This window comes from Eulemur rufifrons, chromosome 9 (genome assembly GCF_041146395.1).
Source record: "Eulemur rufifrons isolate Redbay chromosome 9, OSU_ERuf_1, whole genome shotgun sequence".
NCBI lineage: Eukaryota > Metazoa > Chordata > Mammalia > Primates > Lemuridae > Eulemur > Eulemur rufifrons.
The window spans coordinates 27,381,700-27,442,647 of record NC_090991.1 but is presented as its reverse complement, the minus strand read 5'-3'; the positions used below and the strand labels follow the sequence as shown (position 1 = coordinate 27,442,647).

Sequence of the window (60,948 nt, the reverse complement as noted above, 5' to 3'; positions counted from 1 at the left end):
TGTCCTTTCTTCAACCCAAAGATGAAAAATATGTAGCTCCCCCCAGCCCAAGTCTAAGGGGCAGGTAGGTATGGAGCTGCTGGCAAGGTGTGACATTTACTAAATTCAGGCAGAGGACTCTAGGGCTACACAGGGAGGAAATGGTTAATTCTGATGGGGGGGAAGATCCAAGAGACACCTTAGAAGAGCTGGCATTTGACCTGTGCCTTGAGAGATGAAAATGATTTTAACTAGAGATAAGGGCATTACCATCTGAGGGCCCAGCCTACACAAAGGCACGGAGATGGGAACATTGAGGCCTGTTGGACGCCAGTGAATGTCCACTGTGGCCAGAGTGCAGGGTGGACAGTGGTAACAGCCAGCTGAGGCAGGAAAGGCAAGGAGGGTGTGGCAGCGGAGGGCCTGGAACACAAAACAAGCCATCTGCAGCAGGCAGGGAGGCGCATCCAGGGCTTTTTGAGGAGGGGTGTGTTACAGGCTCAGGCCTGAATTCCAAAACACAATATTAAAATTTACTTTGATTGTCCTGACAACACCAAGAGTTGAGGTAGTGAGGTCCCCAGCACTGGAGCAGTTCCTGGTGTAAAGCCAGCCTGGAGTTAAGCATTTGCTACATATAATTCACAGAGCCTAGAGGAGAGCTTGCTGGTCCTATAGGTTGGGAGATTCAATCTGGCTTGGAGCAGCGATGACCTTTTCCTCCTAAACTCCTTCTAAACCCCCAGAGTATAGTGTAGTGACTAAGTCCCCAGACCTTAGTACCAATCAGACTACAGTACAAATAAATCTCTGCTGTACTGCTTACTAGCTGGGTGATCTTGGGCTAAGCACTTAACCTCTCTGAGTCTTGTTTTTCTTATCTCTAAAATGACATTAAGAATATCACTTTCCTCTTCACTAGATTAAAAATAGTAGTAGTAGATGAGCCAAGGGCAGTGGTGCGTGCCTGTAGTCTCAGCTGCTGGGGAGGATCACTTGAGCCCAGGAGTTCAAGTCCAGACTGGGCAATCTAGCAAGACCCTGTCTTAAAAAGAAATAGTAAATGATAAAGTTTTTTTTAAAAAAATTTACAATGTTTCTGGCCTGTTTTAAGTATGCTTGCATGTTTTATCTCATTTAATCTTCAGAAAAACCCTAAGAGCCAGGCATTACAGATGTGTAAACTGAGACCCAGGAAGGTCACATATATTGCCTAAGACCCACAATAAAGTAGTGGAACCAAGATACAAACCCAGCCGGCGACTGCAGAGCCCATGCTCTTCCCTACACCCCTGGCGATAATGATGACAATAACACATAATGCTTACCATGTGCCAGGTAACATTTACAGGCATTCATTCATTCATTGTCGAGGACCCTGTGGTAGGTACTGCCATTGGCGGCATTTTACAGATGAGGAAACTGAAGCCCAGAGAGATTGAGGAACATGCTTTTTTTTTTTTTTTTGCAGAACTGGGATAGGAACTCAAGTGGTCTGGCTGCAGTCTGTCCTCATCACTCTGATACTCAATGAATGAAGCTTGTTTTTCGTATTGTCATCCTTATAATCCTAAGGAGGGAATACCTGGGATCAATTTAGTCCAGATGTTCAGATCTGGTCCTTCCCAGCAGTGGCTAGGGGGTAGGGTAGGATAAATATATTCCTGTGTGGGACTTGGGGAGCAGGCACCAAAGGTGGAGAAACCTCATGGCTTTGGTGTCCTGAGGAAGGCTCCTTCCTGCTTGAAGGAGCAGTTATAAAGTTAATAACTGTGCTGTGGTGTAAGAGCATACCCTAAATTTAGGAAGCACACACAGAGGTATTTAGTGGTAAGGGCTGTGATGTATGGAACACTGGAATGGTTCAGAAAAAAATTAGAGCCCACGAGTGATTAATCAAGGGATAAAATGTTAATAATAGGTAAATCTGGGTAAAGAGTATTTAGGTGTTTCTTGTACTATTTTCATTTTTGCAACTTTTTGTAAGTTTGAAATTATTTCCAAATAAATATTTGCTAATGTTCCAGGCTCACTTCGTGTTTTCCTGCCCGAGCCCTGCAGTCAGCTTTTTCTCCAGGGGGTTCCTAATGAGCAGGAGTATTTAACCACATTTAAAAAGCATAATAGATGAATGAGAAGACAAAGCGTTCCTACCATATGGAACAGCATGATCGAAGACAAGGAAATGTGAAACACAGTGTAGATGGTAGAAAGGACCGGCGCTGGTGAAAGCGGGTGAAAGGCTAACCCAGCAGACGGCCTCGCAGGACAAACCGTCGCCTCCCTAAGGGGTGCACAGTGCAGCCCCTACAGCTCGCTATACTCGCCCATTCACTCTCACAGGTGTGATTTGGACATAGGCTACAATACACCGACAGATTAAGCCACCCATCCCTGAGAGGCCAACACTGTACTCGGGGGCAAGTCATCTGCGGAAACCGTAGAACCGAATTTTATCTATTTACAAAAATGAGCACAGCTGTTGTGCAGAGTGCAGAAGGTGAAGCAGCAGTCGAGACAGAAGCTTCTGCAGGAGAAGAGCAACGCTCTCCGGGAAAGAGCGCCCTAACCGACCCCGACCAATCCGAACACAGGAGGCACCAACCAATCCCGGCCCGGCGATGCTCTGCCCCGGGCGGGGCCGACACGCCCAGGTGTTGTTTGTCTGTCTCGGTGCCCCCCGGCCCGGGCTCTAACTTAGTCTACCCTCGCGGGCAAGAGGCGGAGAGGAGGCCCGGAGGCCGGCAAAGGAGGTTAGGCCCCACGGTGGAGGGCGTCAAACGCTAGGCCGAGCGGTTCGGGCGCACAGCCAGGCGACTGCTCCAGCCTTGGCAACACCCGCGTTCGCCTTGCGCTCTGCGGGCTCCTCTCTTCGATCCGCGAGTCCAGGACGCCTCCGGGAGAGAAGGCGGAGCTACGAGAGCTGACTCAGGAGGGAGCAGTCTAGAATTCCGGCTTCTCTCTCCCCTGGGTGGGTGGTGGTGCTCCCTTTCTTCTTGGGAAGGCAAGAGGAGGTCAGCTCTGTGCCAGGCTTGCGACTAGAGGAGAACGAACTCCCTGACTGTCAGGATGCTGAGACTGCAGAGGGAAGCCGTGCCGGCGCCTTGTCTGAGATGGTGAACCTGGGGGATGGAGCGAGATGGGATAACCTCTCTGAGGCAGGATGCACCGTCCCCAGATAGGCACATACCAGGTCTTCCAGTCTGGTGACCCTTCCCTGGGTCTAACCGGAACCCTCCCCTGCCCCATCTCTGTCAGCCTCCAATTAACTGCTTTTCAGGAGATGTGTCTTTCATGGAATTTTCTCACTTCTCAGATGAAGCTCTGGGTCCCATGCTGGATGACCAATCCCCCAAATCTCAGAGTCTGAGGTGAGGTAGCGCTGCCGGAAGGCATTCAGCTCCTTCGCAGGGCTTTCAGAGGATGCAGTTGGTGCCTTTGAGCAAACTGATGTTGCCATGACTGAGACCGGAGATAGGACCAGATGGAGATGGGGGTGCATTGAGTTCGAGGCTCCGTAGTCTATATCAGACTCTGTACTAAGCACTTTATATGAATTAGGTCAAAACTTTACTAGGCTGTAGCTATGATCATCGTTATTTTACAGCTGAGGAAACTGAGGCCAGAGAGGTTATGTACCTTGCTCATGGTCACACAGCTCCAAGTGACACAGCTTGGATTTACACCCAGGCCTGTCAGATTCCAAGCCTCTGCTCTTGATCACAACCTTGTGTTACAGCATCTCTTGACCATCCCTTGTGCCAAATTGCCTTCCGCTCTGGGTCCTCTGGGGCCCTCCTCACTTACCTTGGTGCTTGGTTCCTTGTTCTTTCAGGCCTCCTGGGCATTGGGACTCATCCATGCAGGGCAAAATCAGCAAAAGTCACAGGCTGCCATGGCCCCACTAATTCGGAACCAGGAACTTAGGGATGTGGCAAAACTTATGGAACCTACAGCACAATTTAGGAACTAGCTTCCCTTCTGGGAGTGCTGGACTACTTCCACCCTTATTTTCATATCTCCTAACTCCTCCTGTTATACCAAGGAGGAACAAACTAACTGCCTGAAGTTATAGGTGGTTTCAGAGGAAGCAACATTTCAATTGGACTTTGCTGGATGTCTAAGGGTTCACAGCAGAGAAAATATGTTGGAGAGTTGGTCGGGGGCGGGGGGGGGTGGCATTCTAGGCCTATGGAACAGGGAAAGGCTCTGTCTCCTTTTTCTCTCTCTTCCCAAAAATCCCCAGTCCCTATTCTTCTCCCTTCTCAGAGATTCCTGATAGCCACAGAGGCTCTGGTGTTGACAAAGTGATGGAACTTTCCTTAAGTTGGTTGACAGGGCTACCCTGTTACCAGGGTCTACTCTCTTGGGACAGAGGTCTGGGATTCCAGAACATGGTGGGCCCCAACCTCTTCCAGCAAGAAGTGGCTCACAGGCCCCTACTGCAGGGGGCTTCCCTCCTCATCACTTGAATCTTGCCTGTTTCTTCAGCTACTGATTTTATCCTTTATCTGGCCAAGAAAAGCACGTCTTCTTTTCTGCTTATTGACTGAAGCTGAAATGATCACAGCTGGCGTGGACTAGCAGCCTAACTCCAATTCCTCTGAGTGATCATGTTCAGCTTAGGGCAGGTACATGGAGACGGAGGTCAGGGTAGGGGTGAAGACACAGGTAGCACAAGGACAATGTCCCCCAAAATCTCTCCTTCCCCTCCCTTAGCCTCTTCCTAACCTCCAAGACTCCCTTTTCCCCTTCCTCCACACACATGCAAGACTGATTTCTCTCTGGCTCTTTTCCCATCACTAATAAAGGCAGGAATTTCTTGGCTCATGGACCAGAGCCTTGGGGATCCAGGCTCCTGTGAGTCAGATCTCTGAATCTGGCTGACTCTGCAGGGATCATGAGGCTGGTGGCCCCCAGTTACCCCTAAGGTTGACAAAGACTTAGCTTCCCATCCCAGTCTGGCTTTCCTCTCCATGGGCAGTCTCTAGAATTGGCACATCCGCCCCAGCCTTGGACAGGAGCACTGACTGCCAGACAGAGTTGTTGGACCAGTCACTGGAAGGGCATGTCCCTTCCATTCCCCTTGGTCTCCTCGTCCTTTCTAGCTGTCATGCCAAAGGAATAGCTCATTGGCAGAACAGAACATTTTCCTTAAATGTCCATCTTTGGCCTCTGATACAGCCAAAGGCAGGTGGACCTCACTTTGAGAAAACCCCATAAACAATGAGAATTTACAAAAACACCTGAGAATTCTTCTGCATGGTTATCAGTTACATTTATTACAAAGGATTCACTCCAATAGGAGTAGTGATTTTAAGTTCTTATTTTATGCACTCTTCAAAGAGATATTTAGGGATTGGGAAGGAGGTGGGAAGTCAATTTAAGATAATTAGGGATGAAGAAAATGCCTGCAATTATGATGCAAGTCAGCAGTGATACAGAATCTGAAGTATAAAAATTCATTCCCTTACCATGACAGGACAGTTTTTGTAAAGTGACGTGTACTTGACTCTCATGGTCCAGGGCCAGCCAAGATCTGGGTCAAGTGCCTATCTTGGGAAGGAGAAAGCTAACTAGCCAACCCCTAATGGGTAGGTCTAGGGAGAGAGCTAGATCACACAAAGATCCAAAATAAAGTCATTGACCCTCCATTCCTTTCTTGGGAAGTAAATGGGCCTTAGATTGCCCAAGGGTGTGCAGCCCAGCGCAGCTGGAGTGTGGACGAACGCACAGGCTCAGTCAGTATTCTGCACTGGATCATTACACACTGACCTGCCAGCCCCCTAATTTTACAAGGCAGGGGGGATTATCCAGTAATCTGCCAACGTCAGGCCAGCTGTGGGGGAGATTTATAGGCCCAAATGGGGGACAAATGACATTCTTTCAGGTTGAGACTCTTTAAGAAGGAAATGGAGAGGGTGCAGGACTGAGGGCCAGATTTATTAATATTAGGGCAGGAAGGGGAGAGAAATTACTATCTCATGAACAGATTGGATTTTTTCTCTAATGATCCTTGAGGACACTAAAGTGTCCACTATCTCTTCGACATCCTGAACCCAGGTCTCTCCCAAGAGGGCCAAACTGCAAGGCCCCTTGAGAAAAGGAGACACCTGGACAGCCGGGATTGGAAAGATTATCTACCAACTCAGTAAAATAACACTTCCCCTTGTTCCCAAGACAAAAACAGCACAAGAAATACATTTCCTCCAGCTGTGTTCACGGGGTCAATAAAGAGATTAAAGTAATTATTACAGGACGTTTGGAAAGCATTCTATATAAAACAGATGTACGTATCTAAAACCTTTTCATTAAGTGTCAGACTCATCTTGACATCTGTCTGCTGATACTGTCACTTGGGTACTTATCATATCACCTTTAACAGCCTCCTTGGAGGCAGCAACCATGTCTTAGTCGCCTTTACGTGCCCTTAGTGCATGACCGTACCTGGCACATTATTGTAGCACTCAGTGGACATCTGATAAATCTAGTTAAACACAAATGGGCAAGGGACCCAGCTTAAAACACCTTTCAATTAAAGAAACTGAATCCTAGAGCACGAGAAAAAATGTTCTAAACCCATTTTCTCTTTTGGGTAGAATAGGGGCCTAAACCTGTGCCATTGTCCCAAAGTGTGACTTCCCGGGCTTTACTCAAGCTGCTGGGCAGAGGTACTTCCCCCCTGCGGTCCGGTGCTTTTCCACCCTCCCTCTTCCATGGTATCCAGATACCACCCAGCCCGACACCGGTCCCTCCCTCTCTCTCCAGCCCAATACTGAGATGTGGCACACCTGAAGAAGCAGTACTTCAAAAATTTCTATCATCATAGTGAACTGATGAAGCTTCTGAGTTATTAAGCAATCCATCGTAACATTTGTGACTGGTTAACTTTAATTTGTCAAAATAAATCTGCAGTATTTTGCATGTTAGTAATACAGTGCTGGTATTGACAGGTAAAATCATCATCTGCTTACATAGAAACCTTCATTTAGGAGCACACCGTAGGAGGGAAATGGATACACAATAAAAGGCAAATGCAGGCCAAGCAGCGAGCCCTAGAGCATAACAGGCTGGATGTCAGATTTGAGGATTATCTAATACAACTGTTTAGCTGCCAATCTGATAAAGGGGAAGCTCTCAACCAGGTTACAACCAGAAGAGAAAAATATACTCTGCCTTTTCGTAGAGCGGTGGCCGTTGTGCCTTCAACACCTGGTTGAATCAGGTCATCAGCATCAGAACTCAATTCCAGTTCCAAGACGTGGGAGAATTTCACTGCACAACCTATTCGGCCTCCCTTTTCAGTAGCCCGCCCTCACCCTCATCCTGTCATCAACTCTCTCCCTCCCAAAAGAAGACACCACGTGGCTTTATTATTGCAGACAAGCTTCTTAAGTGAATAAAGAATGCATACAAAATAGCATTTTAACTGAAGTCATACAATGAAGTCTCACTCCTGTTTATTATACAATGAATTGATAAAACAATCATTTCTAGTATATATCTTTTTTTAAAGAACTAATACTTTCAGGATTCTGACAACCACACTCTAGCCTTGGGGGGTAGGGCCCACAACTGCCCTCACTGAGGACTGCTCCTTGAACCACTGTGGAGGACAGTGACTGCCAGCCCTCCAGAGAGATGAAAGGTCCCAGCAGGCAGAGCCAGAACCCAGTCTTGGGTCTGCATGCCAGGAAATGTGGGCTTCCTCCAAATGTGGCCACTGCCCCCCAATCCAGGCCTCAGCAGGGCCATTCTTGGGCCTTCCCTACACCAGTCCTTCCAGTAGTCCACACATAATGCTCTACATATTAAAAACCAACCATTTTTGTACTGTGGATAAGAACAGTTGTAACAAAGTCATAGCTACATATTTTTCTCTACATTTTGTTTATTGAGACAAACTAATTAAAAGGCACAAACATGGGGCATGTTTACATGGACATTATAACAAACATATACATTAAAAGTGTAGGAATGTGTTGCCTTCCTGCTAAACAGAAAGTTCCTAAGCTTTTATATATACAAAAGTTGTACAATTTAATGTCCTAAAGTACAAAAGATCATTTATAAAATTATTTTACACTAAGTACTATTTATTTTATTTTTTACTATGTAGTTCAACCCCCTAGAACTGTTTTGTATAATGACACACAGATACCTGTCCCTGATGTAGGAAGTCTGCCTCGGATGCAAGGTATTTTGATGCTTGAACTGACACAGTGGGGCATAAACAGAAGTCATCCAGTTTGATAGTCAGTCCTGCAAACATTCTGCAAGATTAACACAACTAGTTTCCATTTCTGTTAACTGCAAAGATAAAAAAAAGGAAAAAAAAAAAAAAAACCCAAAAACATATTGCAACTTAAAAAAAAAAAATCACAGCGTCTTGGTTTTAGTTAACTTTTTTTAAAAAAACACGATGCTTTAAAAACATTAATGTGTGGCATGATGGTATAAAGAGTATCTGTTTCCCCACCTTTTGGTTTCTATTTTATGTACAGAGATAAAACATCCTGCTAAGAAATAAAAAGCACATGTTGCAACGTGCACAATCATTGCTGGGTTTCCACAGGAGTGCAGACAGCTATCTCCTTGAAAACACCACAAAGCTGATACAAGTGTTTTCTCAAAGAAAAAAAAAAGTGATGTCCGTATTTACAAAGTTGAACAAATCTGCACAATACTTGATTAAGAAATGGAAGGAGAAATTAAAAAAAAAAAAAGAGATACACTCTGCTTGTTCTGAAGGGGCATACTACCTAGTTAGTGGTTAGAATAAAAACTGTATACAATTTAATATAAGACATAAACTCTAGTGAGCAACTAACACATCTGTCCCTGTTGTAACATCAACAGGCTCTGATTGGGAGAGAGGGGGGCATAACACATCCCAGTGCCTCCAGCGTCTTCCAATTTAAAGCAATATATTTGAACTGTTCCAAAGTACTCCTTGGCTCCCAAACAGGAGTCCCAATGGCCTCCTTTTGTTAGGAGCCTGCCTGTCCGCACACTCGACAACTTCTCTGTCAGTTGCGGCCTTTTCTTACCAAAACACAATTTGTATATTTTGGTGTTTTTTTTTTTTTTAAGATTTTTTTTTAAAAAGTCAACTACAATGCTATATTCCATCAGGATTAATATGCTGAGCAATATTTACATCTCCAAATATCAGGTCACAATCCCTATTATATGTTGAAGTTAGAATGATAAATTATCATATGCTTTGCATATCAGAGCTGGTATCACCTTTCCCATAGGGAATGCTGCCTGAAATTAACATATTCCCAAAGGTAAAATGCATATTCTCTGAAATGCATTTTATTATGACAATGCATGTATTTATTCATAAAAACAATAAACACAGACAATTCTACACTAGCTCTCAATCCGTGGATTTAGAATTTCAGGTTAAAATCAGCCATCCACCTTGTATAGGGAGAAGAGTTTTGCTAGCGTTTAGAATAAAATGATTTTGGGGGATTAGAAACAGTAATGCTTTTTTTTTTTTTGAAATGGTTTTTTTTTTAATGATTGGTTTTAATTCTGGCATCTCATCTTGCCAACTACTATCTTGTTTAAGCAATGCTGTCAGCTAAAAGGAATTTCTGATTAAACTAAAGTGGTCCAGTGATAAGTTACATACATACCCTACTTTGAACAATCCCAGCCAAATTGGAGAAAAATGCTACTACACTATTAACTAATGTAATAAAATCTCCCAATTTCATGGTTTACTTTTTGTTTTAAACAACTAAAAGTTAAGTTGCTGGTAAATATTTACTTTAACCCATATTTTCATTTTATAATACTGTTTACCAAGGCGGTGATGTAGGCAAAGCTTGGGGCAAGAAAGGCATGCTCTCTACAGGCCTCATTGCTATATTGAGAGGGGCGGCTAATGTCATAGGCGTGGGCAGATTCATTGGAGACGTGATCGTGACAGGGTGTGCTATATTCACTGGGGCAGTGACAGGGGTGGGGAGGTTGACTGGGGTAGTGAGTGTTAAAGGAGAGGTCATGGATAATGGACTGGTTATAGTTACAGGATGCCCTATGTTCATTGGGCTGGTTATGTTAACTGCACTTGAAACATTTACTGGACTTCTCATGCTCATTGCAGCTGCCACTGTGACTGGGTTTGACATAGTCCCAGACGACACAGAGGATGTTATATTGAATGGAGTAGTAAGAGTCACAGGTGTCGTAGCAGCCGTGGAGGTTTGGCACAGGTTAGCAGCTTCTAAAATAAAAGACAAAAGGGCCTTTAGACTTTCAAAGCAGTGAAAAAAATTCAGTTTCTGAATCAATTTCTTTTCATTAAAAAAGTCAAACATTTAATAAATCAAATTACAGTTTTCTACCAAGTCATCAACAGGAAGGATCCTCTGGAGCTCAAGCCTGGGGGCCAGGGATCTCAGTGTGGGAGTCACCTTTCTGATGCTATACCTCCTGCAAAGACTTAGGCAACTTGTTTAGCCTTGCATTTTTTGTTTCAAGTTCAGATTTACTTACCTACAGCATAGTGATGCTGGGAGGATCAGTTAACTTCTGCAAGGCACCCTGGGGGGCAGAGATACCAAGTAGGGCTAAGTGTTCTCACTACCACTTCATGCAGTTCGTCTGAGTTCTAAAGACTTTCTTGGGAAGAGCCAACCACCAGCAGGGCAGGAGAAAGGACTTGTTTACACAGAGCTGGGCCAATAGTTACACAATAACAAATAGTCAGAAAAATCTCATAAGGCACACCATAGCTAGCAGAGAGAAGTGTGCATACTCAATGATATGTAAGTTAAAGCCTTCTTAGACATGAAGCCACGTTCTGTTAAGGTTTTAAAAATGCATAGAGAACGATAAACAAGTTATTCTAGTATCACCTGTTTATTTCAGTTTTAGGAAAATCATTCTAGTTAAATCTTGTTTCTGGTTATGATTCTTAACTGTGTTAAGAAAGAAAAAATACTCCTCAGATTGATATTCTCCTTCTCACTCCTATTTCTTCTTCTCTTTCTAATGTTGACATACATACTTTGTGTAGTATCATTTAACTGCACATATTACACACACCACCAAACATACCAAGAACTAACCAGGCAAGGAGACCCCTAAGTGAGTTCGCGGACCCTAGTCCTTGTTATCTAGCAAAACCTGGGTACTCCCCTCCAAAGTGACACCCCCAACCCATCCCTCAACAAAATTCAGCACCACCTGCTGGTGTGCCAGAAAATGGCAGTAAGGAGATGGATAGGTGGGCTGGCTGTGACTTGGCTGTAATGGAGAAATGCATTAGAAACTAAAGATGGGAGTCTGCACATGATCTACACATAGGTTAGATCATCTCAGGTGGACCCTTGAGTCAAGCAGTCATTCCTTGATCAATACAATGTAACTTTGGCATACTCCATACTCCATATCAGAGATTCCTGAACCTGGCTGATGCTCAAAATCATCTATCTAGGGAACTTCTTTAAAAAAAGTGGATTCCAGAGTTGGGCCAGGCGTGGTGGCTCCCACCTGTAATCCTAGCACTTTCGAAGGCTGAGGTGGGAGGATCGCTTGAGGCCAGGAGTTCGAGACCAGCCTGAGCAACATAGCGAGACCCTGTCTCTACAAAAACCAGAAAAATTAGCTGGGCCTAAAGGCTACTCTGGAGGATAAGGCAGGAGGATCGCTTGAACCCAGCTTAGGAGTCTGAGGCTGCAGTGAACTATGATGATACCCCTGCACTCTAGCCCAAATGACACAGTGAGACCCTGTTTCAAAAAAAAAAAAAAAAAGTATTCCCAGGAAGGCCAACAGTGAAATTTAGGTGGAATCTAGGAATGTACATGTTTAAAAAGCTCCCGAGATGATGGTAAGATTTCAACCAGGTTTGGAAACTTATATTACCTTTTTTAGGCCTAATTATTTAAAGGGACATTGCTAATTCAAGTTTAGGTTTTCAGGTCAGGAGTCTTCTCTCCCCCCAAAAGGTAACATTTACTAACATGGATACAGAGGTCTCTAATATCAGTGGTCATTTCCAGAGAGATTCATACTATGAATGGAAATACAATAGCATTTTGTTTCATGGAGGTCAGAAGATGAGCTAAACAATCAAGTCTTATTGTGCAATCAAACTGAAATACAATACCAAACAGAGGAGTGCAGCAAGGGAGAGAATGAGAGAGAAAACCAACTCACTTTTGAGGGGCCGGTATCAGCGCTAAGGATATTCTCCTCCTGCTTTCCGCAAAGGAGTTCTCTCTCTCTTATGTGCTGTCCCCCTCACCTCCTCTCCTATGTTTTCTTTTAACCTAACAGTGTCCTTTTATTATGACTTAAACACTTCACTCCTTCTCTAAGTAAAATATCCTTAATATACTTTCAACCCACTATGCAATTATCACAGCACTACATTTTTTTGCTCCCCACTGCCAGCTCTCCCTCCACCCCACTCTTCTACCCACAAACCATTTTATTAAAATAATGACAAATCTTCATTTGAAAGACAGGAACAAGAAGCAGCTGAGCAAGGATGGAAAGCCTGTCTGGACTGCTGCAGTGTTTTCCTCCAATGCCAGTAGATGTATAAAAAAGGATGCTATTCCTTTTGTCTTTATCCCAGTACAAGATGTTTAGAAAAGCTCAGAGGAAGGCAACAGCCACACTACATGAAAGCAAAAGATGGAAGAAACTACATAGCAAAGGAATTACATGCGGAGGAGCCTATATGCAGAGGATTCCTTAGCATTTAAAATAAGACAGCAAAACATGGCCGAGGTGGGGAGGAAAGAACGAATTTATAAATTTGTCCTGTGGCTGATGATACATTGACAAAATGATTTATTTGAAGGGGCTGCACAATAGTCCAGAAGCCAAAACTGTAACTAGTAAGTTAAAAAGTATGTTGAACACTGATATTCCAACTGATTCTTTGTAAGATACACGAGAGAAAAGCAAACCATTCTTACTTAATTTTTCTAACAATTTTTCTAACAATTATAGTAAAGTCCCTATTAGCACAAGTGCAGACATGTTAAGCCAAGGCCAGTCACAGTGATAGACTGAAAGAGATTAAGGGTGAGACCAAGAGAAAAAACATCAGCACTATAAAGTCTGAAACATGTAATAAATAATATAGTGCAGAAAGAACACTAAAGAGCAAAAAATAGCAGAATTATACGAAAATGAACTTACTTATACATAAGGACATTTCATCCACCTCTAAAAGTGGGAATATTTCAGAAGGAAACAAAAAGGAGCCCATAATGCATGGAGGTTGACCTCAAAAGGGAACTCTGAGCATAACAAAGGACCAAATTTAGTTCCAAATTTGTAACAAAAAGTAAATCAAAGGAAAGAATGTGATAAGAAATACTGAGAATTTTCATTTCCTAGTAAGAAAAACTTACCTGGATGCTTTGCTGCCAGTAACTAAACTTTATCATATATTTCCCAGCATTCACAATATTTACATGTTTCCATTAAGCCAGTCCTCCAAATTGTGGCTTCTCTACTTTGATCACCTGGCAGACCAAATGAAAATACTTCTCTGGCCACACTTTGAACACTGGAAGCCTCATCTTACCTTTCTTCCTTGCTTTGACAGCTTCTTCCCACAGTCTCAGTGTTTCTACCTGCTTCCCTGGCCAGCTTGTCACATGTTGTTGTTGCTGCTGCTGCTGTTGCTGCTGCTGCTGCTGCTGCTGCTTCTGGTTGCTGGTCTCTTCATTCATGCATGCTATTCCAAAGATAAACCAGAAACGCTGCATTTACCTTGAAAAAGTATGGCTGTTTTTTCAAAATTGACTCTTCATGCCTCCGTGACCTTTTAACCTGATAGTTCTTGATAGGTATATATTTTGGGGGATTGTGTCTATATTGGTCAAAATAAACAAATTGATTAAAAAAATCTGGAGAAGCAGGGAAAAGCAATATAGAAAAGAATTCTCTGCATAGTAAAAAGCAAGCATCTCAAAAAATGGAAGTTGGGTAATATTAGCATGGATTAATGTTCATCAAAATACCAAATGTTTTAAAATTTGACTACAGTGATGTACCTTAAAAGTAAATTTTTTGTAAAGTTAAAGTACAATATGCTAGATAATAAACCCAGTGTACTTACAAAGAAGCAAAAATGGATGAGATTAAATCACATTAAGCTTTCTTTCCCATTCACTTGTGGCCACCCATTTTTTGAACATTTAATGTTTCTGCTGCATATAATGTATGTATATAACAGAATACAGGATTAAGGAAATGCCTTCTTCTATTGGTTAGGGCAATCTTAACATTAAAAGGCTGGCTAAGTCTGGGTAAATGCACAGGATAAAATGTGAATTTTATCCCCAAGTCTCTAGAATATTCCATCTTTAACTCTGAATTTAAGGTAAACAAAGCATTTAAACCTTCAAGTGGATATGATACCTCATTTCTCTACAGATTGGGGTTTGAAAAGCAAACTTGTTAACATTGCTTTCACCTTTACGGTTATTACTAAGGATATGTTATTAATACAATTAGGAGTTAGGAAATACTGGTATTTGAGAATCTTCCTAACTTTAAATAAAAACAATTAAAATTGCCTGGTATAAGATGTAGCTTCCAGCAGGGCTCCATGGCTCATGCCTGTAATCCTAGCACTCTGGGACGCTGAGGCGGGAGGATCACTTGAGGTCAGGAGTTCAAGACCAGACTGACCAAGAGCGAGACCCCGTCTCTTAGGGGGGCATTGTGGAGTGTGCCTGTAGTCCCAGCTACTCGGGAGGCTGAGGGAGGAGGATCTGTTGTGCCCAGGAGTTTGAGGTAGCTGTGAGCTAGGCTGATGCCACTGCAGTCTAGCCAGAGAAAACAGAATGAGACTCTGTCTCAAAAAAAAAAAAAAAAAAAAGATGTAGCTTCCTAATGTGGCTTCTGGTGCCTCAATCCTAACACACTAGAGCTTTTTATTCAAACCCCATAGAAAAGCGGACATGCTGAAAAATACCTATTGGGAAATTCTGCTCTTCTAAGATGGGTGTTATTAGTAGCACAGGATTGAAAGCAAAATTAGTGGAGAGCTTATCAGTGCTGCTGGAAATATGCAGGTAAAGCACGGTTCTGATTCGAATGTACTCTCTCCATTATTGCCTGTTCGCACACTTTAGTAATAGGAGGAAACATGTAAGATGAACATTAATATAGTCCTGAGAGCACACACATGAAAATACATTTGATACATTAAAAAACATGCAGATTTCATAATCTGAAATGCAAAGAAATAACATCTGAAGCATCACCTACTTTTACTGATGCCTTGTTTACATGTATTACAGTTAATACTTTGGCTCTGCCCGTGAGTCTTTAAGTGGCTGGTGATGTACGCTGCACTCAGGAGCTTCCCACAGATGTTACATGATACCTTGCCTTCGTGGCGCACCATGTGTGTCCGCAGTCTGTCTTTGGTGGCAAAGGCAGCAGTGCACGTCTGCATGAGGGAGGAAAACTTTTTTTAAATATAGACTATCCTGTTCTACTCATTTTAAAGTACGTTATATTCTATGCATTACCCTACCCATGTCAGCAAGCTGACTTAGCTAGCTGAATTTTAACTGCATTTGTTACCTAGAATCATAATTGCAATAAAACACTTGGTGAATTTTAGACCCTTCCATTTTGGAGGAAGAAAATATATCAACACAGAGCAGTGAAAAGATAAAAGCTTTAGAGTCAGTTAATCCTGGATTTAATGAGCTCTACAATTTACTAAACGGTGTAATGTTGAACAAATTAGTTAATCCATCTGAATTTGTTTCTTCATCTGCAAAATGGGGATAATAATCCCCAACTCACAAAATTACTGGTGGATTAACAGCCTGGTGCACATAGCAAGCACTTACTCAATGACACTAGTTTCCTCCCTGCAATTAGATTTTTCTTAGAATTCAACCATTTACTTAATAAAATCAGTCATTAACAAATTTAACCGAAAGCAGCACCAGTACTCTAGCAACAAACGAGAATTACTGATGCCTAAAACAGTCATTTGATTTAGCAAAGTTCTTAACCTTTTTGTTATCCTGACTGATGTCAAATAAAATCATTAACCTGAACAGATTTTCAAACAACTAAAAAATGCTCCAATTTGGTAATAGCAAAAGTCCAGTATGTGATAACAGTTGGGACTCTCCTACTTTAATTAAAGCAACCTCAATCATCAATCCAGAAATTAATTTAAAGTCCTTTATTCTTTTATTCATTCCAAATACACAACAATCTTTGCAAGACTATAAATTTTTTTCTTATAGTAAGAAACGCTGTTGCCCAGGAAAAGGGAAAGATAGCTTAACAAAAATAAACACAGAAATTCTTAAATGATCTTGTCTTATAGAAATAGAAGCTGTATTTATATTTTATAAAACTGTAATTCAAATAGGCCACATTTACTCAAGCCAGTGATTTTAAGACTATTCAAGAATGGTGAGATTTGACTGGCTCAGACCTTCTGGATAATATGCATTAAGTACTACACTAAGGATAAGTCATTTTAACTCTTACTTGGCATTTGAAGGGTCTTTCTGTTGAATGGACATGTTTTACGTGACAGCTTAAGTGGTCAGGCCTGTGAAAGAGAGAGTTTCAACAGGAGATGTAATATAACACACAAAGAAATGCTACTTATGTGATGCTTACATGCTTGGCAGATGGGGAGCGGGCATTTTAAAGAAAGCTAGCAAAATCACCAACCCCCCTCCCCAGTGCAAGCCTCCTTACCTCTCTTACCATAAACAAAAGTCTTAGTCCTTTACCTGTTAATTTTCTCTCCTAGTCAACATCAAATCATATTAGGTCTTGATTCTTTACAATTACAAAACACCTGAAGTTTTAGTCCTAACACCTGCCAAAAACAGCTACTATTATATTAACTCTAAAAGCTTTTAAAAATGAAAATTAGTGAAATGTTAATACCCACAGAAAAATGGAAAAACATTCTTCTAAAAGTTTTATTAAAAGTATCCAAGGACTTCCAGGAAATGAGTTTCTTTGATTTGCGCAGTGAACCTCATGTGTGTAATCTCTCGACTGAATTGGAAACTGGTGGTTTTGCAGTGATAAGTATCCATGTGCCAAATGAAGGCCTGAGTCCACCAAGACACTTCTTAAATGAAGTAATAGGTTAATCACTATGTACCACTTGCCAACCACACCAAACTGGAGTTAGACCTAGAAGGATAATGCTTATCTATCACCAATCTCTAATAACACAGGCCTGCCCACATCTATTTTTCACATAAACCTTCCAGATCACAGAGACAAAACTGAAGTTCACTGATACCATAATGAAGAAAAGCAAAGCAAAATGCAGTACCTCGAGAAGCCTTTCCCACAAACACTGCAAGTATAGGGTTTGGTGATGCCTCCTTCATGAGACCTCACATGGTAAGTCATCCGGTCCTTCCTCTTGAAGCGCTGATTACAAATAGGACACTCGAAGGGCTTCTCGTCTGAATGAGAGAGCTTGTGCCGATTGAGGTGGTACACATCTCGGAAGGCCTTCCCACACATCTCACAAGCATGGTTCTTCTTTACAGGCTTACTGGGTTTCTTGACAGACTGGGTCACGGGCATAGCTGTGGTGCTGGCACTGCTACTGGGGTTGGTGCCCGAGGAAGATGTAGTGACTGTTGACAAGATGCCTGCAATGGTCGAGACCAACGAAGTTCGGCTGCTGTCCCCAGCGATGGTAGAGATAAGGGGAACCACCGTGGTGGGGGTTTTCTTTGCCCGGGACACCAGTTTGATCCCTGTGTGGCAGGATTCATGGCGCCTCAGGTGATAGCTGTCCCTGAAAGCTTTACTGCAGTAAGTGCACACAAATGAAGTTTTGGGTTTTTCTTTTTTAATCCCAATGGCATCCTTTAATGTTTCTGGTGCAGCCTGAGGTTTCTGAGTTATTGGTATTGGAAGCAATGGTTTCTGATCAGGGGGCTCCACAGCAGAGCTCAGGAGGGGCAGCAAGCTGTTCTGTGCTGCCTGCTGTTGGTGATGGGAGGCTTCATGGGCCTAAAACCAAACATTTACACTTCAGAAACTCAGCCTCTCACAATGACCTTCAAAATTCAACATGCTCCAGACAATAGAGACCAGAAGAAACAGTCAAAGAGTCTGTAGGCTGTTCTCTGCAACAGAGATCCAGCAACCACCTAGTTACTCTCAGAGCTCCCAATATAAAGCATTGAAAAATCACTGTGCAGACATAAAACTTTTGCAACTAAGTTGCTGACAGTGATCTTGCTTTTGAACAGCTGACCAAACTACAGACTACTCTGGTCCATAAGGGACATACCAGCTGATGAAATCAGTTTGCATTAGTCTGTCAGTGCTGAAACCAAGTTTAAATAAGTTGTCAAAAAAATCACACTCCAGGCTGAAGTATTTAACAGTACCTTACCGTAGCAACACACAAACACACACACACACACATATACACACAATGACATAATCACCTACTTGTCTATTACCCAGGAAAGGAAAAATATCATGTCTTTCCCTTTCCATCAGAAAACTCTTAGTGATTGAGGAAGGGGGCTGTTGCTAAGTGATGAAAGAAAAGTAGTTTTCTGAATACATACGCTAGTTGTTAAGTTTAAGTTTTCATTGACTCTACTAAAGATCTGGTCGAAACAAAACCTGCTATTAATCAACCTGGAAGGCATCTGTGAAGGTAACCAACGGCAAAACACCTGTCAGTTGTTCTCAGGTCATTTAATCTTATACTAGAGTCTGCATCCTTTAGCGACACTAGCTGTTCAAACCCTAAATTCTCAAAGGCAGACTAATGAGAAAAACAAACAACAAACACTTAAATTCCTTTCATGTTCATCTTCTTCCAGCAGTTCCAGCAGTTGTAGGTTTCGATAAAGTATTAGACATTTGCTGGTATAATGTGCTTCTCCACTTCAAAACTTGGGGCTGGATACTGTATGGAAATTTTCATTAGCTGCACTGAAACCAAAATTTCATCGTGGATCAGGTTCTTGGTATTTATGAGTAGTTGCTCTCTCGGTTCTGATTCTTTCAAAATTCTCCATACCTCCATACTGATAAACATTTAGGAAATGATGGAAAAAATTCCTGAAATAGTTCTTCCTAATATGTTGTTCTTTACCAACGTTATTTTTGAAACTCTTGACAGAGTCTTGAGTTTTGTAATCCTAAAAGGATACAGGCACTCAGAGCTAAGAGTTCCAAATATTTAAGCATACAAAGTCCTAGGAGGGGCCCATCCCATCTAGACATTTTAGACAGCTCATTCTATAACCACAAGTCCTACAGCTAACTTGATTAAAGGAAGAAAGAAACAAGGACACACACACGCTCACTCACACATAGCTCCTCCTCTGATGGATAAGAATATCTACCACACACTGTTCCATGTTTACTTGATGGCAGCGCAGCAGCCCGGAACTAGTCTCCCTCAAATGATTAGGAGGTGTGGTATCCAGAGTTATCACCTTCAATTTAATAATTTTGATTTAATCATTCTTTGAGTCCTGGAAGTGCTCTCAGAAATTGTGTGGTTACTTATGAGTATCTTTGTGGACTCAGTGCTTATAAACGAAGCACAGTCCACTTTTAATCTAATTTGTAAAGCTCCTGTAACAGTGAGGGTCTATCTACCCAGGTGACATCAGCAGAAATTTTACAGAATTTGGACTGGACTCTAATCTCACTCTTCTTCCAACCTTGCTGTAAGACACTCAAGTTTCCCTACAGTATACAAATGGTTAATAGTTGGACATAGTTCAAGATATACAATTTCAAAGGCTAACAGATCAGATAATAGGGAATGCAAATCTTCTGGACAAAGTTCAGACTTATAGAGGCATTTTTCAATTCTAAACAACCATTAGTACGATGGAGTACTAAAAGCACTTACTGCCATTTTACCAATTCAGATGTCTGTGGCAACATAAAGTATTTTTACAGCATTGCTGAAGCTCACTCTCATACGAGGGTCACACCAGGTCCCTGCTTCTTGGGTGAAATGCTGTAGAACCACTACAGGAATCACTCTCTGAGGATTCCTAGGATCCCCACACTTCTACATGAAGCCTTCTAAGGGGGAACTGGGTTTTCCCAACTTGTTCTCTGGGGGAGAGACAGAGTAAAATAACAACCACAGCTGGCCTTTAGTTAAGTGATTTACTTTTATATTTATTTTTAAAATATAACTTCTGGGCTTTTATTTGACTATCATCATCAAATCAAAGTTTTAATTTTATCTCCCATCTCTTTCAACTGCAAGGTTTTTTAACCCTGCTCAAACTTTCCTTTTTCTGAGGCTGGCAAAAACCAAAACAAATGTTATTTCATCACCCAGGGTAGTAGGATATGGCACCATGAAATCTCCAGTGCCAGAGGGTAAAAGATTTTGTACTGAACAAATTAGCATCGGTGAGTCATATCTTGAATGTCCTGTTAGAAGAATAATCCATCAAACATTTTAGCAGCTATAGCTTTCACTTTCCACCAGGTTATCTGGAAAGCAAGCAGGTATTAAATTGTTTTGAAATATAAATTCAATAGGATGCTCCAGGAAACAAACAAGAAAATTTAACTCCATTTCCCCAGTGAAAATTACTTAATACCAGAACTGATTAAGTCTATTCATACCTTCCCATAGAAAAGGCTGAAATATTCTCTTCACCCATTCAACTGCCCTTGGCTCTACATTTTAAGTTTTCCAACAATTTTCACTGCACACATTGCCAAGCTCAGGATCAAATATTAGCTTTAACACTTCATCAGGTGGAAAAAAAAGATTTTAGTAGCTGAAAACAATTAAATAGTATAAAATCTAACTAAAAAGTTGATCAGAATGCTTGGCATTTGCTTTATCCAGGGATGGAATAATAATTTTTTAAGAAGTACTCCAAAAGATTTTTCAGCTAGCTTTCTAAAGATGAGTTATAAGTTTTTCCTCTTTTTTTTTTTCAATCTCTATTAAGTTTGTAGACACCAGATTTAATACAGTCTTTTTAATCAGGTGAAAATCACTTCAGTGGCCCATCAATCCCATATCTTTTCTTTTTCTTGAGAAAAAGAAAGCATTTGCCACCTTTACACCAACCTGGATGACAGCTAGTTATGTATCATTTCTTTTCCAGTGCATTTTAAGTTGGTTTATCACATTATTATCAAGCTTATCAAAGCACAATAAAACAACACTAGACCATAATGAGAAAAGGAGGAAGTCCCTGAGTTCCATAATTTTGCGTATTTTCAATTTTAAGAAGCCCGAATATATTTCAGTAACTACTTAAAAAACAAATTGTCCATATTTGAAAAAATATACGTCTTAAAACAATAAACCAGGTCTACACAATAGGTAATGTCTGAATTCTCCAATTCCCTATATTAAATTCACTGGGATGAATCCAGTGGCTTGAAGGATGATTTTTTGAAAATTCTGCATCCGTTCCTGGTTAGTTCCGAAAGGTCTCAAGCGCCCAAGCTACGCGTTTGGGATTTCACGAAATATTCAAAGAAGGAAAATAACTCAGAGAGGCGGGAAGAACGCACTTAGAAGTGACGAGCCAGCTTCCTAACCTCCTCCGGTTCCGAAGTTTCCCCGTGAGCTCATCGCTACTGCCCACTAAATGCTTCGTGTGCAAACAGAAACGAAGCAGGAAAAAAATAAGTTCCAGCCTAGATCTTCCAAAGAGGGGTCCCCCACCTAAAGTGGGCGGGCAAGAGAATTGCCAACGTACCGGCTACAGTCACTTTTAAGTTTCTTGCAAAAAGCAAAGACCAACACCCCAATGAGTGACTCATCTGGGGGCTTTGTAAGCGGACTTTGTTTGCGCTCTCCACTTTCCGTCTCCCCACTAGGCTGGAGGAAACGATCGAGGTGGGCCGAGAGAGAAAAGCGCTCCGGGAGAAGGTCGGGCCTGCAGGAGTCCCGGCCCCCACCGCTCCCTCCTCCCCGGCCGGCCCGGCCGGGGGATTCCCCGGGCTGAATGGGACGGCGGGAGAGCTGGACGAAGGGAGAAGGTGTCAGCTGCCAAGGCTCGGCTGAGGCTTGGGAAAGAAAAAATGTAAATCCAGTGAAAAAGTTTGGGGAGGGGAAACACACTCTCAACACCCCCTCCACTGGGTAAACACAAGGGGGGGCGGCGGGAAGGGGGAGTGGCGGGGAACCTAGACGTACCCGCTATTCGCGGCGATGTGGGAGGGGGGTCAGAAAGTCAACATACACACGCATATACACAAAAAGAAAGGAGAAGGAGGTGAAAAGAAAGAAGAGCGAGCGAAAGATGGATGAAGTGGTGTGGGGGGGAGAACGAGACTCAGAGCAGGACCTGGGGACCCCCCTCACCCCACGGTGCGGGACCCGGCTGGCGCGCAGCGGCTGGGCAGCCCGCGCTATCCAGCGGCCCGGCGCCCTCCTTTCTCTGGGCCGCGGGGTGGTGACAGCGATCGGCCTCCTCCCTTCCCCTTCAGGGCAGGAGAGAAGGGTGTGTGTGTGTTTGTGTGTGTGTGCGCGTGTGTGTGCTGGGGGGGCCCTGGGTTCACCCCGAGGCCTGCTCTCTCCCCCGCACCCCGTGAGGCCGCCTCCTTTCACCTCAGCAGCCCAGCTCCGCCGGGGCGGGCGGGCGGAAAAACAAAGGGGGATTAAGGCCGGGCCGGAGAGCGGAGCCGGGAGGGAGGGGAGGAGGAGCGCCCGCCCGCCCGCCCGCCAGCCCGGGGCCCGGCCCCCCTGTCCCCCCCGTACCCCCCCGGGGGGGCCCCCAGTACCTGGAACAGGAACGCGGTCCAGTTGGCCTCCATGGCTGCGGCGGCCGACCCCCCTCCTCCCCACTCCCCCCGCTCGGGGAGCCTCCTCAGCCGGAGGAGGCGACAACAAAGCGGCGGCGGCGGCGGCGGCAGCGGCAGCGGCGGCTCCTCAACATGGCAGCGCCGAGCGCGGCCACTTCCGGTAACCTCCGGGACGCACCACCGCGGCGGCGAGCGCGGGCGGGGGGGGAGCCCCGGCCCGGCCGCCGCCGCCCCCAGTTGCCCCGACCCCCTCTGGGAGTCCCGGCTGCCGGCTCGCCGCCTGGGAGCTCAGCCAGTGCCTGCCGGCGGTGGGGTCAGGGCCCCCGCGGGGGGGCTGGGGTGGGGCCGGGGGCGGGGATGGGGCGCGGCGTCCCCCCCCGCGGGGGTGTGTGGTGCTGCGGTCCGTGGCTCAGGCAGCTGGAGCAGGGGGAGCTCAGGAGAGAAGATGGAGGACGTCAGGGTCTGGCGCTGGCCCGCTGGGCACAGCTGGGCCATCTCCCGTGACTCAGACACGGTGCCCAGCAGCATCGCGTCCTTATTAGACTTTCAGCGGAGGGCACAGGCCACGGCGGACACCTGGCGCTTCAGTCCCTCCTGCACAGCATGGCCCCCAACTCCGAATTGGGGGAAGCCCCTTTGACTTCTCCCTTTTGGCATTTCATTCCGGGCTGGCTAAGTCCTACACACACTTGCTATGATATGCATCTCCCTCTGAGTAGCCTTCTAACTCAAGCAGGGAATCCCACTGGGGTGCAGCCTTAGATCCTCCCAGTGTCGAGGGAAACACTTCCCACGCGTAGAGATGTCATTACTGGGTTATTCTTGGGTAAAGGGCTGAGCTTCCCCATCCTCCCCTTCACTCCAGATAGGATGTGAAATTCTACCCTAAAACCCCTCCTCTCCCGCCAAAAATAATAAAAATAACAAGTGAGAAAGTATAGACAAATTATTTTAGTCCTTTAGTACAGTCTGTTTCCTTCTTCACCCCCCCAGAACAAAAATCGAACTTCTGGTTGGACAGCGTCAGGAGATGTCACGGAGGTGACCCCAGCCTCTCTTTGCAGTTCCAAGTCTTCCATGTAGGCGTCACTGCTGCTGGAACTTTGTAGATGAGGAGCCTGTATGATGATGTCCTTAACGTTTTCTATCCTTTCCTCACATAGAGGTAGCTACTGGGAATATCAGAGACAAGCTATTATTAAACAAGTGTCTCCAGTCCAAGAAGTCTCCTGTGGTAGGGAAATGAGAGGGCAGGCTATATCGCTGATATTTTTATAAACTCTAGTTTAAAAAAAAAAAATTCAGATGGACACATTATTTCAAGATTTCAAATCTTTCAGAACCAACTGACTCCTATCTCATCCCATTTATTCCCCTCCAGATACTTCTAATCAAGGTTACCATCTCAAACTTCCCCTAAACATAACAATAAAAATATTATGGCTGCAGAATTCTATGGCAATAGAAACTGACAAGGTACTGTAATTTGACAGTCTGTTTCCTTCCCATCCACTACAAAAGTATACCCCCTCCCACTCTTTCCTCATTCTCAGTCACCAGAATGAAGGGGCTGGAAAATGTTGGTCTGGTTCCTTTTAGAGCTGATTCCCCATTGGATACTGCCTGGAGGCCTTGGGGATGAATGAGAAGTTCTGGGGTTTGGATCAGCAGCAGAAGCAGGTAACACACCAGAGAACTGGTTAGCCTAAGACAGGAGGGAACAGAAAACGATGAAGAGTTTCTGATACACTCCTCAGCCAAACTGCTACAGTGGCCCCCATGTCTCCTATAATGTCCATTAAGTCTCTTTTGGAAAGAAAAATAATATGGTTCAGGAAGCCTAAATTTATATACACTCAAGGAAAGAACTAAGATGTAAACCTAAGGAATTAACTAGGTAAACGAAAACCTTTATGTTCTTGCTCTCACCTTGGACACTGTATGTCCTTTTATTTTTATTTGGTGCACAGCAAATCTGTGCTTCTTCCCTGCCTTAACACGTTCACTTCCAGGTCTCTGTAATGCAGCTCCTCAGTTTTCCTTCTCTGCATAGCCTCTCCTCCTCAGGGGCTGCCTTTCAAATTGCGGTGAAAATGAAGCTTCAGGATTATGAAAACCAGTACTTCATGAAGACCATTATTCCAATGACAATATTGCTGGACTCTGTTGAACTTCCTAGCCTGGGATCTAGAAACCCTTTCCCCAGCAATCTTTCATTCAGCACATCTGGAGAGGGGTTTCCCCATTAAAAGGAAGTAGAGGTCAAGTGAAAACAGTCCAGTTCTCATTACTAAAAAGCTGAAATTCTTAGTATCACTTTTCTTGAGGAAAATGGAAATTTTATCTCTATCCATAAGACAAAACCAGAAATCCTGATTGTTCCCCAAATTTCCCCTTAAAAAGAAGACTTAGCAACCTTTTAAATTCAGATGAAATTTTAAACACTGAGATATTTTCCAGAAGGAAAATATACAAAAGTTTAAAACAAGTACTCAAAAACAATCAGTTACAACTGTTAGAGGAATATAATAAAACCACTGTAATCAAATACTATATCCCTAGAAGGGGCACTTCTACTTTTAGGACAGACAGTATCTTTAACCACAAACAAAACGAGCCCCTCTTCAAGTCAGCTTCCACAGACCATATCCTGGGATCCAGTGAAAAGACTACTGATCTAAAGCCAATAAATTAATCCTTATGATAAACAACTTTCAGTTAGTGAATCGATGGTGTTACCTTCAAAACATGAATATCTGAAATGCTTGGTGTCTAAGCAAAAAATAAGAAGTGCCTACACCCACACAAAAGTCAGATCCCCAACTACCCTATTGAGATTTCTCTTCTGCCCTCCCCTACCCCAAGTTGTATGACCTCTCACCTAATCTTTCAGGGCCTCAGTTTCTTCATCTGGAAAATGAGAATGAAGTATCTATCTCACAGGAGCCACCTATGGATTAAACAAGAAATGTAGGCAGGGCGCGGTGGCTCATGCCTGTAATCCTAGCACTCTGGGAGGCCAAGGCAGGAGGATCGCTTGAGGTCAGGAGTTCAAGACCAGCCTGAGCAAGATCGAGACCCCATCTTTACTAAAAAAAAAAAGAAAGAAATTATATGGACAGCTAAATATATATATATAAATAAAAATTAGCCGGGCATGGTGGTGCATGCCTGTAGTCCCAGCTACTCAGGAGGCTGAGGCAGGAGGATCGCTTGAGCCCAGGAGTTTGAGGTTGCTGTGAGCTAGGCTGACTCCCCTGCACTCTAGCCCGGGAGAGACTCTCTGTCTCAAAACAAAAACAAAAACAAAAAACAGACAAAAAAGAAATGAACATAAAATGCTTAGAACACTTCCTGAAATATAACAGATGCTAAGTAAATATTTTTATTGGTGCTATTGAGTGGTTCTAGATTAAGTCTGGGGCTGAGAACTCTGCATTACCACCTCTGAGCCAGTTAATTCTTCCTTTCACTTTCTCTTAAAGTGACAGGTGTTCTTCTATCTCTCTATCCCTCAAGAGCCCTAAAGTAAATGGCCAAAGGGCTAATGACACATGACAAAGGAAGATGTCTATTAAGATCTGTTTTTCTGAAGATAGCTTTTAGCAGACATTAGAAAGCAACAGGATATATCCTTCCTAGTGTGGAGAAGATTTTAAAGTTCTGTGAACAAATTAAGGATTTAGATTACAGATTTAGAATCCTAGGAACAGAAAGTATCTCTGTTGTTGTCAGTTACCTGTACCCAAGTAAGACTGCACAACAAACCAAAAACAAATCAAACCCAAAACTTCCAGTGGAGAATATCAGTTAGAAACTTCAAATTGGCAAGCTAATGAACTCTTCATGCAAGAAAGCTAGAACAGACAATTAACAAATCCAATACTAAAAACCAAGACTGCAATATTTAGAAATACCAAAAAACACTGGGCAAAAAGAAGTGTCACTTTTCAATATCAGCCTCAATGTAAATGGGGACAAAAGGAGGACCAGCTCAAGCAAACTGCTTTTCCCCACCCCCGACAAAACCCCAAGCTTCTCGGGAGGAAAGCAGAAGCTAGCTCCTTCCCCCTCCCCAAAGTTGGATAACCACACTAAGGGCTTAAAGCCACTTGCCTGTGGCCCATGTGGTCAGAAGTGGGGTGTGTGTTTCTATTCTACCACCTAAAATGTCACCACTAGTTATTTCTGTTTTAACTGACAAGGTGAGGAAGGGGAAACATTTTTTTTTATTTTTCCCTGAATACCTTTTTAACTTCTTTGACAGCTGGAACATACTCAAAGAGAACCAAGGGACAAGGAACAAATCTGCCCATTTTCCCAATAGACATTGAGTTCAACTGGTAGTTAAGGGTTCTTAATTAAAATTAGCCCAGTGTGGTGGTGCATGCCTGTAGTCCCTGCTACTCGGGAGGCTGAGGCAGGAGGATGGCTCAAGCCCAGCAGTTTTAGGTTATAGTGAGCTATCATTATGGCACTGCACTCCAGCCTGGGCAGCAGGGCAGACCCTGTCTCAAAAAAAAAAAAAAAAAAAAGACAGACAGACAGACACACTCTTGCTTCTAAGAAAGGTCACACACCCAAGACTTCAAAAATGAGTCCAAAGCCATGGAAATACACTTATCACCTTAACTCTTCTTGAAGGACACTGGCAAAAATCAATGCTAACCCTGTCAGCTTCACCCATAAAGCATTTGCACAGAAATACTATCTTCTATTTTACAACTCTTGAATGACAGAGAATATCACACAAATAGCAAGCAAAATAGCATAGGCCACAAGAAGGAAAGAAACCAAGACAGGTCAAAAATATACCAAGTAAGAAATTCAATACAACTGGAAAACATACTCTCAGGCACCAACATTTCTCCTTTGGACACCTGTTCTTCACTGCCCTCAGATGCCCCAGACCAGGGTAATGGCTGAGCTTGAAAAAAGTTGATACTTAACAGATCACACAAACTTGGTGTGCCTGAACCAAACTACAAAGATCAGCTCAGTTCCATCATTGTGCAAATAGTCCAAAACATAAATTAAATCCTTATACACAAAATTTCTCTGGTATAGAGGTGAACTTCTTAGTGGCTATAGCCTCCACCCCAAACACATTAAAAGAGGGATGTAATGACACTAAACAGATGTGCCACCATCTGTATTGCCAGAAAAAACAAAAATGTTAGTCATGTGCAAAAAAATTTACTAATTGTCAATGCCTGTCCAAATGTTCTCCTGAAGAGTAGGGGCAGGGCATAAACATATGTATCAAGCGAACACTCTGCCAAGAAAAACATCTCTTCAGCTTTTTCTTCACTGGATCAATTTTATCTTCAGCTGAGGGTCCCTCCATTCTTGGTAGTAAAGGGAATGGGGAATAATGAAACAGGTGTTGGAGGAACCTACGTAGGATGTTCCCTGGGTGAGACAAGTGAGCAGCAGGGGCCTAAGACACCAATATGACATTACAAGATTAGCCGGACTAAGCTTTGGGAAGCCTGCTCCGTTCTAGCAAGCAATGCCAACAGATGGCAACACAAGGCCTGGACAGCATAAGATCCTGCTAAGGCTCCAAGTGAGGGAATTAACTCCTCAAAGGATATTGTTTCTTGACTCTGAGAAGTCTCTGAACTAGAAACTGCCACAAGTTCTACATTTAGTCATCTGGTCCAGGCATAAATGCAGGTAAAGGGGCCTAGTGAACCAGTTGTTAAAAGCTCTATACAGAAACAACTGTACTCGGCATTTACTCTTTAAGCTGTGAATAATACATCAAGCTTACCCGCTGCTATCCGCAAATACTACTTGAAGAACTTCACCCTTGGTTGCCTGAGCAGTGGCAGCAAATTCTCTGCTAGGCCTGAAGGAAGACCAGAAATCCTAGAGGGCAGGATAGATTTTGACCTGATGAACAACTTACTGAGGTACACAGGGAACAATCTAGAGTTTTCCTTTGAAGTACCTTTGGTCTCTAACAAAGCACCCAAGGCTCTACTCAACCGGCTAACAGAAGTTAATTATCCCTCTATCCCCAGGGCCTGACCCTGTTCTCTGTTAGCTTTGTTTTACTGACCTTAGGTAAGTCCCACCCCCTCAGCTTCCAGCTGTTTCCTCTTATTTCTCCAGCTTCCTCTTCCCGCCCCCCCTCCCACCTCTCCTTTCACTTTCTTTCCCCTTTCATTCAGCAACCAACGCTCAGAGAGCAGATGGCAAATAGTCAACCCAAGCCAGTGAAAATACTTCCTGAGCATCAGGTATAAAGCAAACCTAGAAACAGACACTGTGGGGTTTGGAATAGAGCATACATATTATTTCTGCCTTTTAGTAGTTTGTACTTTTAAGTGGCAAAGGCATACTTATTCCTCACATATGAAAGAATATTTCAGACTCATTTCTTAATAGTTATATAATATGGGACCAAAAAAAAAAATCTCTTAGTGGCACTTCTTAGGGACAAGAGGATTGCTTACATCACAACTGGTAACTTTTACTGCTACAGTAATTTGTCCATGGTCTCTTCCATAGCACATATAGGGAAATATGCTAAAGCCTGAGGAAGCCCCATATATGTTCTATACACATTTATTTAGCTGACGCAGTTATTCTGATCACTTAAGCACATGAAAGGGTCTAAGCTGGGACAACAATCTGTGATTAGACCTCTCACCAGAGAAGAACTGAGAAAATTCAGCGAAACTTTTGACTATTAGAGGGTAGGTTTGGGATTTGTTCCACAGTGATATCAACACTATGGCTTAGGAGTTTTGAGATGGAAACTCACCTGGCAAGAAAGGAAAGGAGCACCACAAATTCCATATCCCAAGTCAGTAGGTTCACTCTTAATTTAGGAGTCTCTCCCAGTGACTTGAAGAGCCCTGGTAAACACCCAGTCCTAGAGGTATCATATGGATGACAACTAAAGAGAAACAGCTCAGATACAGCCCCAAATTCAGGCCACGCTGAGAATTCCAACCTAGAAAGTTGTAGTGAAGATTTTGAAAGTCCAGCAAGGATACCCCAAGGACTAACTTACCGGTTCATAGTTAATTTTAATCAGCTTGAATACAAACAAAGACGTGTCTAACATAGACTCTCTCCTTAGAAAAATGGCTCATGCATAGCATTATCTCAGAACTATTATGGAAGCACTACTATTTCAATAAATAAAAAAATATTAGCACCTATTAAATGCCAGGAGCTGCCCTAGCCACTGGAGAGGCTTCTAAGAATCTCCTCCAGTGAAGAAAACAAGACTTGTAAAGAAATTATAAACCAGTTATAGACATTTGTACAAAGTGCTTAAGGAGCACTGGGAAGGAAGGAAATTTTTAAAGGGGCTATCTGCCTTATTGGTTCTCATATGTGATAGCTTTGACACTGTTCCACGTAGGGTTGCTGAATATAAAAACTGATACCTAAGAGACAGTATACTCAGGCTAAGTGTAATGCAAACATTTTTACTGTAAATTGGAAAGTGGGAGGTCACCACACGTTGGCTTTCAAAACTCATCTACCTAGAGTAGTTAACTTGTGGACCTGTTTTACTAATATAAATTTAAATGTATACTCAGCTATCAGAACAGATGCAGACATTTCTAGACATTTACCCTTCCACTGGTTCTTTTCTATACTCTTGTGGGGCTGCTGCCTAGTTAACTGAGTAGCTAGCCAGGCCCTGGCCACCGTGTGACCCGGTGTCCTGTGGGGCCAGCCTGAATAGTAGGGGTCAAAAGAAGGCAAGGGCTTCTCTGAGAGAGCTGGCTGCGCACTGCACACTGGGAAGGCAGGGAGCTAAGCATCTTACTTTCTTGCTGTCAGGCTCTGCGCCATGGCCACTGACTGACTAGATGAGCTCCTGATCTGGAATATCCCCTAGGTCCCAGGGTAAGCACATGGATCAAAGACAGCACCATGGGACACCCTGGTGGCATTAGGTCGATATTACAGGTGGTGTTCACTTGAGTCCAAGACTTACTCAACCCAGCAAGAACCTCCCAACTGCAAAGGTAGGCTGGCTTAAAAAAGCAGTGTGGTAGTAAAATAAATAAGAATTTATCAGAAGACCTGGATTCAAGTTCTGGGCCTGCCACTTTAACATTTTTGAGTCTATTTCCGCAAAGTGCAAAATGAGGCTAAATACCACTTGAGGATTAAAGTGAGTTTAAGTACTTTGTAAAACAGAGTTAGGTTAGCTATTACTTTCATTAAGATCAGGTATTTGTCCCATGGCCTTGCATCTTCCCCTCAAAATTTTCCATTAAAAAAGGTAGCAAGGGCATGAAACCTTGGGGTTACTATTTTAGGAATAAGCCCAATCTGACTGGAGCAGCACCCTGTCTCACATTAAAGATATGTGGCACACTTGCCTAGGATGTCATTAATGTATTTATTATTCACATGTATTAATGTACATGTACCAGCACACTGGGCATCTTGGTAGAAATATCAAAATGTTAAAAACACAGCCCTTGTTCACAGACTTTACTATGTAGCTGGAGGAAATAAAACGCAAACATGCAACTAGAGAACAGGTTAAAGGGAACATGCATATGTGACATACTATATAAGCATGCTGAAGAAAAGCAAAGCAGAAATAGAGTGCAATTAGTGCGAGAATGCTTCAGTCATTAGCTCAAGGGGTGGAAGAATTTTTAACAGCAAAAGGAATGAGGCTAGCTTTTGCAGGATTTGGGAAGTGGAGTATTAAATATATGTATACGCTGGGTCTCTTGGCCTTGAGACAATTGCTTAAGCTAGCTGATCCTCTCGTCCGCCTAAAGGTCAGGGTCAGGGTCCTAAAGTAAAGTCTAAGATTCTTTCCCAAGCCAAGGAATAATACACATAATATCCAGTCTCTTCACTATAAATAAATCTACTATAAATCTATGTATTAATCCTTTATATGAATAACTACTAACCAAAAAAAAAAAAAAAAAGGAACCAAAATGATTCAATCTCAATGAGAAATCTGCAGATTCTCACTGAGGCAGGATCACTAAATTCAGAGGCGACTTAAGCTTTCCTCTGTAAGAATCAAACTTAAGAATGAATGATGGAAAAAGGATACCCAGCAGGAAGCAGCAACAGAGGGAACTGCTTAGTCTTTTAGGAGACAGTGCCATCAATTCTTGATGATCTGTACTGAAAGAAGTGTGCACAGCTTACAAAACTTCCTTTTTGATTTTGCAAGACCAATTTGGGGGGCAACATTTACTTTTGAAATTATACTTGGACTTAGGCTAACATTTAAATTCACTGAATTTTCCTGGCTTCACATCTGAGGAGGAATTATTTGATCCAATGTTAGGATTAAAATACTTTCTCCAATAATCCACCCACAGTTAACCAATAGTTTGTAAAATATGGACTTCTACATAGCTTCTTTTGGGGGTACTAAGTTCTTTCCATGCGTTGTCAATCCATATAAACTGTCAGCATTGCATCTAGCTCATTGGGAAATACAATTATTACACAAATTCCATCAGATAAGAAAAATCAACACACACAAAACATTCAACAGTAATGAGATGAATTATGAGGCAACTAAATGCATCTTGAAGAGAGCCATTAAAGGGCTTTAGCAGCTTGCTTAGTTTCAGGAATGAAGTGTGACTTGAGCCAAACCTTTGAGGCTTTGAGGAAGCAGGGAGACTGCCAAGGGGGTAGTGTGTCTGAAAATATAAGCAGATACACAGAAGGGAAACCAAACATGGTCAGTATCAACCAGAGGAGGGGAAGATATGACTAACAACAGTGATAAACTTGAAAGATGGAATATAACACTGTTGAAAGGGAATGACATGTTTTAGGAAGCTGAGTTGATGCCCAGGATGGAGACTGGCATCACTGACACCAGTTAAAACAGTTCAGTAATGAATTTGGGTGCACACAAGAATGCTGATAAGGCAACTGAAGATGGGAGACAAACCCAAACAGCCTTTTAAAGTCTTATTTGACAAGTAAACAAATCTTTAGTTTAGCCTAAGTCATAGACACAATGGCACTGTGGCTAAGACATAGAACTCAACTATTTACTATTTTTAGAGCACAAAAGAGCCATTTTGGTTTTCTTTGTAGTGTGCTTGCAGCATACCCAACCAACGTTTTACATTTCTAGTCTAAGACATGGATGTCCCTCTTGGTTTAATATTTTATAGCCCGAAGTTCTAGGCATGCCACTGCTAAGTGTAGGAGAGATTCAGCCTAGGCCTTCCCGGTCCCACTTAAAGACTGTAAGCCCCCTTTGACTGATGCTGCAGTGCATTCCTATGTATGAAGCCTTAATAATTGCTGCAACTTGAAAGCTTATCCCAAAATAACATACAAAGACTCCTCTAATACCCAGCATCTGAGGGAACAATTCTATCATGACTTCTAGAACTTTAACAATCACCAAGTTCAGCTCTTTTCTTTTTACAATGGGAATTCTGGATTTTCATTTGTACAATTTGTGGATTCAGAGTGCCTCTTCACAAGTTAAATTATCAAACGGACACCAGAACATTTATAGGATTAAGGACAGGCTTAATCAATCTAGTGCCGTTTCAGTGCTCTCAAATCCAATTTGCAGCAAGGCTACTAGTCAACAACTACCTCCTGTAGTCTCCTTTGCAACATAAAGTGTTAACTTAGCAGGCAGGGAAGTCCTTACTGTGTAAACTTGATTCCGTTTTCTCTCCTGCAAAATGTGTCCATTTTTAGAATCATTCTTCAAAACAGACAAGTTTCTGACATTAACATCTTAAGGCCATTGCTCCCACATCCATCTTTTTGATGACTAAATCCCATCATGTGGGCCCAAAAAACTTTGTTAATACAGTATTCCTAGTGACAATTTATACTTTAAACAGGAGAGAAGTTTGTGTCCTTTCCATTTTTATGATGTAAACCTGGGGGAAGGGAGTAATAGAAATGACAAATTCTGAAGTGCTTAATTAGCAAGTTTTCAGCTCTGTTAAAGGGCATTAAGTAAGCATGTCAAGAAAATTGTGTGTACTTTTTTATCACAAGATACTCTGCATCCACTAAAGGCCTAGAAAATAGAAAACAGCTAACTTGGCAAGTAGAATTTTAAACAAATTATCATTAAAACCCTTGGTAATGCTGAGAAATAAGATCATTATTCCCAAAACTGTTTCACACCATGAAAACAAACAAGGGTCTCTGAAAGCACATTTCTTTTGTAGTATATGACCAATTTTATGCCTAGATTTTTCTTTCTACAGCATGCCTACTTCTGTACCCAATTCTCACATTCCTAGCCTTACTATTTCATACCTGGAGATGTACAAGGTAGGCAGAAAACAAGCAGACTCATGTCTTTAGCATTTTCTTCTAAGTCTCAGAACCTAAATGTATTTTTCCTTAGTTATAGGATTTGAGTACCTGGTAAGGTAAGCTCTGTTTAAAACCTAAATGAGGCCAGGCGCAGTGGCTCCACGCCTGTAATCCTAGCACTCTGAGAGGCCGAGGCAGGCGGATCGCTGGAGCTCAGGAGTTCAAGACCAGCCTGAGCAAGAGCGAGACCCCGTCTCTACTAAAAATAGAAAGAAATTAGCTGGCCAACTAAAAATATATATAAAAAAAATTAGCCGGGCATGGTGTCACACGCCTGTAATCCCAGCTACTTGGGAGGCTGAGGCAGGAAGTTCCCTTCAGCCCAGGAGTTTGAGGTTGCTGTGAGCTAGGCTGACGCCACGGCACTCACTCTAGCCCGGGCAACAGAGTAAGACTCTGTCTCAAAAAAATAAATAAAATAAAAATAAATTAAAAAAACCTAAATGAGCTGAGTGTGGCGGCTCACACCTGTAATCCTAGCACTAAAGTTGAGGCAGGAGGTTGCTTGAGTTAAGGAGTTCAAGACCAGCCTGAACAAGATCCTGTCTCTACCAAAAAAAAAAAAAAAAAAAAAACCCACCACAAAAAAAATTCACCTGTAGTCCCAGCTACTTGGCAAGCTGAGGCAGGAGGATCCCTCAAGCCCAAGAGTAGTGAAGTTGCAGTAAGCTATGACTGTACCCTATCCTGGGCACAACAGAGTGAGACTCTGTTTCAAAAAACAAACCCTAAATGGATCCAGAAGATGAAAATGAATAAAACAAAAAACACAAACAACAAAAAACTTTGCCCAACGGATAGGAAGGCAGAGGTAAAGTTACAGGAAGAAACTTACCCAAACCATCTAATTTAGATCTGATGCAGAGAGGATGAAGGTGGTTGGTCTCCACCTTGCTGTACATATTTACAACAGGGATAATTTCCCGGTTGATTGTGTCAGAGCTCCCTCTAGTGGCTAAATGATTTTTCCCCCAGCATTTACTCCAATGAATAACAGAACATTGTAAAAAAATTACTAGACATTTTGGCATCCCTCCAAATTAATGTTTTTGTTCAAAGTGTATTTGGTGGGGATGAGTATTGTATCCTAGGAATACTGAGTCTCGATTTCTACTATTTTCACATTGTATGGTGTTATATGGTGACAGGAGTTAAGACACCTTTTGACCTGGTGCTTGGGTATCATCTCCTTTGTACTCTTAACAGCTGATGACAAAGCACCCAGCTGAACTCTGATGTGTTCTAACTACCTAAATGGTAACTTTCTTATGAAAAGGCATGTATGACTTTTCCCTCCCTGAAAACCCAGCCTGGCACCTATTAAAATGTTGTAAATTATGAGGTTACTCCTGCCTAAATCTAAATGTCAAAAACTAATTTATTCAATTTATTTTCTGTGTACTACTAAAGCATTAAGCGATTTTTATAACAGAAAAAAATCCTCCCCTGGAAATCTACAATCTCACAACCATTTTCAGGTTTGTCAAGCATAGCTTTCAAAGCTGGCAATGCAGCACTCCCGAGTTCTCAATCACAGGAATAAGGAAGTGCTGGTTTCTCAAATATGTTCTAACTTCTTTCTTGGGTCTATATTTAAAACCAGTTAGTTTGCCAGCATTACTATTTACTCAACAGACAATCACAATAGATACAATGAATAGATGTTTTCCTATCTCTTTACTTCATGCCAATAATCCCAGCTTCTCCTATAGGATCAGACTGGACAATGTTCCTGTTAAGTACTGAAACAGAAACAATTACCTCAATAGAATATATTGTACTGTATACTCTAGGATGGCTGAATATTTCCATATTTCCTTCAATAGAGTGTAATTGTTGAGTCCACACCGTAGAAGAATAAAGAAATGTTTGTCATACCTTTTCTTCTTGTGGTTGTTTCAGCCTAAAAAATGGGGAACTTATCTCAATTAATAAAGGACCTACAGTAACAGGTCTTTCAATCATATACCCAAATTACACACAGAAGCATTAGACTTGTGTATTCTAGTACAGTTCTACAATCCCTTATCCAGAACTCTCAGAGCCAGACGTATAGGATTCAGAGCTATTTCTACTTTAAGAAAGTGTGGTATATATACCCTATATTATGTAATGCCCTCAGCAAAGTCTGTGGCAACTGTATGTAATGAATAATCAAGCCACATCAGTATTTCCGCAGGAGAAGTTGAGTCACACTAAGTGCAAAATGAAGACATCAATTCTGGTCAGGTTTCACATTCTATTACCTCAACAACAAAAAATCTTTTCAGTTTTTTGGATTTCAGAAAATGGATAAGAGATTGTGAATCTGTTTTCTGTCTTTGGGCACTCTTCTTATGTGCTGGAAGTAAGTTAACACAAATGGTGGTTATGTTACAACAGAACTTCAGTCTTAACAGCTTCTCATTTTTAAATTTTTTATGGTAAATACATAATTTCATTTGTAATTTAATTACAAACTTCATATACAAAGCAAAAAGGCAAGCATAAGAAATTCACCATGACCACAGAAACCTAAAAATACCAGCCCTAATGACCAAAACAATGTTTCAAAGACAAAACTGAGGAGAGTCTAGATCAAACTCGAGCACTGCAATAGATGGATATATAAGCACTCAAAATTTATTTCAAATATAAAACAAGAAGCCATTTTAAACGAATCTATTCACAATCCAAACAGTATTTTTAAAAATATTAAACTTAGCTTAGTTTTTAAAAATTCAGATCCCAAACAATTAGGAATCAGAAAATCAATTTCTTACCTTTTGATTCCAGTCAGATGTAGGCTGAACAGCAATGTGGGTTATTCAATCTGATGTTATGAAAAATAATTGCTTCTTAAAGAGACTTAAGTTTTTCCTTGGTTAGAAAATAATTATGGGCTCCCTACAATATTCTAAACGGAAATACATAGGTCGATAAGGCAAAAAAAATTCGAGAGCTTTCGTAGTTTCAAAAGGGTGTGACTTTCTTCTGACAATATGGGTAGAGGTTTAAGGGTCCATTTCCTAAGACTACAAACAGAAATCTATATTTCCTGTCAACAGCTTTTAGTTTAACTACAAAACCTATGCCCTTTGACCTTTCATACATATGCACCAAAATCTCTATAATCTCCAAATTCAGTCTATATAGTAGATAAAGAGTATCTTCTATCTCATTTCAGTCTGGGGTCAGTAAAGCATATCTTTCAACTTAAATACACTCAACCTTGAGTGAAGGCTATTTACATTTTTCAGCCCTTTGTTTGCAAATATTCAACAAGTGCAAATGAACCTAAATCTAGCTCACATTAACCTTCCAAAAGCATCTTTTTATCTTCCCTTTAATAATCTGATGTTTAAAATGAATTCCACTCCTTTAACAGTTTAAAACATCAAGCATGTCATATAAAATTATAATTGCTCAGCATTTTTTTAAACAGTGAATCTTTTTGCTTCTTGGCCATTATATTTAATTCTTATGAAAAAACTAAAACTACTTAATAAATTTATACCAAGTACTTTTATTTAGTGAAATCCTAGTTTTGAATTTAACACCTTTCTCCTGATATTCCACAGGTTCATTAAGGGGTACTAGTTGGGTGACCTTATATAAATCTCTTGGAGCCCAGTTCTTCCACTACCAATTATTTCTTGTTTCCCCTAGGTTTTAAATCCTGTCACCTGACCAAGTACCTTAAATTCAGCTTCCAACTCTGATTAGCACCCAGGGGAAATGTTAGGTTCTAGTTATTTCTTTTGGGTGAAGAATGGTTTGAGGGCTGTGACTAGCTATGGGGGGTGGGGGGGAGGAGAAAAACTGGGATTTTTAAAATCTCCCCCATCAAGTTGAAGATTTAGCAACCAGGGAGTATCAGTAGAAAAATACAAAAACAGCATATGACAAGATATAATCATGGCTTTGGTACAGAATACCAAAGTTTTGGGTACAAAATTACCTTATGGTTGAGATGGGTTTACAAGGCAACATTCTGAAGAATGCCCAGGTTCTTACTAGCAATGATTTCACCCAAATAAGCAATTAATCTTCTTGTGCATTATTCACATTTCAAAAAAAAAGTGATTTGTGTTGAGTTCTAATACATCTATACTGAAGTTTAACATTTAATACTTACCAATTTTTCAGATTGAGTTTCATCGAGAACCTCAAAAGCTATCTCAAAGTTAACATTAATTTACTGGACATCAACCAGTTTTGCACAAAAACCTGTACTGTCCAAATGACCACCAAAAATAAGCAGCATCTAAGTTTTTAATCACTTTTTAGCAAAGCTGGAGCAGCTTCTATTTCAGATTAGATCACCCTCTCATTTACCATTACATACACAAATGCCTTAGTCTCACCTTTTATCTTTCCCTGAAGACTTTCACAATTAACAATAAGAGATGGCTAACACCATTTATTACATATTGCCTTTTAAATACTTTTAATTTACTAACACATAAAACACAAGAGACAGAATCTTATCAATTTAAAGGATTAACTGATAGACCCAGTTAAAATCTTACATGAAGAGGAAAAAGGACAACCATGCATAGTTTTTTAAAAAATGTTTATTTTTTTCAAAGAAAAACGGCAATAGCCAATTGGAAACCTACTTATTCTTCAACTCCAATTTTGTTTTTTTTTAAATTTAGAAGTGACTTACTGATTTACTATTTTAAACAAACCCCCCCTTTCCCCTTTACATGTTTACCATCTACTCGTGCTGAATCCTTCCAAGGAGATTGCTCCAGCGTATATCTCCAGGTCCTCGCTTTGCTCCTTTTACCAAAAAATGCAAAACACAATTCCATCGTGCATCTTAAGGGCTCCAATCGTCAAAAATAGGAAAAAGAAAAAAAAAAAATCTTTGGAATAGCCAATTAAGTTGAATAAAAAAATCCACACGAATGCGGTTTGGTTGGGGCAGGAATCCACTCCTATGTTCCTGGTAATCTGATCCCGCTCCATGAATCCTTGTAATTCATCCTCCCTATCCTATCCACATTATGATTTGAATCCAATGATCCAGCTCCAAGGATTGGGATCCAGTGAGCCCTCTCCAATCCAAACCTTTATAACCAGCAAAACCAAAAAAGAGGAGGCAAAATGTTAGATACTGTAATCAAAAAAGGTTTCTGGGGAATGATGAGTTATGTCTGTCATCAGTTTAACAGATGTACATCAATAACTATCAAATTCCCCAAAACAAGTTTCTGAATGGTGTTCAGATAAATTTTTAGAAACTTAATCATCATAGAGACTAATTGGAAGAAGCATTTTATATTTACAGTTCAACTGATAATGCCAACACTTGTTACTGTACAGCGTATTACAGGTTTTGTGGTTGCAAAAAGTTATGTAGTTGAAAAGTTTACTGGTATTGCTACCCACCTAAATCTAAACTAAATCTAATACTCCCATCTTGCAATTTAATTTGTAAATTAAAGTGTTTTAAACATATGAATCAATTATGAATATTAGTTTAAAGGGGAAGGTGAGACTTAAAAGTATTCCCAACTAGATTATCTACACCAATACACTGGAATTCTATATTTTGCTTTCATTTTGTCTTAAAAAAATGAAATAGCAACGCTCTACCAGTCACACAGAGGACATGCAGATTTAGCAGTATTGATATTATACTCTATCTCGTTGGAATTAAAGACACCCTGTACCCACATGTACACCAACAGCAGGTCACACATTAACAGTTGTAACTAAGTACTGTGACAAATTAGCCAGCTCTTCCCACATTAGTCCCTATTAAAACAAAAATGGGGGGAAGGGAGCAAAATAAATTGTTACAAAATGGGCAATTTTGCCACAATTGCCAGGTTTAAAGAGAAAAGCAATTGTAGCTAAAGGTAACTGCATAAAATGTTCAAGTATTTTAAGGTACACGAATATAATCATTTTTAACCCTTGCCTTTTAGTATAAGGTCAATACTGCCAATTTCATCTGTGACAATAGCACTTGGAGTCATACCATTGCCTCCATTATTGATCTGATCCTCCTCAATCCTCCTTTTGACAATCCTAAAATGATTGAAATGTGCTCCACAATCCTTAATCCAAAGCATTCTTAATCCATCTCTTCAGATATGTCTACAGAAAGACACATGAAAAGCAAGATAAACATAAGAACTTCCCCAGATAAGATAACCACAAACACCCCCAACATCCCAGTTCACACAAACCAGAGCAGAAGAGACATTTACACAATCACAGTCTGAAGAGTATGGAGAGTTAACTAAATTTAAACAATCCTGTCTATGACATCACTTAAAATACAATTTATCAAAGACATAAGGGGAATGTAGATGTTAGGAGCAAGGGGATATTACACAAGAATGCAATTCAACACTTTAGCCCATTCTAAACAAAACAGTTTGAATTAAAAAATGAAAAGATTGTACTGAATAAAGGAAAACTGTATACAACATGGGTTCTACAAAAAGTGTCACCAATCATCTTATGTACGAGAGCGAGATCTGCTATGACGGGGAGAATAGCGTGGTGATCCTCTGCTTCTCCTTGGGGAGTAACTGCGACTCCTGCTGTTGCTTCTGCTACGGCTTCTGCTACGACTACGGCTTCGAGATCGAGATCTTCCATAACTTGGACTTCTGGGCCCATCAACTTTAACCCGGATGTAGGCAGTTTCTCCCTATTGGATAGACAGAACTTTCCATTGAAAGATCTAAGCTTTCACCTGTCTTCAGGCATGCTGAATGAATACAATGTAACCACAACCAGAAACCTGGCAATTTACTCGGACACCCTTGCCTGAATCCTTACCTTCAAATTCCACTGTTAACACCATTGTATCCAATTCTGGCCAAAGAAAAAAATAAGTGTATAACCTACCTCATGAGATCTAAACTTAGTGTTATCCAGTTTTCGAACTGCATAGGTCATATCTTCTTTCCGTACAAACTCCACGACACCAGTGCCATCTCGGTAAACATCAGCATAACATACATCACCTGCTTCACGCATGTGATCCTTTAAATCCTGCCAGCTTCCACTTGGAGGCAGTCCTGAAAAAGTGATTTTTTTTCTTAATACTAATTATCCTAAATTTCACATTGAATTTAATACGTACATTAAATTCTTAATGATTGTACATTAAAATACTTAATGATTGTACGTAAGTGACTACAGGTAAACACCTGGTAGGATTCCGTAATACTAGAGTCCAAAATCATTTCTAAAGCACATTCTAGTACCGCAACCTAATTTGGTAAATCCGCACCTTGTTTACCAAACTCACCCAGAAACTAATAATTTAAGACCTAACGTGAAAAACTTGCAATTTTTAAACCGGTCACACAACGAAAAATTTTAAGTGGTTTCTATCCCTTCTCATCAACCCACACAAGCAGTCAACTCACCAGAGACAACCACTCTGTTTTCAGAACGCCTGGATGGAGGACCATAGCGGCCTCGGGGAGCTCCGCCACCTCCACCCCCGCCGCCGCCTCGGCCCGTACCACGGCCGCTTCGAGGAAACTCCACCCGCAGACGGTATCCATCGTAATCATAGCCGTCGCGACCGTACACCGCGTCTTCCGCATCTCTGCGCGATCACAGAAAGCAAAAGGGATGAGAAAAGAAACCGGCAGAAGCTAACTCGGTCTGGAACCAGCGACCGCCCCCCCCCCCGCACATGCGCACCCGAAGTGGAAGAGCCCACATGCGCTGCATAATAGGAATGGCCCCTCCCCCACCCAGAAACACGCCAGGATCCCAAGCACTACACCAGACCTCAGCGCCTCAGTTTTCCGCTCTGTGTATGCTAAAGAGCTCTGGGGACGTCCAAGGCACCAGAGCCGCCACATCAACTCGGCTCCTGACTCGACTAGTGCATGGGCGATGTCGTCTCTCCAACCTCTCTAAAAGCCCCCCCTTCCTCATTCTCTACCTTAAGGCCTTTGGAGCCCTCCCCAACTACTCCAACCTATTTCATCAAGGAAGCAAGCCCCACGCCGCCTCACCGCGGGTCCTCGAACTCAACGAAGGCGAAGGGCGGTCCTCCGCGGCGATTCTTGAGGTCGATGTCTCGGATAGCGCCGTATTTGTAGAACACGTCCTCAATGTCCTTGGTTCGGATGTCTGGAGGTAAGTTGCCCACGTAGATGCGGCAATCGTTGTTCCCTGCCGGGCCACGAATCACACCACCTCCTGACATGGCGGCGGCGAAAAGCGCGGACTCGAGAACGGGCCTTCCCACCAAGCCTAGCGCACAGCAGAGCGAGCCCGCAGCGGCACCACGTCTCCCGCGGCCTCTCCAAAATGGCGCCTTTATCTGCTCGGCGCACGGATATGGGGGGAGAGAGGAAGAGAAGCGGTAGGAAATAGCGATTCGATTTCAATACGCACGCGCCAGAGCGCAACCGGCGCTGCGATTAGCACGCTCACGCACGCGCGCGAACGCACGACGTCACCCTCCGCCGAAGGGGGGAAAAAAAAGTCCACTGCCTTCCCGATTTGGCTTGGCTTACTAATGGAGTGACTAGCCGTTTGTTAAAAATTAAAAACAGAATCTTCGTTAAAGGAGTTATTAACCCCTGTCAGTTCTTGAAGGATAGTCAATTTCCCCAGGAAAGAACCTTTTTGAAAGAAATTCGGCGCCATCAAACGACTTGGTGAAACCTAGCTTAGAGCCTTGTCCCACTATGCTCTGCGGCACTAACGGCCTTTGGCGCGAAAGGCTCAGGGGCGGGGCCACAAGGGGCGGGACCGGTCGGTTGCTCCGGAAACCCGAGCGTCTTCGCAGAGTGCGTCTAGTCCGGGAGCTGAGCTGTAGGTCATTCAACTGAGAGCCGGGGCGTGGATTTGTCTTCCCGCCGCTTCCTCGAACCGGCCGCCGTGGCTGCTTAGACAAGTGTCTGATTTAGATGAACTCAGTTTAGATTCCTTAATAAATGCTCTTCATTAAGTACCGTTCCACCTTCAGTTCAGAATTTAGTCTTGCATAGCTCAATCCAACATTCCTTGTGCTAGCGGCGGTGGGTCATACCCTGATCAGTAACTGGTGGTATTTGCCAACCAGGAGGCGTGACAACACCGTACGGCCTCCAGGACCCCGACCTCTGTTTCTCTTGTTAATCGCCTATCACTGGGCCAAGCGCAGAGGAGAAGCTCAGTGAACTCTTGCAGAATGAATTGTGCCTGTTTCTCCGCCTTTCAAAGAATGAGAAAGAAAAGGGGTGTGTGTGTTTGTGTAGAGTCCTGAAGTTAATCCCTTTTTCAAAAGTTTCCTGTAAGAGTTATTTACATACAAGGGTTTTGAACTCATTACCAGGCCTCTCAGGTAATAATACAAATGAGCAAAATAGATATGAGAACCATAAACACCGGAGACCATAGTTGCTGCCCAGGACTATGGTGCAGCTTGCATGCTGGCCGGAGAGATAAGAATATTTTACATTTTTTCCAGAAAGCTCTGAAATCTGGATTTTTATGTGAAATCCTGGGATTTTTAAATGTTGGTAATTGAATTCAAATTCAAAACAAAACTCTGCAGTCGTAAATATGCTAAAACAGATCTGTACCTGAGTTTAAGGATAATTTTCTTCATATTATGTATTTATGTACAAGAGCCCCTCTCCCCAAAGAGATACCATAAAACATCATTAAAACTAGATGAAGAAATCTTGGGGAATGTGAAAATAAGGGAGGGACTAAAAAGTAATGCTAAGGTTAGTACACAAAATGGCTGCAGTGAGAGCCTGTTGAATTTATTGAAAGGGACTTCAAATTTGACTCTCGTCTTCCCAAAAGACACAGTAAAGAAGGGAACACAAGTACTGTATATTCAAAATCCAAAGTCTTTGGAATAAAAATAAATAGGTTGTTCGGGAGAAGGACTTGTTTTCTTAATTCTAAAAGCCCATTGAATGTGTTTTACAAATGTCTTTCAGTGACTCCAAAATACAAATTCCATTTGAGATGGACAGGGATGCTTGATTTTGTGTTTGTGTATTCTCAACAGACCATAGAGAACCTTTGGTAGACCTTGAACTCTCTGTAATGGTTTCCAAAATTATCTGTATGTGTGTACTTGTTTCTGGGAAGATGATTTGACATTTTAATCAAATTCTTGGGCCGGGCGTGGTGGTTCACCCTGTAATCCTAGCACTCTGGGAGGCCGAGGCGGGAGGATTGCTCGAGGTCAGGATTTCGAGACCAGCCTGAGCAAGAGCAAGACCCCTATCTCTACTAAAAAATAGAAAGAAATTAACCGGACAACTAAAAATATATAGAAAAAATTAGCCGGACATGGTGGCTCATGCCTGTAGTCCCAGCTACTCAGGAGGCTGAGGCAGAAGAATTGCTTGAGCCCAGGAGTTTGAGGTTGCTGTGAGCTAGGCTGATGCCACAGCACTCTAGCCTGGGCGACAGAGTGAGACTCTGTCTCAAAAAAAAAAAAAAAAAAAATTCTTAAAGGGGTCTGTAGATGCCAAAAGGGAAAGAACTTCTGAAAATTGTATCGGGACCATTGTCCTTCAATGATTCATATATATATATATATATATATACACACACACACACACACATATAGTTTGTTTTTTGTTTTTTGTTTGTTTGAGGCACAGTCTCGTTCTGTTGCCCCAGCTAGAGTGCTGTGGCATTATCCTAGCTCACAGCAACCTCAAACTCCTGGGCTCAAGCAGTCCTCCTGCCTCAGCCTCCCAGTAGCAGCTGGGACTACATGCCCGGCTACTTTTTTGTTTCTGTTTTTAGTAGCCTGGCTAATGTTTTCTATTTTTAGTAGAGACAGGTATTGCTCTTGCTCAGGCTGGTCTCAAACTGGTGACCTCAGGTGATCCTCCCACCTTGGCCTCCCAGAGTGCTAGGATTAGAGGCGTGAGCCACCACGCTTGGTCCAATTATATTTTTTGAAATAAAATATTTTTTAATAAAAAAGAAGAACCTGATATTTCTTAAAATGAGAAGCTGACCAAAAACGACACTATTTCAACAAATTTATTCAGTTTCTAGCACTGTCCCATTCAGTTAGTGGCAAGAAAGATGAAAGTTTTTAAAAACTTTCATGCAGGCCTGGCTTGGTGGCTCACGCCTGTAATCCTAGCATTCTGGGAGGCTGAGGCAGGAGGATCGCTTGAGGTCAGGAGTTCGAGACCACCTCTGAGCAAGAGCAAGACCCAGTCTTTACTAAAAATACAAAAATTAGCCCAGTGTGGTGGCACATGCCTGTAGTCCCAGCTACTCTGGAGGCTGAGGCAGGAGAATTGCTTGAGCCCGGAAGTTTGAGGTTGCTGTCAGCTAGGCTGACTCCACGGAACTCTAGCCCAGGTGACAGAGTGATACTGTCTCAAAAGAAAAAATAAAAATAAAAACTTGTATCTTATTGATTCCTTTATTCAACAGTTATATAATAAACACATTTTCTTTCTGTTCTAACTTTTATCCATCAATTTAGATTTATTCCGGCTCATCTTCTGTTGATTAAAGATGTCAGTGATAACTGAAGTGCTTTTCAAGACATTTTCATTCCAGAAAAATAAGGAAACTATGAATTTGCTTTGATTTATTCTTGTCTGTCTCATTTAATGCAATCATCTCTAATTTTTTTAGTGGAATACAAGGTGGAATTTAGTATAGTATGAATAGGACATTCTTATTTCTCTATTGGCCTCTTTTTTTGTATTTGAATTTAACCAAATCATAGTAGGTCCTGGGGTAGATAATGAGGTCAGTATGTGGCAGGAAAAGACTAAATGGCTGTTTATCAGGGTCTCTCAGGATGGCATTAGCTTGGTGATTATTAGTTAAGGATGTAACCTTAATGTTACCGGTACTCCAGAGCTGCTGAACATATTTCAGTTCATAAGAGTTCAAAAAAAAAAAAAAAAGCAAATAAACCAACTATTTTGGAATCAGGGCAAAATGAGGTGAATCATTTTGAGGAATATTTTATTCAAATGACGGTGAGACAATGATAAATTATCCCTGCCCTACAACAGAGTATACCTCTCCAAGACAGGAAAATTCTTATCCCCTGTGTTTGTGACTCTGTTTCCTGGACAGTGCTGGGTAAAGATTGGCAATTCTCCTTCCATCGGCTGATCTTCCTACAGATTTTCTCTAAATAGTATATTAGATGATTGATTAGTTTTTGTCTGATTGAATTACAACCACTTGCAGTTTTGCCTCCCGGGAATACATCCTTATCTTAATTAGAGTTTGGGAGGGTTCTAAACTCCTGAGTTACACGTTCACAGGCAGTTTTATGGATTGCTCCCACAACCAGCTAGTTTAGTAAGTGTGGACTTTACCAACTTCATTCTCAGAAGCTCCCTTATTTTCAACACTATTGCTGTTTATGACAAGTTTTTTTCTCTCAGGAGAAGCTTTTTAAATACTTTGGGCTCAACCCAGTATATATTAGTGTCATCACCATACTTTACCCTGGAAGTGATTAGTTGGGGCGGGGAAGGGAAGAAAGAAAGAAATTCAGAGTTAATTACTATAGGAGTTGAAATCACAAGACCCAGTTTTTCAGTAATTTGCTTACCAGTTAGAACTCTATACCTTTGGTGACAGTTACATAACTCTGAATGTACTCGAAATCAAGGAATTGTATAATTAAAGCAGATGAATTGTAGAGTATGTAAATTATAACTCAATAAAACTTTAAAAAATCACTGGAGGGCGGCCGGGCATAGTGGCTCATGCCTGTAATCCTAGCTCTCTGGGAGGCAGAGGCGGGCAGATCGTTTGAGCTCAGGAGTTCGAGACCAGCCTGAGCAAGAGCGAGACCCCGTCTCTACTAAAAAAATAGAAAGAAATTAGCTGGACAACTAAAAATATATATGTATACATAAAATTAGCGGGGCATGGTGGCGCATGCCTATAGTCCCAGCTACTTGGGAGGCTGAGGCAGGAGGATCACTTGAGCCCAGGAGTTTGAGGTTGCTGTGAGCTAGGCTGACGCCACGGCACTCTAGCCTGGGTGACAGAGTGAGACTCTGTCTCAAAAAAAAAAAAAAAAAAATGACTGGAGGGAAAAAAAGCCCTCTATACCTACACAATCAGCAAAATCACTTTCTAGTACCCTTCCTCTGAAGGTATTATTGAGGGTGGAGACAGTCTGAGAGTAATTTGCACTGAATGGTGGCTTTCCTAATCTGGAAATTGTGTTTTCAGCATTTGTTGTGCCAATCTCTACTCTCTTTCCTGGGGATAACTCCATTATTTTTACTACTAAGCAAAAAGACACAAAAATTGGGAATACTGCTTGATTGCACTGTGTGAAAAAGTTACTTTCAGGAATGGTTCACTTGCAGGATTCTCTGTTCTTTTGCTCCACTTGTTTCAATGATAAATATTCTCTGAAAAGGAAGGGAATAGTATTTTTAAAAATTTCATTTATATTTGTCTTATCTTGCCTAGTAAATTATGTTGAGGACAGATTTCTGCTATAACTCTCTTTATTACTAATACATTCTCTGTTAACGTGAATCTTATTGACTGTTTACTGACTGCTCTTGGAAAAAGGTGGGAAGTTAGATGAACAGAATGTTGTTTCTATGGAAACTTCGTCATGTTGCTGTCAGCGAATACACAATGGGTACAAGGATTGTTTTTCATTTCACAGTACGATAAAGATGGCCACTTTTCAAACCCAAATAAATCATCTAATAATATAGTCTTGGTAATCTTATTTTAGGACGGGCCTTCCTCATTCTTTGATTCTTTTTGTTTTGTTTTTGGCTAATTCTTCCCATCTTTATTGTCCCATTATAGATAATAATAGGATATGATTTTGCCAGAAAACAGCTCTTAAAATTATCTATTATAAAAAGATGTGTTCTCACCATGTTTTCCTTTTCCTATTAGTACTATAACTCCTCTCCCCCTCTTTCTGCCTAGTTGTTTCTTGTAAAAATCAAACTCCAATTCACAGGGTACATTTCTAATTGTAAATGGCTCTTTAAGGTATTACATTTAAAATATGGCAGATATGCTTTATTTGTTACAAATGCTACCTTTATTTTTTCAATTTATTCTTATACTGTGAGTCCTATATACATGTTAGTGATCTTTGTTAATAGTAATAGTGGTATTTTATGTTAATACTGCTGCACTCTAGCCTGGGCAACAGAGTGAGACTAGAAAAGAAAATAAGAAAATTAATTTCAATAAAATTTTTTTCATTTGAAGTTTTTAGAGTATGATTTCTTTTTCTTTCTTACTTTTTTTTTTTTTGACGGAGCTAGAGTACAGTGGTGTTATCATAGCTTATTGCGACTTCAAACTCCTGGGCTCAAGCTATCTTCCCATCTCAGGCTCCCAAGGAGCTGGCTACAGGCACGGGTCACCACAGCCAGCTAGGTTTTGTATTGTTTGTAGAGATGGGGTCTCGATAAGTTGCTCAGGCCTGTCTTGAACTCCTGGCCTCAAGTCCTCCTGCCTGAGCCTCCCACAGTACTAGGATTACAGGTGGGAGCCACTGTGCCTTTTTTCCTCTTTATTGTTTTAAAAGGTATCCTAGATTAGGTGAGCAAAAAACTCTCAGAATTACTTTTCTAAATTTACTTGCAGAGATGACTCCAGAGCTTATAAGACCCAGAGGATGGGGTCAGCAAACTAGAGATCTCTGGCCAAATTCAGCCTGTGGCCTGTTTTTCGAATACCTATGAATTAAGAATGGTTAAAAAAATCAAAAGAATGTTTTGTGACATCTGAAAATTATATGTAAATCAAATTTCAGTGTCCATATATAAGTTTTATAGAACACAGTCATGCCCACTTATTTACATATTGTCTATGTCTGGTTTCATGCAACAAAGGCAGAATTGCATATTGACAACATAGACTGCATGGCCCACGAGCCTAAAATATTTACTATCTGGCCCCTTACAGAAAAAGTTTGCCAACCCCTGACCAAGAAGAAAAGAATAACCTGCTTTTGTCATTTGTGCTTAACCTAATTCAAGTATTCGGTTTTGTCATGTTTTCTTCCTCTTGCAGATGTTTTTGTCATGGATAATATATTATGGTAAACATAAATAATAATCTTTTTCAAGTGATATGTTGCTTACATGTGCTTTATCAGCCACTATTATAGTTCAGTGATAAGCTACTAAGAACTAGTGGAAATAAACTCCCCTGCCCATCTGCCCAGACAGAAGAGGAGGTGTTGCTCTTCTCCAGTTGGTTTCATTTTTTTGTAGTCTAGTTAATACAAAATTGCTCAGTGATTACAAGAGTGCAGGTTTCTGAAACTATTCTTGCATTGAAGTAATGTTGTACAGAATGAGTCCATAATAGTTTTTGTTTTAAGTAAATATTAATAGTAATGTCCACTCACTATGGAATTTGCAGATGGAATTTCCAAAATTTGCAGATTGTTTTTCTGTAGTTCTGGAGTCACTCACTTTTAGGCCGATGCTGGCCGCAGGGAGCTATTAGATGTGGATACAGTTCACAGTCCAGACCCATGTCCCTGGGGTGCCTCCTATCTGCCTCCCTGTGGCCAGGAGCCACTCTGCCTCAGGAGCTACAGTGCCCTCCAAGTTCATTTCTACTCTATAGAATGAAGACTCCAGAGGAGAAAAAATTCTTTCCCTTGGTCCTGAGTCTCCATTTCCTGGCTTGGGATCTACCTGTACATAGGATGATTGAGAGAATGTTTGTTTTTATAAGAATTTACTCTGTTTTCTTCAGGGATATAACCTGTCCCTCTGCTCCTAACAGAAAAATTTCATCAGGTCATAATGGGCCAACACTGATATACTTTCTTTTTTTTTTTTTTTTTTGAGACAGAGTCTCACTCTGTTGCCCAGGCTAGAGTGAGTGCCGTGGCGTCAGCCTAGCTCACAGCAACCTCAAACTCCTGAGCTCAAGCGATCCTCCTGTCTCAGCCTCCCAAGTAGCTGGGACTACAGGCATGCGCCACCATGCCCGGCTAATTTTTTCTATATATATTTTTAGCTGTCCATATAATTTCTTTCTATTTTTAGTAGAGATGGGGTCTCGCTCTTGCTCAGGCTGGTCTCGAACTCCTGAGCTCAAACGATCCGCCCACCTCGGCCTCCCAGAGTGCTAGGATTACAGGCGTGAGCCACTGCGCCCGGCCTAATATACTTTCTGAAGTCTGCATTGTTCCCAGTTAACACACGTAGGACATTACCAGTACACAGTCGATTTTAACTTTGCCAGCCACACATAGGCCAGTACCATTTTTCCTTTTCTAGTTCCAGTCCCTCTAGTTAGTGGTGAAAAACAAGTCTTATTTTGTGGTCTCTTGGATCTGCTTCTGATACAGTACAAGCAACAGCTTAAACAAGAACATACACATCTCCACAAAGACATATCTGTAGCTATACAAAGATTAAAAAAAAAATTCTATCTATACATCTATTATCCCCACAATAACTTTACAGTGGCAAAGCATGTCTTCACCAAAAACAATAATTTATATGTCCAAATAATATATTTAGCTTCTTAGTATAAAATATCTGCATTCAGGAAGAAAAGACAAAAAGAGGTTTGTTTATAATTTTCCCCAAGATGAGTGAGTGTTGCTTTAAATTTGTACAACTAAAGAGCTCCTTTAAGTAGACTTCCTAACACAAAGGAACAGTCTGCTCTAAAGGATTATTCAGGTCTTCCGCTTCTATAGATACAAAAACTGTTTATGACCTTAATATGTGTGGTTTTTTTTTTTAATAGCTTCAACTAAATTAATCCGGGTTAAAAAAATAACACAAGCTTTTCTGTTTGGGCATCTTGTTAATAATGCTTTGCCATGTCACAATTCTAGAAAGTTTCTTATAAATTCTTAAATACTTTCCAGGCATACATATAAATATCTGGAGCTCTGGTTATATTTTTCATCTGACAATGTAGTCTTAAAATTCTCTAGTTGCCCTTAAGAAAATGCATTTCCGTGGCTATTTATACAGGAAGTCATATTCAACTATCTGAATGCCAAGTCCTCGCCCCAACAGATCCACTGTCTTCCCTGGAGAGCATCAGTCATTTTTGAGCCTTTGTCTAAATAAAGTAAGTACTTGTTTGGGGATAGTATAAATAAGTAGAGGTTCTTACCGAGCATGGTTTGCATTATACTAAGTTATTAAGACAGTTTCCAAAGTGTATACCACTATAAATAGTAAATATTAATAGTTAAAGCTACCTGTTATCAGCCAGCTTCTGTTAGGTAAGGCTGCAATAATAAAACAACCCCCAAAATCTCAGTGGCTTAACAAAGTACCCAAGGTTTACTTCTTGCTTATGTCACATATTGGCAGCCATGGGTGGGCAGAGGCACAGCTCCATGTACCTTATCACTAAAAGGCATAATGGTGCAATGGGAAGATGGGTTTTGAACAAAATGGATTTGGGTTTAAATCCCTATAGCATTTCCTAGCTGTGGGATTTTGCACAACTTCCTTAACCTGCATAAGCCTGTTTCTTCATCTATAAAATGGATAACTTCTAGGGCTGTTGTGAAGATTAAATAAAATAACATGAGGAAAGGAACTAGTCGTAGAGTGCCCTGAACAGAGGTTCTCAATAATTGACAGTGGTTCTTTTTCAGGCTCTGAAAACCTATGCCTTTGGTTTTTTAGCATTCGTGGATTAGACTGGTTCACTTTACTCTTCTTGAGAGGAAGGAATAAGAAGTGAAACTCAAGTCAGTCTTGTGACTAATTAGATATTTGTAGATAAATAGCTTAGTGGAAAAGAAGCTTGTAATTCTTGCCTGAATTAAGGTATTTGTTTTGTTTTGTTTTTTGAGGGGGGAGATAGGGCCTATGCTGAAAAAAAGTTGAGAACTTCCCTCCATGTTTCACGTACAGAAAGAGAAGTGTCTCTGGCCACAAAGGACACAGCCTGTGATGCTGCCTGAATATATGACTGGAGGAAATGAGATGTAGCTGTTTCACTTTTCTCCATTTCCGAAGAATATCTCCCTAGTGGAAAAGCTGACAGAGTGGTAAAACCTCCTGATTAATGTAATGTTTTTCTCTGTTGCTTGGGGCTTATCTGTGTGTTTTTAACAACCAACTACTTGGAAAAACATCTCAGGTTCCCCCTTTCTAGTCTGTTTGGTGTGCTGAGCAGCACCTCGTCTTGAAAAAGTACAGTCTTTGAAGTTAAGCAGATCTGAATTTGAATTCTGACACCTCCTGGTTGTATCATCCTGGACATCTAGATTAATGTCCCTTTATTCATTGGCCTATTTGTTCATGTACTTCTTCTCATTCAGAACATTTATCAAGCACTCTTTCTATGCCAAGTCCGAGGCTAGACTTCAGAGTTCAGAGTTAAAGAAATCAGGACGCCTGCCCAGGACAACTTGCCCTTGGTCTATCACAGTAGCCTACAAACTTTCCTGACTACTCACAACATCAATAAAACATTTTTTAGCACAAACCTCTCAAATATGTACATTTTTGTACATTATATATATGGATTCTATACTATTGTGTACATAAGACATTTGATTAAAAAATACAGTATTGCATACACCCAATTTTAGAGACTACTAATCTAGCAGTAAGCTTTTTTCAAGTATACTTTTGTCATCATTAAAATTGGGATGATAGGGGCTGGGCGTGGTGGCTCACGCCTGTTGTAATCCTAGCTCTTTGGGAGGCCGAGGTGGGAGGATCCTCGTCTCTACAAAAAACAAAAAAATTAGCTGAGTGTGGTGTCACACGCCTGTAATCCCAGCTACTTGGGAGGCTGAGGCAGGAAGTTCCCTTCAGCCCAGGAGTTTGAGGTTGCTGTGAGCTAGGCTGATGCCATGGCACTCTAGCCTGGGCAACAGAGTAAGTTTCTGTCTCAAATAAATAAATAAATAAAAATTTAAAAAAATTTTGCAAGTCATAATCTATTGTATTTAACCCCTTTCTGCTTAAAACACCTGGGGAGTTTCTGTATTCTGCAAAATACTCCTGGCTAATATATTCTATTTTTAGTAGAGACGGGGTCTTGCTCTGTCTCAGGCTGGTCTCAAACTCCTGAGCTCAAGCGATCCTCCCACCTTGGCCTGCCAGAGTGCCAAGATTACAGATGTGACCCGCCATGCCCAGCCAACGACTTGCAAAATTATTGGAAGAAATGGAGGCATGGGCTCTAGGGGTACCTTCAATATATCTCCTAGAACATTGCCTATCAAGAATGTTGCTTCCTCTGCTACAGTCAGGAAAATGGAAATCAGGAGGCCAGAACTGAACTACTGAGATCAGAAAAATCCCAGGCACACTGCCCAAAATGCCATTCAGAGAACATAAAGTCAGGACCAGGAAGCTGTGCTAGCCGCCACCACAACTACCTCTTCACTGGATTCTGCTATCTGGCTGCCACTGCTGCAGTTGATTCTCAATGCCCAAGAAGCTATAGACATTGGCAACCCAAAATTTCACCAGCACTACATGCTACAAAGCTTCAGGAAGATGGACCTTCTATCTTACTTGATAATTATTGCTCATATATATGTTGTGATTCTTCTAAGTGAATTGAAACCTCCATGAGGAAAGGTGTCATGACTTCTTTTTATTTTTCAGACCATGGCACAGGCACACAGAAGTTGCTCAGTAAATGTAGTTTGATACTTGGGTATTCAATATTTTGATACTGTCATTTTTATGCCTTGGTTTTGATTGATTATTTTCACTTTCCAGACCCTTCAGCTCAATTTCCAGCACACCAACTATAAACAACCATGCACAGTAAGTACTATTGAAATGGGGAAGAATAACTGGGTTACTTCCATTGGCAAGTGGAATCAGAGGCATCCATTGTAAACATTACTATATAGCTATTTTGCTGTGGGTAGTAGATGTTTAGTAGTAGTTGACTACAGCTGAAAGTTTTATAGTTTGTTGCATAGGGCACCAGTAGATCTAATTGTATAACTTAATTTACACCCGCATGCTAGCTGCACAAGGGTACTGGGAATGGCACCCAGATGTGGCACTCATGGCCATCGTGCAAATCTGATATAAAGAAAAATTTCCTAATGTAACACTACTCATCATTCCAATAATTATAAAATTCTGTTTAGAAAATTAACCAAATTCTTTTCAACTTTTAAAATTTTTTTGTAAGAAACAAGGTCTCACTCTTGTCAGCCAGGCTGGAGTGCAGTAGTGTGATCATAGCTCACTGCAGCCTCGAACTCCTGGGCTCAAGTGATCCTTCCACCTCAGTCTCCCTAGTAGCTTGGACTACAGGCATGTGCCACCATGCTTGGCTATTTTATTTTTTACTTTTTGTAGAGACAGAGTCTTGCTATGTTGCTGAGGCTGGTCCCAAACTCCTGGCCTCAAGTGATTCTTCCCTCCCCCCGCCCCAGCCTCAGCCTCCCAAAGTGCTGGGATTACAGGCATGAGACACCACACCCAGCCTCTTCAACTTTTCAACTAAAATCACAAATACAAATAAAAGCATAATTCTAGGTTTTAAGATGGCAGAATAAAGACAATTCTATCCCATTCTCATCTCAAAAAAAAAAAAAAAAAAAAAAAGAAGAAGCAGAAATCAGAAATACAAACTCAATCTTGGGTGAAATTAGAAGCCATCTGAGAACTTGAGCCATATAGTAAAATATGAAATAGAAAGTGGAGGGAGGATGCTGGGTGACTTGGCAAGCTGGCAGAGTCACAGAAGGGCAAATCTGGGCACCCTAAACAACGAGCTGATTCCCTTACAAAACCCATGAAAGGCTCAGGAACAGAGATTCCAGGTGCCTGAGTAGGTAGAGCTAGCACAGGATATAAAATCTCTGGAAAAGTTCTATTTGACCAAAACCAAAAAGACTGTAGCCAGATCTCCTTCTGGGGAAATACCACCCATATTTATGGTATTTTCAATCAACTTTTTCTTGCCTTACTCATAAATATTAATGGCCAGCCAAGGATTGCCAGACATTTAAGGAAAATCTCCAACAAGAGAGACTGAAACAAACATAGGGAAAAAAAGGATCCAGAGGAAACAGATACAATGTGAGGTACAGGAGGAAATTGCAAAGAAACTGCAATGAATGTCCCCGAAGAGATAAAAGATATTTCTTCACAAACAGGTCTATCTATCTATACATATATACATATATACACACACACACACACACACACACACTGATGCATACATATGTGTATAAATATAAAACACTCAGGGAATAACAAAGAAACACTTAAAAATTCAAAATATGGTAGCAAAAAATAAAAACTAAACAGAAGAGTTAGAAGATAAAATCAAGGACATGTGTCAGAAACTAGAGCAGGCCACTTTGTTAAGAGAGGAAGACTGAGGGGTTGCAGCCGAGTTGCCAACCTTGAGCAGCACTCAGCTTCTCCACGTAGAACCCATGGAAATCAGGAGTAGGAGACTCAGAATCGAATCTCTTCTGCCTCCCTTCTCCTTTGAGACTTTTTTGATCATTAGCTACATTTTTTGGCTTCATGAGGAGCCTTATCATCAAACACAATGGGTGGCAGTGTTACCAAGAAGACAGATCCTCTAACCCTGACAAGATGGGAGGAAAAAAAAAAAAAAAAGACAGATCCTCGATCCATGAACCACCATGTATTCAGCACTCTGGGAGGCCGAGGAGGGCGTATCGTTTGAGCTCAGGAGTTCAAGACCAGCCTGAGCAAGAGTGAGACCGCACCACCCACCCCAATCTCTACTAAAAAAAAAAAAAATAGAAAGAAATTAACTGGACAACTAAATATATATAGAAAAAATTAGCTGGGCATGGTGGTACATTCCTGTAGTCCCAGCTACTCGGGAGGCTGAGGCACGAGGATTGCTTGAGCCCAGGAGTGTGAGGTTGCTGTGAGCTAGGCTGATGCCACAGCACTCTAGCCCGGGCAACAGAGTGAGACTCTGTCTCAAAAAAAAAAAAAAAAAAAAAAAAAAAAAAAAAGAAGTCTAGTGTGGAGGCAGTCTTCAGTCTTCACCAAGTATGGCAAAATTGTGGGTTGCTCTGTTCATAAGGGCTTTGCCTTTGTTCCATATGTTAATGAGAAAAATGCCTGGGCTGCTATAGCAGGAGAGGATGGCAGAATGATTACTGGCCAAGTTTTAAACATTGATCTGGCTACAAAGCTGAAAGTGACCGAGGAAAGGCAGGTGTGAAAGGTTCTGCAGCGGACATGTAGGGTTAGCACCAGAATGCCCTTCTCCATCAGCTTCTCTTTTGACGTGGACCCTGACTTCCAATGGGACTATGATGACAGGATATATGGCTACCTAGCACATGTTCCTCCTCCTCCTCCTCTTCCTCCTCCTGCTCAGGCTGTATGGTGCCCTTGAAATGCCAGTGTGTATCAGGAAACACCTCACAAAGGGAGAAAAGTGGCTTCAATTTTAAGAGTGGGCAGCGGGGATCTTCTTCCTCATCTGGAAAGTTGAAAGGAGCTGACCTTCAGGCCATTAGGAAGGAATTGACCCAGATAACACAAAAAGTGGATTCTCTACTGGAAAAGCTGGAAAAAATGGAAAAGGAACAGAACCAACAAGCAGCAGAGACCAAGAACGATGTCAGAAGAGGAGCAGAGCAGCAGCTCCTGAAGAGAGAGGAGACCAACGTGAAGATGGTGTCAGAGAGGGGTGCAAATGACTCTGCTGAGGAGGGGACCTGCTGGCTGATGATGGTAATGGAGATCAGAGGGTGGCCAGCTGGAGTTGACCAAGGATGATGAAAAAGAGGCTGAGGATGGCAGAGACAGCGCCAATGGCGAGGATGACTCTTGAGCACAGAGTGGGGTTTAGAAATCTTATCCCATTAGGTGCTCGTCTGAGATCATAGGTTTCACCAGATCCTCTCCCCTACTTTCTTCAGCACACGCTGCTCACCGTTCTCCCCATCCTTGTCCTTCCCATGTTCATCAAATCATATTGCCCTCTACCGGGTCCCATTTGCACTTGCTTTGATGCTCCTAGTAGTTTTGCCCAGTCTTATTCTGTAATTTTTCACTTTGAGTGTTGATGCCTCTTTAGGACTTAATAAAAAGGATGTATGGTTATTAGTGACTGTCTCCAAAATAATCTCTTGTTATGCGGGGAGTATAGTTCTTTCCATTCATACATGAGTTTAGTAGTTGCTTCCCTAACTGCAAAGGCAATCTCATTTTGCTGAGTAGCACCTGTGTGTTATACTCCACACAGTACTGTGTGGGGCAGTTCAACACAAATGTGACAATGTATTTTTGTGAATGAGAGTTAATATGTTAAATGCATACTTTAGAAAAATAATTAACGTAATAGTCTTAAGATTTGTTTTCAAAAGTTAATACTGTGGGTTATTTTTGTGAGCAGCCTGGTGTTTGGGACCTTTTTTCTCTCAAAATAAACAAGTTGTTACTAAACTGGGCGGGGGAAGAAATTAGAACAGAAAAACAAATAGACAACACTAAGGTGAAAAAAGACAAGAAAATTAGAGATTAATTCCCAAAGTTTAAATACTACAAATGGGCATTCCAAAAAGATAGAATGGTAGGGAAAGTATTATCAAAGAGATAGTACAAAAAATGTTTCCTAGAACTAGAGGACATGGTAAGGCCCAATACTGTGAACAAAAAGAAGACCTTCACTAGGTGACATTATTGTGAAATGTTAGAATACCATGGATAAAGAAAATATTCTAAAAGCCTTGAAAGAAAAAAAGAATAGGTTACATACAAAAAACAGGAATCAGATGTCATTAGATTTCCCAATAACAATACTGGAAGCTAAAAACAACAACAATGATGAGCCAATTTCTTCACATTTCTGAGTGAAAATTATTCTTCATGTTCAGTTCTGTATCTAGCCAAATTCTCAATCATGAATGAAGCCAAAATTTTCAGTGATATATTCACTGAAAATTTACTATTCACTATGTGTCAGGAAGCTGCTGGAGGATATGTTCCACTAAAATAAAGAAGTAAACCAAGTAAAAGAAAGACATTGGGTGCAGGGAACAAGAGGTTTATATAGAGAGAGACAAAGGAAATTTCCAGTATGATATCAAAGAGCAGATCCAGAAGAACAATTTTGCAGTTTCTTTAGAGGGTAGCTAGTCTGGCCTGGAGCACGATAATGGAAAACTGCAGGTGTGGTGTCTCGGGGGGTCGGGGGATACTGATAGATCATCTGACAAAATTGACCAATTGACCATGTAAAGCTTGCACTGAAACCTTTCAACGTTGGAGAGTATTGTAAGATTTAACTGTAAGTTCAAAGTAATTGAAGTCCATGAAAAATGGGGTTGGTACATCTGTACAATGGAATATTACTCAGCAATTAAAATAAACGAGGTATCAAGCCACAAAAAGGCATGGATAAATCTTAAATGCATATTGCTAAGTGAAAGCCAGTCCAAAAAAAAAACTATATGCCATATTCCAATTATATGACATTCTGTAAAAGGCAAAACTACAGAGATGGTAAACAGAGCAGTGATCATCAGGGTCTCAGGAGGAGGGTTGAATAGGTGAAGCACACCAGATTTTTTAGGGGGATGAAATATTTCTGTATGATACTGTAATGGTGAATACAAGACATTAAGCATTTGTGAAAACCCATAGAACTTTACAGCACAAAGAGTAAAGTTTAATGCATGCCAATTTTAAAGAAGTCATTTAGGAGGTTGGAACGCAGCATGAAGTGCAGAATGTGACAAAGGATTCTAAATGAACTGCAAATATATGAAGCAACCTCTCTGAAGAGGGTGGGGGAATAAGGGTCTGACCTCAGTAACTGTGGAAATGAGTGGAGTTTGTAAGACTAAACGCAAAGGAACTATATATAAGCACTGTACATATACCAGTTGATAAAAAAAAGCTAGCTGCTTCCTATAGGGATACAGGTTAACAATTCTAAAATCACTATACATGTATACTGGAACTGAACAATTCCGTAAACGGATGGTTTATGGTAGAAGCTAGGTTCTCCTTGTTGAAGTGGAAGCTTACAGACAAGCAAGGGAAGAGGCTAGAATAATCTGTGTGGTAAAGGATTAGAGTTAGAGACATCAGTATAACTCATGTTTAGCTTAGGTTAGATACAGATGGCTATATACAGAAATATTTACAGATATGTATATATACACAGGTTAGTATACACACATAGATCTCCTTGCTCTGTCAGCTGAGAGGGTCTAGAAGCATGACACCTGGTAGGAATGGCACACCTGGCACCTAGATCTTGGTTTCTAATACCATTCTCCAGTAAAAGGGGCCAGGGTTCCTTAGAGAAATGACTGATTTTTAGGACTAGGGTAGGAAACAGACATGATGAGCCTGAAGCATCTTTTAGTGCCATAAAGTAAGAAAGTGCTTAAAAAAATCAAAACCGAAACAAACTAAAAAACCCACCACAATAATGAGGGTATGTCAAAGGCATATAGGAGCCAACTGACAGAGGTCCCAATAGCCAAAGCTGAAACAATTTGAGCAATAATGAAGAAAAAAATAGACAAAGTACTTTTGGGTTATAACCCAAAGTATAAAATAAATTTCCATGAGCCCATACTGGTCTAAATAAATGATTGAAAAATAAATGGAAGAATAGACCTCTCCCATATAGAAGAATTCCAAATAATTTATATAGAGTAAACTCACACTCACTAAGTGTAGGCTGAGCATAGTGACTTCCTTCCAGAGTACAGTATAGAAATGAAGGGGAGAAAGAGTAACTTTGTCATGGAGAAAGCTGCAAAAACTTCCTCAAGCCAGGTGATCAAGGTTAACATCAACAGTATAAGTTATATCAATAATACGTACCTTGGGTATTATGTGATGAGAATGGCACTTTACCTCTGTGAGCTTCCTCCCGAAATTATATGACCCCAATCTAATTAAGAGAATAACATCAGACAAATCCCAATTGAGTGTCATTCTTCAAAATACCTGACCCGTAATCCTCAAAATTGTCAAAGTTATAAAAACAAAGGAGAGTCTGGGAAACTGTCATCACCAAGAAGAGCCTACAGAGATGTAACAACTAGATGTAATAAAGTATCATGGGTGGGATCCTGGAACACAAAAGGGACATTAGGGAAAAATTGAGGAAATCTGAGTAAAGTATTAATAATAATAATAAATGTATCATATGGGTTCATTAATTGTGACAGATATACCCCACTAATGTAATAAGAGAAACGGAGTATGGGGCATATTGGGTCTCTCTGTTTTACCTTCACAATAATTCTGTAAACTAAAATTGTTCTAAAATTTTTAAAAGTTTATTTTAAAAAATGAGGCAATTATTGATTCTGAGAAAACTAAATAGGCAAATGAAGTAAAATCAAAGTAAACTATTGCCTCAGCCTTGAACAATATTTATATAGTTATGGTAATTAAAACATGGATCGGAGCAAAATTTGTGATATTTGGAAATTGGATGGGGGCTGTAAGAGTTAAACACTCTCAAGCACCATAATAGGAAGTCCTAGATATCATTTGCAATTGATGAACCAAAACAGCGCAGTGTACTATAGAAATATGGAAGTAATTACTAGAAGAACTAAATGAATTGGAAGTGCTTGCTACTGGAAACTGATGGGGAACTATGGGCTTTTTGTTACAAGCCTTAAATCAGTATTTCATTTTTAAAACTGTCTTTAAAAACGTACTTTACATTCTAAAGTATTGAGCACTTTGATTAAAATTTTAAAATATCCTGTCTAAAGACATTAAACATTTTAAATTAAAATCACAATTTGATATATTAAATTCTCTAACATGTTGGATTTTCTAAAACATTTCAAACATCTATTTCATCATCTACACCTTTATGGGATGACAAAGTCTCTTATCTAAGAGAAGCCAACCAACTAGACTTACGTAGTCTAAGACTCAGGACCACAATACAGTTATAGATTTGAGTTACGGC

At 41.2% G+C, this 60,948-nt stretch overlaps 2 protein-coding genes and 1 pseudogene across 5 annotated transcripts; 1 reads left to right on the top strand and 2 right to left on the bottom strand.

The window, feature by feature from the left end:
- Window positions 1-6,852: 6,852 nt before the first annotated feature.
- Window positions 6,853-22,916, bottom strand: VEZF1 (vascular endothelial zinc finger 1). Of its 3 annotated transcripts, XM_069481150.1 has the most exons (7): window positions 22,741-22,916; window positions 19,880-20,091; window positions 17,309-18,003; window positions 16,498-16,561; window positions 15,244-15,427; window positions 13,550-13,702; window positions 6,853-10,222 (listed from the first exon to the last, which is right to left on the bottom strand). In XM_069481150.1, the coding sequence occupies exons 2-7, from the start codon at window positions 19,883-19,885 to the stop codon at window positions 9,795-9,797; spliced, it is 1,530 nt and encodes a 509-aa protein (XP_069337251.1). In that variant the 5' UTR covers window positions 19,886-20,091; window positions 22,741-22,916; the 3' UTR covers window positions 6,853-9,794. The 3 variants fall into 3 exon arrangements, with proteins under 3 accessions (XP_069337251.1, XP_069337250.1, XP_069337248.1); XM_069481149.1 differs by lacking the exon at window positions 19,880-20,091; XM_069481147.1 differs by lacking the exon at window positions 19,880-20,091 and having other exon boundaries at window positions 8,036-10,222; window positions 15,244-15,445; window positions 22,741-22,863.
- Window positions 22,917-38,674: 15,758 nt separating this feature from the next.
- SRSF1 (serine and arginine rich splicing factor 1) lies at window positions 38,675-42,334 on the bottom strand. 2 transcript variants are annotated; one of them, XM_069482354.1, is made up of 5 exons: window positions 42,078-42,334; window positions 41,475-41,659; window positions 40,948-41,120; window positions 40,561-40,747; window positions 38,675-40,185 (listed from the first exon to the last, which is right to left on the bottom strand). In XM_069482354.1, exons 1-5 carry the CDS (start codon window positions 42,269-42,271, stop codon window positions 40,163-40,165), a joined length of 762 nt encoding a protein of 253 aa, XP_069338455.1. In that variant the 5' UTR covers window positions 42,272-42,334; the 3' UTR covers window positions 38,675-40,162. The 2 variants fall into 2 exon arrangements, with proteins under 2 accessions (XP_069338455.1, XP_069338454.1); XM_069482353.1 differs by lacking the exon at window positions 38,675-40,185 and having other exon boundaries at window positions 40,481-40,747.
- Window positions 42,335-53,791: 11,457 nt separating this feature from the next.
- On the top strand, window positions 53,792-56,826 carry LOC138392361 (heterogeneous nuclear ribonucleoproteins C1/C2 pseudogene; annotated as a pseudogene).
- Window positions 56,827-60,948: the final 4,122 nt, after the last annotated feature.

Excerpts from the sequence above, each read along its gene's own strand:
- VEZF1 (XM_069481147.1), bottom strand. The coding sequence starts at position 22,773 with ATGGAGGCCAACTGGACCGCGTTCCTGTTCCAG. Across the intron at positions 18,004-22,740 it reads GGACCGCGTTCCTGTTCCAG|GCCCATGAAGCCTCCCATCA; the intron begins GTACTGGGGGCC and ends GTTTGGTTTTAG. Across the intron at positions 10,223-13,549 it reads TGTCAAAGCAAGGAAGAAAG|AAGCTGCTAACCTGTGCCAA; the intron begins GTAAGATGAGGC and ends CTTTTATTTTAG.
- SRSF1 (XM_069482354.1), bottom strand. The coding sequence starts at position 42,271 with ATGTCAGGAGGTGGTGTGATTCGTGGCCCGGCAGGGAACAACGATTGC. Across the intron at positions 41,121-41,474 it reads AAACAGAGTGGTTGTCTCTG|GACTGCCTCCAAGTGGAAGC; the intron begins GTGAGTTGACTG and ends TCACTTTTTCAG. Across the intron at positions 40,748-40,947 it reads CTAAGTTTAGATCTCATGAG|GGAGAAACTGCCTACATCCG; the intron begins GTAGGTTATACA and ends TCTATCCAATAG.